This window comes from Lepidochelys kempii, chromosome 2, assembly GCF_965140285.1.
Source record: "Lepidochelys kempii isolate rLepKem1 chromosome 2, rLepKem1.hap1, whole genome shotgun sequence".
Taxonomy (NCBI): Eukaryota; Metazoa; Chordata; order Testudines; family Cheloniidae; genus Lepidochelys; species Lepidochelys kempii.
In genome coordinates this window covers 138,100,504-138,172,275 of record NC_136381.1, presented here as the reverse complement: position 1 = coordinate 138,172,275, position 71,772 = coordinate 138,100,504, and the positions used below count along the sequence as shown (strand labels likewise).

General features: G+C 45.6%; 1 protein-coding gene across 8 annotated transcripts; it reads left to right on the top strand.

Annotated features, from left to right (window-relative positions):
• Positions 1 to 24,324: 24,324 nt before the first annotated feature.
• Positions 24,325 to 59,935, top strand: OTULINL (OTU deubiquitinase with linear linkage specificity like). Of its 8 annotated transcripts, none has more exons than XM_073332314.2 (10): positions 24,325 to 24,465; positions 25,578 to 25,738; positions 40,440 to 40,470; positions 42,389 to 42,544; positions 42,655 to 42,686; positions 42,784 to 42,875; positions 46,061 to 46,210; positions 52,660 to 52,788; positions 56,387 to 56,659; positions 57,652 to 59,935. In XM_073332314.2, the coding sequence occupies exons 4-10, from the start codon at positions 42,396 to 42,398 to the stop codon at positions 57,829 to 57,831; spliced, it is 1,005 nt and encodes a 334-aa protein (XP_073188415.1). In that variant the 5' UTR covers positions 24,325 to 24,465; positions 25,578 to 25,738; positions 40,440 to 40,470; positions 42,389 to 42,395; the 3' UTR covers positions 57,832 to 59,935. The 8 variants fall into 8 exon arrangements, with proteins under 8 accessions (XP_073188415.1, XP_073188411.1, XP_073188413.1 ...); XM_073332306.2 differs by having other exon boundaries at positions 24,369 to 24,465; positions 40,215 to 40,470; positions 57,652 to 59,933; XM_073332308.2 differs by having other exon boundaries at positions 24,373 to 24,465; positions 42,385 to 42,544; positions 57,652 to 59,932.
• The last annotated feature ends 11,837 nt before the right edge of the window (positions 59,936 to 71,772 follow it).

The following is a 71,772-nucleotide window of genomic DNA, read 5'->3' as shown; positions in this document are numbered from 1 at the left end:
AATAGAACTCCATTTTGAATGTCTATTAGTTGTGGCGGTGGTAGAACTGGTGATGGAAGGGAGGGGCATCTCAGCTCCAGTCCAGGAAGTGATTTATGCTTCATGTACCTTTCCTGTATAGGTAGAGCAATGGAAGCCCCTGAGTAACTTTTATTCTGAATGTTCATTATTAACTTACCTATTACAGGGAAGGGGTTGAGTGCAGTGTTAAGCATATGGATTCTGCATGTACCCAGACCAACAGTTTTGCCAAAGCCAATGCTCCATCCCATAGGTAAATAGCACTGGTGTAACTTCTCAATGAACCTGCGCTGCAGCTGAGGTAAGGAGTGTCTGATGAAAAGTTACCAACCTTTAGAGCAGGGGTTCTTGACCTGGGAGTAGCAACCAGGAGACACAGCTCATCCTGCTCTTCCCAACTTTTTAAAGGGAAAGGGGTTTGCATCCAGGTGGGAGAGAGGGTTAGTATACAAAAGGGTTGAGAACTACTGCTGTGGGCAAACACTTGTTGTCAGAGTTCTGAGGGGGTTGACAATATCAGCAGCCCCCCCCCCCCCCCCAAATGCCAGTAAGTACAAAGTAAAGGCGATGATTCCCACCATCCCCATGCACACATATGGAGTCTCCATGTGTGGACTCGAACACCTTTTCCAGAATCCCACCTGAAGTCTGCCAGGGTCTGCCCACTCAGATCCCTTTGGGCACCAGGATCCAAATGTGTTCAAGTATTTGGTCTGGGATTTTATGACTACCTGATAAATAGCTGATTTATCCAACCTCTCCCTGCAGGTCTCTAAAATGCAATTGTCTACTGATTACATTTGTACTGACTGTAAATTAGCAGCACAGCCTGACTGGCCTTAGCCAGCTGCATCCAGCACTCCTGAGATGGGGACAGGGTAAAGTTGCTGCAATGAGCTTGTGAGGTCATAAGCAGGATATGAGAGAGGTGGTGAGGGAGGAGGATGTCAACTTGGGGGATATTCTCAGAGGCACAAATAGTAGCTGTCTAACTCACGTTGAAAGTCTGAGAGAATAGGGCACCTCCCTGATGTTTTATGTCCAAAAATCATCTCTTCCCTTGACAAAGTAATAATCCTAAGGGAGATGAGACCTCGGCTGCAGAGAATGGGTTGTGGTATCCATGCTAAGAGGATGTTGCACAGGCTATAAATGTCCTGCTAGTTCACAGAGGCTTTGGGATGGGAGGGTGATAACCAAACCAAGCACAGAGGTGCAGGATAACAGAATAGTCCCCTATTTGTAGTAACAAATGCCACAGGATCAGCAGCGTCCATAGAGGCAAGGCTGAGATTCCATTCTGTGCTGCTGGCATTCAGAGTGACTTCTGGGTTTGGATGATGCAATTTTGGCACAGGCGAAGAGGAAACTTTACTGTTTGTGCAAACGTGACGCAACTGTCCAGTTACGGTGGTACATGGTAAGTAATGTAAATGTTGGATTAGTGGGGGGGGCTTCATCTTTACATTGTATTGTTGATTTGCATAATTTCTGAAATAAGCAAATTTTAAGGAATTTAATCACCTTGTTTATCTTTCCTAACCCCTGCAAAATGACCCCTCTCCAGGTGCTAAACACGCCTAGAAAATGTGCAGGCGTGTAATGGAAGACATTGCCAGCAGGAAAACGAGGCAGACCTCTGTGCTGCCTGTGAGAAGTCTCAGGAATGAGGCCTCCTCATCAAGAACATACAAACTAAGAGCCGGGTGAAAGAATGGGAATTTTCTGTGAAAAATCCCATGTTTTTGTAGCGAAAACCCAAAATTAAAAAAAATTCAACGAGCTGTAAGAAAACACTAATTGCAAAAGTCTCTGCTTTTCAGCAGCCACTGTGGGCCAAATCCTGGTCTGATATAAATTGGGAATAATTCTACTGCCGTGCAGGAGATATGCTAGCCGAACAAATTCCCACGGGGGTAGCTGGGAGCAGAGCATTGAACTGAGTTTTCAGTTCCATAGTTGAGGCAGTTGGGCTGTATTTGGAAGGAAGGGAGTTACCTTTCCACACATTTCAGTCTGTCACTTTTATAGTGACAATTGAGTGAGCACTAGGAATTCTGGTTTCCATCACTCCAGACGTACATGGAACCTTTGCTCCCCACGGAGCAACGTCACTCAACTAACACTCTGCATCTGCTTTGCATGTCTGCTCCCAGCCAACTGAATATTTCTGTTTGCAGATCTTGTTTTGTTTAAATAATGAAGTGTGGGTCAACATTTTGATCGGAGGCAGGCTTTTTTTAAATCCACTCAGACTTGATATAGATTAAATGAGAGAAACCCCCTACACACCCTGTGGAATACAAAGCCTTATTAAAGGTCATAATTTTCTAAAGGTTTGTATAGAAAGAATGTCTATATGAGTAAGCCACAGAATGTACGGTTCTATTTTCCATGGCTGGGGAGTATAAAGCAAGTTTGCTCAGTGGCCAATGTTTCTTCCAACTCAAACTTGGAAAGAAAAGCTATTTAACATGTTACTGACTCTATTTTTGGATTCTCTCAGTTAGTTTCTGGGCAGGCGGGAAACCTGCCTCCTACCTGAAGGCCAGATATTGAAGGCATAATATCTCTCTGCAGGTTTGTCAGGGCTTTTCCATGATACAGTGTAGTATAAGTGTATGCTGCGTACAATATAAACAGAGGTTCCCTTTCTCTCTTACACTGTGGCCTAGTCAGATAAATTGTGTTGATGGTAGCACATCCAATGTCATGTCCTCATGGTTTTGCCTAAAGGTACTGATGTTAACACATAGCATAAGAGTTGCTCCAGATAATGGAAGTGAAATTGGTGCCATTTCAGTTTAGAAAAGAACTGCATTTAAAGGAAGTCTTTAAACTTTGAGGTCTTTAGTAACTCAGTCAGAGGTTAGGGGTCTATTTCAGGAGTGGGTGAGGTTCTGTGGCCTGCAACGTGCTGGAGGTCAGACTAGATGATCACGATGGTCATTTCTGACCTTAAAGCCTATGAGTCTATGAAATATCTGTATTCAGGGTTCTGTTGTGACCTTTCAATGGTAGGAGATATTGCCTGCAGCTTGTCAGCACTTCCACGATAAACTCCACCGGAAGTAAAATAGTTAGCAAGATTTTCTCTCCTTCCTCCCCAATATGCCCACCCTGTTGCTTTTCCGTGCGCACACCTCCAACGGTGTGCACTTTGAGCAGTGTGAGTTTGAGGCTCGCGCACACTGAACATTTTTACAGCTTTCATTTTTAAATGTTCCACTTAAAAAAAAATGGAGAGGGTCGCTGTCAGCTTCTGAAATGGCAGATGGATGGTTCCAGGATAAGCCCCGGGAGTAACATCAGGTGCGGGGGCTTCTCTCACATCAGGGTGTAGAGATGGCTGCAGGGAGGGGCCTAAGAGCAGGAAAGGTTTCTTCTCCTCCCAGCAGAATGAGTGCTAGTTTGGTGCTTTTCAGAGCCTCCTGTAGAGAAACATTTTTGAAATGAAAAGGCTTCATTCGGACGGCCTCTCACAGGGGGAGGTAGGGAGACTTGTATTGACAAAATGGTATCATGAGCAATATGCACTATCAGCTAGAAGGTAGGTGTGTCTCATTCAGTGCTCTCCCCCACCCCCACTCTGCAGCTACGAATACACCTGTGCCTAGTTTACTCCATCTCTGAGATGCGATAAGGTTCTTGAGTGCATGTACAGAGAGCTCTGCAGGCCAGGTACATACACACGCACCCTGTCTATCTCAGGCATCCAGCAAGCATTTGGCCTGAAACCTGTAATCACTGCTATCATTTCTAAGCCTGCCCATGGTGGTGATGTTGTTCCAGACAAGACAAATGACCTCAGAGTGTAAATCCAGCAGTATGGAGCCCCTGCATAGAACTGTGAGCAAATACTCCACCAGGTCCCCTGCTTGTCCTGCATTCGCACACAATCACTGTAGGCTGAGATTTTTCCAAGCTGTCTCGGAGCTTCGGCTGCTCCGTGTCCAAATCCTTTAGGTGGCTAAAATCTCTGCCAAAATGCTCACGTTTCATATTGTCTGCATGTTACATTTTAAGAGGAAAATTTTCCATGGCACAAGGGGCCAGTTTTAAACCATTCATAAAGAGAACCTTAATATAAAGGCAGCAGGCATTATGACAGCGGCGTCTGCTCAGCAACGCTATCATGGTGCTTGGTCAGTAGAGGCAGCAATCATCTTTGCCTCTTCAGTGGCAGTGTCCTAGCCTTTATTTGAACGGGGGCACATTTCTTGGCTAGGAGCAAATAGGGGCCACACAGCGGTTGTGTGGCACCTGTCTGCCACTCCTCTAGCCACAGGTTTAGACTTTTCTCCTTTTTAAAAATCCTCAGAAATTAACCATAAAAATGATATCAATGCAATGTTAATGTTCGGCAATAAAAAGCCAGGAAATGTACATGTCAAAGTTGAATGCAGAACCCTCTTGCACATATGCATTGTGGGAATCTTTAATTCCATGAGGTTAGCTGAGATACACGTGTATGAAGTTTGTAGCAAAAGGTATATTTTCAAAAGTGTGATCACATGACTAAACATTTGCAATGTATATGTGCAGAGAAGCCGAATGAAGGTTAGGCATACAATCTTAATTTTTGCATTTCCTGCCTTTTGTTAGCCAGCGTTGTACGGTCAAGCAATCTTTCACTATATCATTTGCATTTGACATACTGTGACTTAACTAAATTAACGTTTCATTTTTTGTTATGTTTACACATTTGATTTTGTGCCAAATGGCTGTGTTTGCTCAAGGGGACTAAATTATTTTATTGTTGGGAGTGGTTCTGCTCTCTGTCACATGCACATATTAAGGTCTGAAGTCCACCTTGTGGAAATGTTATCTGTACAGGAAAATATTGTATTTCCTTCCCTACCAATCAGTCACCACATTTAAAAAGTTATACTCGTGTTTTGTGTTAGACTGGCACATGAGGTGCAGTGGAGCCAAGACTGATTCTAACAACCCAATAACAGCTCCTATGTCTTATCTAGACAAACATATGTACACAAGCACAAGAAACAAAATTCTGCTACTGAGGCTACAGCTACACTACAGCCAGGATCGACGCTCTGAGATCAATCCACCGGCGGTCGATTTAGCGGGTCTAGTGAAGACCCACCAAATCAACAGCAGATCGCTCTCCAGTCGACCCCTGTACTCTACCCCCAACAAGAAGAGTAAGGTAAGTCAATGGGAGAGTTTCTCCTGTCAACCCCCCGGGGTAACTTAACCTAAGGGAGGTTGACTCCAGCTACTTTATTCATGCAGCTGGAGTTGCGTAGCATATGTCGACTTACCGTGGTAGTGTAGACATAGCCTCAGTGTTTCAGCTGTCATGGGCAGTTCATGGCACAGTGACCCCAGTAGCAACAACATCAGCAGTGCACAGAGCAGTAGCCACATGTGCAGCAACAAATCCAGCAGTGCTGCGAAGGAAGTTCCAACATATTTGGGAATAACTGGTATTATCTGTGGCTGTAGTCTATGATAATTTATACTAAAGGGAGTGGTTGGCAGGAACTCCTTGCAGCCCCAACTTTTTGAATGTTTAAGAATGTGAAGCGTATTTAGCATTTCAGCAACAGGAGAGACCCTACCATGAATCTTCCTCACTGTTTTAAAGCTGAGCATCTAAATTTCACAGATGTGATAGTTGTCACTCAGTTCCTCATTCGTTTCCTGCTGTGTCTCCAACGTGTGTCGAAGACTTCCTTCCCCCACAAAAAAGTAGGCTGCAATGGACAGTCTCTTGTCGGTTTCTCCTACATCTTTTCTCCGCCGATTCCTACCATGCAGTTGCGTCGTCAATACTAAAAGCTGCAGAACATTGAAATCTGCAAATGTGGGGATTGTGTCATTTTTAAAAATATCAAAAACAAACCTCACAAGGCGTAGCTGACTGATTGCATCATTCATTTTCAAAATTATTTTAATAAATGCCTCCATAATGGGATTTACTTGAAGCAGTTGTTGAATCTCCAGGTGCTGCACTGGAGTGCCACAGAGACCAGGTATCTTGCAGAATCAATCCCACTTGCTTGGAGTGCACAGGGCCTTGATTATGACTCTTAAGGGTCTTGAGTAGGATACCCCTTGTGAAGTCTCAGAAGTGTAGTATAGCGATAGTGAAAGCAGAGATGGCCCCAGACTGGATTCCCCCCTTCTCCTGAACTTTGGGGAAAGCTTTGATCTGCCCTAAAAATTCACAGCTTGGGTCTCAGACTAAAAGGGGCTGAAGAACACCAAAGGGTGCTGAGGGTACTCTTCAGTACACCATAGGAGATGATTGGCGTTTTGGCCCTATTTATTATTACCCCCCTTTGTTTGCCTGTGGTAAAGTGACTTGCCAAGGTCACACAGGAAATATGTTGCAGAGCCCGGAACATAGAACCTAGCTCTGCTGAGTCCCATTACAGTGCTTTAATCACAGAATCATTCTTCCTATCTCTGTTCCTACATACACAGACAGTTCAAAGCTTAGCTCATCTTGCTGAGCTAGTAGAGGATTTTAATTTCGACCTGCAGAGTAGACAGCAAAGTCTGCTAAGAGATGGGAAAAAATGATTAAAAAGGCCTAAAACACTTACCTCTGCAACTCAGAATAAGAGACCACTAATTGTACACGAGGAGACTTACAGGGAGAAAAATATTCCTAGAGCCTTGCTAATTAACTTCTCTGATCAGTCATTCAGCTGGACTTCCAGTGAATTCTTAAGTGGGGCATATGCATTCTGGGGCACATGGCTATTTGCTGACTCAGTCTCTCAACGCTGCTTCTTTCAGTGCTGTCCGATACTAATATTTTCTTCTGGCCAAGTGTTCATCGTTTATGTCTTCCCCGTGGCCCCCAGTTCTTAGCATAAAGACATCCATTTTCATTTGTATATTTCTTTTGTGGTTGTTGTTCATGTGAGTCCCTCATCTGAGACGCATGAAACCGTTTCTTGCTGAATGAGATTTGCTCTTCTAATGGAAAAGCAGCTGCTTTTTATTTCTCTATGTACTGTCATTATTGCTGACAGCAGAAGTGTGCATCGTTCTGGGGAGTGTTTCTTGAAGAGGTGAGAGAAAGGGATTTTCTCTTTTTGCCTGACCAGGAAACAGAGATCCAGAAACTCCTGCATTCTAAACTTTGATTTGACACTGTGGCTCACAGCAAATCAGCTGGAGCTACTCTTTCTGCTTCATCAGGTGTTTTTGATGATTCATGTTAAACAGTTCTAAATATTTAACTGTAGCTGCCAACAGTCAAGCATTCACATTGTTTCTCTAGTATCTCTCACCATGTTGGCTAATGGGATTCTTTTAAAAAATCCCTTAGTGATAGCATAAGTTGCTGATTGTGCGTTTTGGTCTCCTGAGTAAATTTCTCACTAGTTTCTAAGATTATTAAAATGTGCTAGATATTGGCACTGCATGGGTTAACTCTTGCCCATTTAAAGGGACAAAAATTGCAAGAACTTGCCAAAGCAAAGAGAGAGATGAGAGATGAGCTCATTCCTGCTTTCACTGAAATCCATGGCAAACCTTGTATCGGGGCAGGAGCAGACACTTATATACATAAAACTGCTGTTTAATGCACTACTGCTACCCTTGCCCCTCTTTGTTAGCTTAATACCGTACAAGCTGGCACATGTACTAGGAAGTGCCCAAATCACAGGAAATAGTGCTTCATATTGTTGCCCCTTCTTCCAACACCAGTGTCCCACTGCTGACACTGGGACCAGCCCTTTGTGAGCAATAGCAAGGCTTTGCTGACCACTTCGCAGTGGTGGAGAAATCAATTACTTGAAGTTTGGGTCTATTCTAAATGTAAATTGCTTCATTTACACTCCACAGCCACCCCTCCCCCCGACACACACACACACCAACCCTACCACACAGCCAGTCACAAACAGCCTGGGTACAATTGCCTCTTTCAGTAATCTCAGGGTTTGTCTACACTTAATATGCTACAGCTGCACAACTGTAGCACTTCCTGGTAGACACTACCTCTGCTGATGGGAGGGATTTTCCCATTACTGTCATTAATCCACTTCCCTGAGAGACAGTAGCTAGGTTTACGGAAGTATTCTTCTGTCAACATATTCTCTATATGGGAACTTAGGCTGGCTTAACTACTCCACTTGGGTGTGGATTTCTCACACCCTTGAGCAACATAGTTATGCCAACCTAATTTTCCATTGTAGACCAGGCCACACACCAATGCTAAATTCCCAGGAAACTACCCTTCACTAAGAACTTTCTTACTGTGTGCAACAGTTTCCTCTCCACAGAACTTTCTCGCAATAATACAACCTTTCTTCAGAGACTAAAAACTTGCTGGCCCACACAGAAAGAGTTTGTAAGACTATGTATAACTGCACCATCTGGTGACTCCTACAATAACAGTATCATTGCAAAAAACAAACACAAAAATACTGCAAGCCCCATCAAATGCCCCAAACAATTATCCTGTTTTACATTGTACCTGTGCCTGAGTGTTGGAAGTTTTGTAAACTGAATGAATTATGCTCATCCTACAATTCTGTTCACCCATATCAAGCAGTTCACAACATTGTGCAAAGCTCAAGTCAGCTTTGGAATTAAAAAAATAGGAAACTTGTCAAAGCAAAGATTCAAAAATACTTTGTAACAAGTACAGTTAAGGAGTACTTTCACGGTTTATTAACTGGTTTGGAATGTAGTATCCAAAACAGAGATAAGAATAGTACAGAATAAAACAAGTCAAAGAATTCAGAGTAGTCAAAGAATTGTTACAAACTGTTAGGTTGGATTTTAGTGATATGTAAAGAGTTTTGTAACTTGTGTGACAAAGCTCTGTCCTTGCCTCTGTGGGTCCCGCGTTTCCTGGCGGATTTCGCTAGCCTCAGAGGCTCACTGTGACCCTCCACGTAACCCTTCTTTCTCTAGAGACAAGGGTCATAGTCTACTGAGGCATTTTCATCATAAGCCAGCGAGGGAGGTGAGGAGATTTTATCCTTCCTTGCACAGTTTCTGTTGTCTCCCAGTCTCAGTGATTAATCAGGGGGCAAAGGTGGAGAGGGGGGGAGCCCGGGCCCACCCTCTACTCCGGGCTCCAGCCCAGGGACCCTAATAGTATCAGCTATGGTAGCTGACCTTTTAGAAACATGACATGTGCAATTCCCTGGGCTACTTCCCCCACAGCAGCCCTCACTTCCTCAAGCTTCACTTCACCCTTACCTCAGGGCCTCCTTCCTTGTGCCTGATATGGTGTGTACTACTCAGCCTCTCCAACAGCACAACTTCTTCCCACAGCTCCTGACATGCACACCCACCTGACTAACTGGGAGGCTTTTAACTAGTTTCAGCCAGCCCCTGATTGGCTTCAGGTGTCCCAATCAACCTAGCATTCTCCTGGCCTTCTGGAAAATTAATTGGCCCCAGGTGTCTTAACTGACCTGGAGCAGCTTCCATTTCACTTAACCTGGTACCAGGGATTTGTTTAGCCTGGAGCTAATATATCTATCTCCCACTACTTTTCCATAGCCATCTGGCCTTTCCCCGTCACACTTGTAAAATCATACTATAAATGCTACTAGCTGAAATGCATATCTTTGAAACAAATGATCCGTTTAAGGTGAGCACACTGTAAATTTCTTTCCCAGAAGTAGGGTATGTATGTCTCCTTTTCATATTGTACTTTTTTTGACTTTAGACAATAAATTTAGCTCTTTGGTCTCTTGAACATTTTTAAGAACAAGCCACATGTGTACTCAAACAATTGGCTACACGTTTTAGCATATGTTTAAATGCCAAAAGAAGGGAGTGGGGAAAAACACCACTGTAGTGAATCTCAGAGCCGGCATTTTCTGCCCTTTTTTTCCAGTTCAACCAGTCTTCAGTTCTGCATAGTCAACTGCCAAGAGCTAACTTCTAAATATAGTTTTGTCAACTATTCCAAGTTTGTGAAATTCATGGACAAATTCCCGCAGGAGTACAGAGCATAATTCCAGACTGACTGAGAAAGATAAACTGATAGCGAGATTATCCCTACAAGCCTCAGCTGATGCAGCGGACACAACCTCTCATTTGACGTTGACAGCTGTTGTCATTAGCTGAGCATCGTGGCTTCATTCCTTAGAATTCCCTAGGGAAATTCATTCCACAATGGAGAATGTGCCCTTTGAAGTGAATAATCTTTTCGGTGAGAAAACAAATGAATCATTACACCAATTGAAAAATTCTAAGGCATCCCTCCACTCACTGGAGAGCTACACTCCAGTACTAAGAAAGAAGTTTGATAGACCTCAGAGGTACAAATCACCAAAGAGGCTACAAACCACTGTGGAAGCAACAGAAGCTGCAATGGAGCAAGCATATAATGCTCCTCCTCCTTCCAACCTCAACCTCCCGCTAAGAATTCTTTTTGACAGGACTTTGGAGAGCTATGAACCACAGTAGATGCCACATCCATCAACCCTGAGACCCAAAAGCCAATCTGGAGGCTATCTAGCGTGCTTTGCCCCAAGCCTGACAGATAACAACAGAAAGATGAGGTCTTAGCATAATTCATTCTGGCTACACTATAGAATTAATCTCCCCACAACCTCTGGAACCCTCTTCCCATCCCTCTTCAGGGACCACTCTGTTAAGAGTTAGCTCATTCAAGAGGTGAATTCCCTCCTTCTTGAGAGAGCCATAGAGCTGGTACTTCCTCAACTGTGGGGCGGGGAGGGATTTTACTCAAATTATTTCATCACACCCAAGAGAAGAGAAGGTGGACACTCTCTTGGACCTCAGACAACTCAATGCCTTTATCAACAAATTGTGTTTCAGAATGGTCACCCTGGCATCAATAATTCCATCGCTGAACAGAAACCAGTAGTTCACAGCTCACAATATGAAGGATGCCTACTTCCATCTAGATGTCCAACCCCCTCACACACAGAAGGTTCTTCAGGTTCACTGTGGGCCTGAAACACTATCAATACAAGGTGCTCCCCTTCAGCCTTGCAGTAATACCAAGGGTATTACAAAGATACTCTCAGAAGCGGCAGCTCACTTCTGGTGCTACCAGTCATCGGTTTTGCACTACCTCGATAACTGGCTGCTGACAATGAAGTCTTATCATGAGGTATTGGTTGGGGACATAATTGATGCTGATCCTCTACAATTGTTGGGGATCTGCATAAACACAGAAAAATCTGTTTAGATTCCAACACAATACATAGAGCTTATCAGGGTGACTCTGGACTTCATCAGGGCCAAAGCATATCTTCACCAGGACAAATTCCAGTCCAGGAAGGAATTTGTCACTCAACTCAGACTGAGCCCACAAACGTTGACCCATTCATGTCTCATCCTTCTAGGTCAGAGGTGGGCAAACTACGGCCCGGGGGCCACATCTGGCCCTTCAGAGGTTTTAATCCGGCCCTTGAGCTCCAGCTGGGAAGCGGGGTCCGGGGCTTGCCCCACTCCATGTGTGCCATGGCTCTGCATGGCTCCTGGCAGAAGAGGCATGTCCCCAGTCTGGCTCCTACATGTGGGGCCAGCCAGGGGGCTCTACATATTGCCGCCGCCCCCACAGCTCCCATTGGCCAGGAACAGCAGCCAATGGGAGATGCAGGGGCAGCACCTGTGGACAGGGCAGCATGCAGAGCTGCCTGGCTGCGCCTCCACATAGGAGCCAGAAGGGGGGACATGCCTCTGCTTCTGGGAGCGCTTGAGGTAAGCACTGCCCAGAGCTTGCACCCCTGACCCTCTCCTGCACCCCAACCCGCAGCCCTGATTCTCCTCTGAACCCTTGGTCCCAGCACAGAGCACCCTCCTGCACCCCCAGCCCCTCATCCCCGAAGTCCACACCACCAGCTGGAGCCCCCACATGCCCCAACCTGCTGTCCCAGCCCAAAACCCCCCCTGCACCCTGAACTCCTCATTTCTGGCCCCACCCTAGAGCCTGCAACCCCAGCTGGAGCCCTCACCCCCTTCTGCACCCCAACCCCCAATTTCATAAGTGTTCATGGCCCACCATACAATTTCCATATCCAGATGTGACCCTCGGGCCAAAAGGCTTGCCTACCCCTGTTCTAGGTCATATGGATTCCTGCATGTATGTGACCTCCTTCGTGAGGTTTCAGCTCTGCTTTGTGCAGACTTGACTTCAGACAGTAGGAGCAAGCTAGTCTCTGGGGGGTGGGGGTAGGGTGGAGTCAAGGCTCAAGAGGAGATGCTCTTCTAGTTCATTGGTCGGGACATCTGATGTATGCCTTCACACCAATTCCTCTCTTACCTCAGGTTCTGAGGAATATCAGACAGGATGGAACAGCAACAATTCTGATTGCTCCCAGATGGTCCAGGTAATTCTGGTTCCCCTACTACAGGAGTGGGCAAACTTTTTGCTGCAAGGGCCACATCTGGGTATGGAAATTGTATGGTGGGCCATGAATGCTCATAAAATTGGGGGTTGGGGTGTGGAAGGGGGTGCGGGCTGTGGGGTAGGGTTAGAAATGAGGAGTTCAAGGCTCAGGAGGGGGCTCTGGGCTGGGGGTGTGTGGGGACTCCAGCTGGGGGTGTGGGCTTGGGGCTGCAGGAGGGTGCTCTGTGCTGGGACCAAGGGGTTCAGGGGGGGATCAGGGCTGGGGATTGGGGTCCAGGATGGAGTCAGAGGTGCAGGCTCTGGTTGGCACTTATCTCAAGCAGCTCCTAGAAGCAGCGGAATGTCCCCCCTCTGGTTCCTATGCGGAGGCGCAGCCAGGCAGCTCTGCACAATGTCCCATCCACAGGCACTGCCCCTGCATCTCCCATTGGCTGCAGTTCCCAGCCCTTGGGAACTGCAGGGATGGCACTTGAGGCAGAGGCAACATGTGGAGCCCCCTGGCTACCCCTACATGTAAGAGCTGGAGCGGGGACATGCCTCTGCTTCTGGGAGCCATGCCACATGTGGAGTGGGGCAAGCCCTGGACCCAGCTCCCCAGCTGGAGCTCAAGGGCCGGATTAAAACATCTGAAGGGTCAGATGTGGCCCCCAGGCCATAGTTTGCCCACCCCTGCCCTACCACCTTCATTTGTCACCATGACCAGTTGTCATCAGTTTACAGACCTTCCCAGACCTATTGATAAAGGCAGAGTCAAGCATTCCAATCCAGTTTCCTTCTACCTGTCAGCCTGGGTTTTAGAGGAGCATCGAACCTAGAAAATTCATGTTCAAAAGCAGTTTAGGCCATCCTTAACAATAGTAAGAAGGAGACCACTAGGAAATGCTATGTAGCTAAGTAGAAAGGGTGTCAGCCTGGTTGCATGGTCCTCAGCTAGAGGACTCCAATATCCCTACTATTTTGGAATATCTTCTTCCTTTAAGTACATCAGGTCTTTCCCTCAGCTTCCTATGGGTTCACTTCATGGCTGTGAGTGCCTACCACCCTCTGACGATATCCACTTAGTTTTCACCCATCCTGTGACAATATGTTTTCTAAAGAGAGTAGTTAGAACTTTTCCTCCTGTGGATAAGCCTCCCTGACATGGAGCCTCATTCTTGTCTTCTCAGAATTAAGAAGGATTGTCTGAGCTCAGGGATTCATGTTCATTAGCCTGCTTATCCACGAAAGTCACCTTTCTAATTGCCATCACCTCAGCAAGAAAGGTGGGTGAACTGTGATTTTATCCCTAAGGATACAATTTCTGAGGCTACACCCTAAATTTACCCCCAAAGTGAGCTTGGATTTCCTTCTGAATCAGACAATCCATCTGCACACCTTCTTCCTGAAATCCCACACCACCAGTGAAAACAAAAGGTTTCATGCCCTGGACATCTCTTGAGCCATGGTGTTCTACTTCCAAAGAACAAAGCTATTTAGGAAATCACTTAGATTTAGATCATTTGTAGAATGGATGAGAGGGAAAGCAATCTTCTCCTAAAGGCTTTCAAAGTGGATTTCAGGATGCATTATGCTGTGATACAAGCTGATGAATATTACTCACCCCAGGGTGTTGTAGATCAGTGTGCATGTGCTTTGTCTCTGTAATGTCTCTGAGATGTTCTTGTCAAAATCTGACAAGCAGCAATATGGGATGTGGTACATATCTTTTTAAGAAATAATGCCTTGGTACAGGCTTCTGCACCTAATACATCTCTCGCTACCACTGACAGGAGCACTGCTGTATCTCAGAGGTCTTCACACATCCCTCCTTAATGAGTGCCTCTTGTCAATCAATCAACTACAGGGAAATATATATAGGGACTCTGTGATGTTATCCTCTGGTGCTATCTGGACGGGTGATCTGCTAGGTCACTCCAATCCTTGACTCTGGGAGCCAGCCTTACCCTGTTCTGCTGTGAAAACCCCCACTCTTGGGCTGTTTACACACAGCCTCTGGCATTAAGCTGCTCCTTGGACTGTGCAACTGAATGACACTAAACCAATATCTTCGGTCCCAGACACAACCCTAGGAACCTCCATCTTGCGCTGTCCAGTTATGCCTGCTGGATGCTGCAAGCTTATAGGAGTTTTTCAGTTTAACAAAGAAATTGAAATGTACCAGGCTCGTTATCCCAAGGGGTGCCTCTGATGTGCTTCAAACCAAATGCACTGCTTCAGGTAGAACAAATTTATTAACTATAAAGATATGTTTTGACTTTTAATCACTCAAATAGTCAGCCAGATTTGGTCAAATGAAATAAAAGCAAAACGCATTCTAATCTGATCTTAACACTTTCAGTGCCCTTACAAACTTAGATGTTTCTCCTCACCACAGGCTGGGTGGCTGGCTGCCCTTCAGCCAGGCTCTCCCCTTTGATCAGTGCTTCAGTTACTTGGTGTGGTGTCTGTAAATGGAGGTGGAAGAGAGAGGAAGAGCATGGCAAATGTCTGTCCCTTTTATCATGTTGTTTCTTCCCGCTTGGCTTTGCCCTCCCCCACCCCCTTCAGAGTCAGGTGAGCATTACCTCATCACAGTCCCAAACTGACCAAAGTAAGTGGGCGGGGGGGGGACTCACTCAGAGTCCAATAGATCCTTTTGTTGCTGCCTAGGCCAGCACCCTTTGTTCCTGTAAGGCTGGGCTGGGTTGTCCCATACATGCCCTGGTGAGGTGTGAAGTGCCTCTCTGCTCTTAGAGTTCTTGCCTATTTTGAGCCATGCAGACACATTTTCAGCCTAATAACTATATACATGAAATAACATTACTGTAACAACCATGCTCAGTGCATCATGAGCCTTCTGAAGACACCCGACATGACAAACTTTGATACCACACAATCATTTTACAAGGATGAACATGGGGGTGTTAGGTGTTCCCCCAAGCTATAGAGCATTACAGACTATCATTCAAAGAAGAAAGAAAAAGTTAATTACCTACTACAGTAATTGGAGTTCAAGATGTGTGGTCTCTAGCTATATTCCACTGCATGGCCTCCTTGCCCTCTGCTTTGGATCTTTGATATATGATTTGCAATAGAGAAGGAACTGGAGAAGTGGTTGATCTACACTGCCCGTTATTGTCCTCTGTTTAGAGCATGAGGAGGAGAAGAGCACAGGCACAGACCAACAGCTACTGCTAGAAAAAAATATTCCTGTCAGTTGCATGGAGCACATGTGGAATACAGATAGACTATGCATCTTGAATAACTCCAGTTCCTGTACGAAGTAAGTAACTTCTCTTTCCACTGATTACAGTAATAACTTGGTCTACAGAATGTACTTTCTCCCAGATTGCAGGTTCAAGGATATGATAAAATGATGAGAAATGGACATGTTCTGATTAGTTTGCATCTGGATCCAAAGCTTGCATGTTCAGTTCCAGAGTTTTGGTCAATCCATGACAGACAGGGGGGCTCAACAGTAAAATTCAGAAATGGATTTGAACTCCCCTAAAGCTCAGGACTGTTAAGACTTGGGTCAGTTCCAGTCTAAGGCGTATGTGTGAAAGTATCAAGTTAAGCCTTCTTGATCCTGCTCTTTTGCATCCCAATTGGGATTCAAAGTTGTTGCTCTGTAGGATCAGAGGCAACTTGTTCCAATAGCCTCTTTCAAAAGGACAACAAGAAAAGAAAGTTTCACTGTCACATGGTCAAACTCAGACCCCAATTTATGTAGCTTGTGGAACCGCAAGGGAATTGTCATGGGTGGCAGAAACATGCAGATAACAGCAGCCACAGGAGTGTGTGGGTGGACAGAGGATATTTCCTTTTTGGCTTGTGAAGGAGATAAGAAGCTGGAGAACAAAATGAGCAAATATACAAATTCTGGCTGATCAGCAAGACAGACCTTTTTTTATTTTGTGCACCATAATAGCCCATCTCACCTGACAAGACAGGACTGAGGTGCCAGGTCTAGATAGCACAAACCTGTAAATTGTTCTGAAGGCCCCAGCCTTCTCTTTCACCAGCTCCCCAGGCCATCACCCAGGGGTCCTAACAGTGCTACTTCCCTTCTCCACCCTCAGGGACATGAGGGAGAGAGGTGAGTGAATCCAAGGACCAGTGGCTGAGAGGGAGTCCAACGAATCCATGAGAGTGTAGCTGAGAGAATGGGGAGGTATGAAGGGGTCGTAGCTAGAGAGGAAGGAAGAAAGGAGGTGGAAATTGAAAGAGAAAAGAGAGAAGAGGAATGTAGGGAGTGCAAAGTGAGAAACAGGAGAATGAGGGAATGAAGCAGCAAAAACAAGTGCTCAGGAAGGATGTAGAAATGAGGTAGGAGTCAAAAACAGAGGGAGACAGATATAATGAAATGTTTCTCAAAGAAGCCAAGAATGGGGTAAGAAATCCAATACAAGAGCTGTCGAAGACAGTATCGGGGAATGTAGCACAGTAAAGATGGCTTACTCCTACCTTGCCCTTTCATGTAATATCCAGATTTTTCTTTCAGAAAAGGGAGGTGGAAGAAAGGAAAGAAGATGATTGATCGAAAAAAAGAGGGTGAGTGCACTCTTTTCTCCCCTTTTCCCAGATATCAAATCCTTCCTACACGAACTTCCTGGACTTTCACCAGTGCCTCCCCCCTAATATAGGTATCCTAATTTCCCCCTTTGAGAAGCTGGTCATCTGACCCATTGGAATCAGAATACAGACAACAGATCTGAAAACAAAAAACACTGCAGCAGATAAGTGTTCAAAGCCAGCAGGTGAACTTTTAAGGATACACAACTCTTTAGTGAAGGGGCACTGCTACCTTGTTAGATGAGACAGGAAGAAGCCTCAGTGGGCTTGCAGTCATAAGGCACAGCGTTATGATCAGGGCTGAGTGAGCAGATCTTTACCTTGGGTTCCTGAGATGCAGAATCACAGGAAGAACAAAGTGTCATAAGTAAAAATTATTTTTTATTGATTTCCATGCATGAAGCATTTCTTTAAGGTAACAAACAAGCACAACTGATCCAAGCACATTGAAAGAAAAAGGAAGGTGCTCCTTTAAAAACAACTGCTTAACTTTATTAAAATCGTTAGTAGTTATAGAAGTATAATCAAATCTCACAGGAAAGGAGGGTGTAAGATGCTAACTGCAAGAGCCAGCATGATCCTGCTTATAGCACTGCTCAATTGGCCCCTGTATATCAATTACCTTGGGGTGAGAGGGGTTCCCCATTCCTCTGGGACATTAGGTGTTTGTTACTTCCAGGAGCAGGAGACTGGACTTGATGACCAATGGGCTGAGTCCATATCGTAAATGATGTCTTCCTACTGGCCATTAAAAAAATAAATGGTTTAGTTTTTTTGTGAAACCACTGGCTGATTTAACTTAGAAAACCTGGGGAGGAAATGAATATGAACCTCACAAGAGGTTAATTTTCTCATCCTTTTTTAAAATTCACCTTTTGTTAAGTGGGTTAATTGGCTTTATATGTACCTGTAGTGACACAATGACTTACCGGTGCGGTGCATCCTGATGGTTGTCTGGGAATTAGCTCTTTCCAGCCTTCAGAGCGCCCTTTGCAGGCCGGTGTCTTGCCTGCCGCTGGCCCTGTGTCACTCCCAGACCCAGTGCCCTTTACCTGGGGTTCTGCCACAGCAGTACCCCCACACCCTGGGTCTCCCCTCCCAGGGGAACCCCCAACCCTCTAAACTCACCTTGCCTCAGTGGCTACTGCAGTCATCATCTAGACCCCACTCACTGGGGCAGACTGAAGTCTGTAATAGCCACTCATCACAGGCAAGGGGGGTAGGACCAGCTGCCTCTGCCTAACCCTGGGCTGCACCTCTGCAACCCCAGTACCTGTGTAGGCCTTCACCAAGGCCTGCAGCTTGGGGGTTTACCAGGCGGGAGCTCCCCTTGCCCTATCCATAGCCCTGCTCCACTCAGACACTTTCAGCTCCCTCCCAGGCAGGCAGGCCTTCTCCCTCCCTCCAGGGTTTGAGGGAGACTCCTGCTTCAGGTCCACAGCCCTCTTATAGGGCCAGCTGTGGCCTGATTGAGGTGTGGCCCCAGCTGTGGCCACTTCCCCCAATCAGCCTAGGTTTGCTGCTTTCACTCCTTTTCCCTAGCCCTCTCCAGGGCTGCTTTTACTATTGGCTCCCCAGGGCTCTCCAAGGGCTATTTTAACCCCTTCAGGGCTGGAGCGGGGTGACCACCCTGCTACAATACCCCATTTGCACCATATCTTAAAAGAGTGGTAGTTCTGTAAGCCACCTCCCTTCCCATTGACAAGCACATCAGGTTCCTGCAGAAACTAAAGCAATTTTTTGCATGGATAGATAATATTAAGGAAGTTTTTATATTTTTTTTAGCTTTTTGATGTGATTTAGTAGTTGGAAAGGAGGAGCAGCCAGTGCCATATGATTCTGTGAACTTCTGACACGACCCCTTTGGGCCACCAATGGACCACAATTCGAAAATCGCTGTCCTATAATCTCCAAGGAATATGGAAGATACACAGGGAGGTAACCAACGTGGCCTTTATAAATAGCTGAATTACGCTTCATTGTTTTTTTTCTTGTGGCTTATGCATGGAGAAGCATACGCTGCCTGTGAAACTTTGAAAAGCTTAACGGAAGTGAAACAGGAAGTCTGATCCTTTCACAGTTTGTTGATCTGTAAAGACGAGGTGAGTCTGTAAAGACTGGTTTTCTACAACTGACAAAACAACTTGGGGGAAAAAAATCTAGTTGGAAGGAGCCCCAAGAGAGGAGATGCTGAGTCGCCTGGACAGAGGAGAGAGCAAGAATAGAGAGCAACTCACTGAACCCGTAAAAAGCAACAGAGTTAACCAATCATCAAAAAAAAGCATTGGTGAGTTTGTGGAACTGAGTTCTAAGTGCTGGAGTCTCATCTAGACTCACTGTGAACAATTAGAGAAAGCTCTTGGTGTTGAGGATGATGTCCTATAGGCACTGTTTATATGTATGGGTTTGATTACATGTTGCATTTCAAATGTAACCAACAATGACCAATAGGGAAAGCATTCCTTGGCTGTTAATGATGGACTGGAGAAACTGAAAGACAGAAGCAAAGTTTAAGATCCTTAAATCCAGCAGGTCATTAGTTGTTAGGAAATAGATGTTTCCCACTCTTTCCACAGAGCTGGCCACAGAGATGCCCATGTCTTTTTCTTGAGTTAATGCAGTTACAATGCTGGCTTTCTCACAGATGGGAGTGGGAAATATAATGAACAAAAATAGACAGCAAGATTAATTATTTTAAAAAGGACGCAGTATATCTATGGCAGTAACGACAATTAAAATACCTTGATACTTGTGTAATATAACTTCCCCTTTAAGCAGCTGCTGTAGTTGCCACGGGGATGTTGTGTGATCATGAATAAGAGAAGGCAATCCATGTGAAGGCTCTGCCAGGGTTTAATTGATTTCTTTATTAGGAGAGGAGGTGTCCTTGAGACACTTTCTATAACGATGTGGTTTACCCTATCCAAAAGTTTCTGTAAGTTTCCTCACAAGATAGAACATGCAATGTTTTCATGTAGTAGCATCCCACAATCTGTTTGTAGAGTTGTCTAAGTGTCCTAAACATGCTGATCTTGGTATAACTCAGTACATGACCGGTCAAGGACTAGAGGCTCTGGATAGACACTAAGCTGAAATTTCAACTTGCTTACAAATGCCCACAATATCCTCTGGAAACCCCAGCAGCATGATGTTAGATCCTGTTTATTGGCAGCAAAGTCACTAAAATCCCAGAGAGTCTGTCAGTGTGGTACAGTGGCATGAAAAAAATATCTGCAATAGAAAATGTGGGAAACAGTGTCAAACTTTAGCCATTCTCAGGGGATAGCCTTTGCAGAATTTTCTTTGTGTCTTCATGGAAGTCACATGTATCTTTTAGGTCAGTGGTTCCCAAACTTGTTCCGCCACTTGTGCAGGGAAAGCCCCTGGCGGGCTGGGCCAGTTTGTTTACCTGCCGCATCTGCAGGTTCGGCCGATTGCAGCTCCCAGTGGCCGCGGTTCGCTGCTCCAGGCCAATGGGAGCTGCTGGAAGCAGCGGCCAGTATGTCCCTCAGCCCGCGCCACTTCCAGCAGCTCCCATTGCCCTGGAGCAGCGAACCCCAGCTGCTGGGAGCCGCGATTGGCCGAACCTGTGGACGCAGCAGGTAAACATACCAGCCTGGCCCACCAGGGGCTTTCCCTGCACAAGCGGCAGAACAAGTTTGGGAACCACTGTTTTAGGTAAACATTAGTTAAAGTGAAAATATTTTGTAACTAGGGCCTGTGATGGAGCTTGGCTCTGCCAGGGTTTAATTGATTTCTTCATTGGTTCCCTCTGTAGTTTCCCAGGCTTGCTTTGAGATGAAATTACCTTTCAGACAAGTTTCCTTGCTAACAGCACAGTTCAGCGGGATGTTTCCACTCCCAACCCATCAATAGCAGAAAAATTATTCTCTGGTTGGGAAGAATCTGCTATTTTTGTCTCAGGTGATCCTAGTTTTGATCTAGACTGCCTTCCTTTGATTAGCCATACAATGGATATCTGAGGGTTTGGAGTAAAAGTTAATAATGAATTCTGTAACATCCTGAGCTTAGTATATCAACAGGTCACAGGGTGGACTGGTCCTTTAAGGGAGCTGGGCTCAGCAAAAGGCTCTCCAAAAGGTGCCCAGTGAAAAAGCCTAGCGAGAGAGAACCTAGGGAGGGGCTGTGGAAAAGGCCTAGGCACAGACATAGGTAGGAAATGATCCCAGGAGGTGAAGCAAGAGGTCTGAATAGGTGGACTTGGGCTGCCTGCTACAGGGTCCCTGGATGGGAAACCAGAGTAAGGAAGGGTCTGGGTTCTTCTATAGGGCCACTGGCAAGGAGGTGGTGTGAAAATCCCCTGCCACAAGAGGGAGGACAACAGCCTGGAGTCAGGATGAAGACCAGTGTGAGGTTTGCTGGATGCCCGTTTGTTTTGTTGGACTTTGTTTACCTCCCAAAAAGGGAAGCAGAATTTGGCTGGAGGGCTAAATCATTAAAAAGCACTTGAATTGCCGTATCCAAGAGTAGGAGATTGAAATGCCTGGAACTAGATGAGGGGAAATTGAAGCTCAGAGCATCAGGTACCATGGTGACCTTGTCTGCTGACCACTGTAGGATGGGACACTACCTTGTAGCTCCAGAACAAATCTCAGTGACATGAGCATTAAAAAATGGATATCTAGTAAACGACTCCAGGAGCATCACATCTCACCTTTCCACATGTGTTCATTAACAATGTCCATCACAAATGGGATCTCCAATTTCAGAGCCATAGGCAACATGTGGGATTAGATGCTGTCCTCCACTAGTCACAGCACTGATATATTTTAATTCAGATCTGATTTTTTTACTGGGTTTAAGGGATATTTGATGGCCTTTTTTAAACAAGAGATGTATTATCCTTGTTGTTTCCTTTGAAATTACTGAGAAACAAGATGCAAATTTACTGCCTATTGTATCAATTGGGACTACTCTGGATTCAAGGCTACATTTGACACTCATGTATTAGGGTTGGAACCCAGAATTCCCATATTTTAATCTATCGCATCAATTTCTTCCTTTGTTTCTTAACATTTTGAAAAGAAGAGGGAGGGTAACAGTGTGCCATTGTTGCCAAGAAGGCCAATGGCATTTTGGGATGTATAAGTAGGGGCATTGCCAGCAGATCGAGGGACGTGATCGTTGCCCTCTATTCGACATTGGTGAGGCCTCATCTGGAGTACTGTGTCCAGTTTTGGGCCCCACACTACAAGAAGGATGTGGAAAAATTGGAAAGAGTCCAGTGGAGGGCAACAAAAATGATTAGGGGACTGGAACACATGACTTGTGACGAGAGGCTGAGGGAACTCGGATTGCTTAGTCTGCGGAAGAGAAGAATGAGGGGGGATTTGATAGCTGCTTTCAACTACCTGAAAGGGGGTTCCAAAGAGGATGGATCTAGACTGTTCTCAGTGGTAGCAGATGACAGAACAAGGAGTAATGGTCTCTAGTTGCAGTGGGGGAGGTTTAGGTTGGATATTAGGAAAAACTTTTTCACTAGGAGGGTGGTGAAACACTGGAATGCGTTACTTAGGGAGATGGTGGAATCTCCTCCCATAGAAGTTTTTAAGGTCAGGCTTGACAAAGCCCTGGCTGGGATGATTTAGTTGGGGATTGGTCCTGTTTTGAGCAGGGGGTTGGACTAGATGACCTCCTGAGGTCCCTTCCAACCCTGATATTCTATGATTCTATAAAGAGAGTGCATAGTGCTGAAGTATATCAGCAGGCGTTTGCTGATGGTAAGCTGAAGAAGTCACATGCTGATGTTTTAGACTAACATCCTGTTGGCATTTTATAACATTTTAAAAATAAAAACTGATAAATTGGCCCAATCCAGAGGATGAAGCAAACTAATTGTTCCCAACTGTATCACTTTCATAGTGTAGACAGGTCCTTAAAATTAACTTCTCTCTAGTTGCTAACCCTTTGGGGGTGGGAGAAAAAACACCTATGCCACTGAGTAGAAGCAGGTGAAATATCACTTACTTGCTCCTGAAAGGGTAACCAACTTTAAATTTGCACTTCTAACTGCAAATGTTTTACCCACTACTGTGACAAATAACACCTACGTTTGCAGTGACTGAAAGTGATAGGCAGGGTGGGATTCTCTTTCTCAGTTTGACTGTTCAGTATGTGATCAGTTTCTCTCTCTTGTTTTTTGTAGTGAGTTAAAGAGAATTAAAACCACTTTTAAACAATAGGATAAGTGTGACCATAAAATAACAAATTAGCAGGAGGATTCAGGGGAATGTGTAGGATGCCTTTAACTCAATTTTTTAAAACTGACAGGTTGGCAGTACAATATCTCCTTAAAAATCCCAGCATGTTTGCTACTAGGTGGTTGGTTTTTGTTTTTGTTTTGGTCTTCCTTATGTTTCAGACAGTTACCTGCAGGGGTTAGGAAAAATCTCCCTCCCCCATGTTTCTGGGTTTTTTTAGGGTGTGGTGGGGGGGGGGGAGATCCTTCCTCTGAAGCATCTGAGATGGCCATACCTGAAGATAAGGACACTAGACAGGGTGGGCCAGAGTGACATTGAGCACTCTCTTTCTCATGTGCTTAGCTGGCTGGTTCTTGCTCACATGCTCAGGGTCTGATCACCAAATGCAGGGGTGGGGAAGGAGTTTCCTCCCTGGTCAGATTGGCAGTGACCTTTGGGGTTGGTTTTCTTTGTCTTTCTCTGAAGTATGGAGTGTGGGTCACTTGCTGGGATTAACGGGCTATATGTCACTTGATCAGTTCCCTGCCATTGTGGGTGGTTCTTCCTATTCTCTGCCTGTGGCACATAATAGTTTAGTCTCCTGTGGACTGTAATAGTTTGGACTAATTTCAATTTTTTTTTGGGGGGGGGGAGGTGTAGTGTTAAAGGTCTCAGAGTGCCCTCCTGCATGGAATACGTTTAAAATAGTTTATTTTTCTATTTGGTTAATAGGGGCGGCAGATGGATTGGTGGGGAAAATAGAGGGAGCACTTTTTCCGAATTTGGGTCAAACCTTCATATCCTGTTGTGATGCATCAAAAGCTATGAGACAAGTGCTAGTCTCCCCATCAAGCCATTTTAGGGGCCTGTTACTTTCCCACCATGTTAACTGGATCTGCAGATTGAGAGTGGGGCACGCCTCGGAAATCTTCGGGCTTCTCTGCGCACACCAGCTGCACCATTAGGGGACTGGCCAGCGCAGTGCACCTGCCGAAACTCCTTATGGGGAGTGCGTCCACACGGGCGCCTCTGGCAGGGGCGCCTGTCCCAACAGCTGTGTCCACAGGGCAGCACGGGCCTGGCTAAAAGCGGGGGGTGCTGTGCTGTGCTGGTACCCCAAAGTCCCCCACCCTGCCTGCAGTGCCTGCCCGCCCCTCTGGGGGCGCCCTTCCCACCCCCCGCAGACAGCGGGCGGCGCCCCTCAGAGGCGCAGGCGGCGGAGCCTGAGGGAGCGCGGCCCCCGAGCCGGGGGTGGGAGTGGCGGCGCCGGCAGCTCCTCCCCAGCGGGGCGGCGCGGCGCCGCCTGTCCCCAGGGCCCCGGGCGCGGCACTCCCGGCAGCGGCGGCGCCGGCGGCCCCGCAGGTGAGAGGCTCTCCCGGGACCGCTCGCGCGTGGCGGCTCCGGCGTTTGGCAGGCGCCGCCCCGGGGATCCCTGCCCCTGCCCCTCCGCGCTCGCCCGGCGGCTGCTGCCGCTGCCCGCGCTGCACCGGCCGCCCCCGGTCTCTGCCCGGCGCTAGCGTGTGGCAGGCGCCAGAGGATGCCCCCTCCCCCGCCCCCCTTTGGCTGCGTCCTGGGGTGGGCGGCTGGGGCGTGAGGGGGTGTCACGGCGAGCCCGGGCTCACGGCGAGGGACGACAGCGGGGCTGGGCTCTGGCCGGGCGTGGTGTTTCCCCTCCCTCTCTCGCAGGATCGGTGGCTGCCCCGGGGGCGGCTGGTTTTCTAGCCTGGTTTGGACGGGGCGGGAAACAGGGGAACGGCAACGAGATGTGGAGAGCGCCTGGGGGCGCGGAGGGTGGACCCTGCAGGGCTCGGGGAGAGGGCTCGGGTCCTTCCCCTTTCAGTCATTCTTGGCACAAGCCGGGGGTGGCATTTGGCTTCCAGGCCAAGGGGCGTTTTCTGTAAGCCTCACCTACCTACTGTTATGGCAGGTGCCAGAGGGTGATGCCCCAGGAAAAAAAGATAAGGGCAAAGAGCTTTCTTTACATTAGTCCTCCCACTGTGGTTTTTAAAAAAGAAAACAGTTTGGCCCATGCATGTGTTGTAATGTCCTGACTCCCCCTCTACTACCAACAGCTTGGGGAACTGTTGATAGGGAATTATATTCATAGGTCTTTTTATGCTCTGTTATTTGAAGGCTCCTTGGCAAGGAGTATAAATACTTGAAGTGTCTACAGAGATTTAAGAGAGACTTAATAATGCTCAGCTTTCTTCCAATTGTGCTCTCTGTTTAAGAAACAAAAAACACACAATACTGCTGGAACCTTTTAATAGAGACAGCAGTGGATTTGACTGAGGCCAGAGATTTGGGGGAAAACAGTGCCTTGTAAATATTGCAAGGTTCCAAGGGGATGTTTGTACATGTTGTTTCAGGCGGGGAGGAATTCCAGGAAGGGATTATATTTTGTGAAAATGGGAATTCTTCATTTTAAACCTTTAATGTTACATTTTGAACACTCTGAGGTTGTTGGCTTGTAGATGCACAGATAAGCGTCCAAACTTGCATGGTGTTGAGTGCCCTCAACTCCCATCACAGAGGGAAAGGAGGAGGAGGGAGTGCTCGACTTCCAAAGTCACGCTGAGGGGGACATCACCAGAGCAGTCAAAAGATGGACGTGTTCCCCTTAGTCTCCTCCCAGGTGATTGCAGCTACATCTCATAGTCATAGTGAAGTTAGTGCTTACTACCTTACAGCCTTGTGCCTGTATTTGCCTGATCTCTTATGTTCCAGAAACCATAAATTTTCACTTTGTCTTTCTGCTGTAGCAGTCCAGCTTTAGAGTAAATTACTGCCGGTCCATCTGTCTTATTACATACTCTGACTGAGTCTGGACTCTTTCTCTCTTGCTGACCAACTAATCATTTGCTCACTGATTGAAATGTGAAAATTGCTCCTACCTCGCTTTCAGTTTTAACTTCTGAAAGTTAAAGGGAAGAAATTTGCAAGCTATTCAATCAGACAGTACCATTGTGGTTATTGTGATTCTCTCAATTGCTGATACTTGAAGATATAATTACTATTTTACCTTAGCCCTAGGAACAGCTGTTTTCACATTTCTCAGTATATTGAAGCTGGAATAATGTGTGTGAACTATTAAAATTGGTCATTTCTATACTTGGGCTCTAAAAACTGTGTTTAAATCTCTGGAGCTTGTCTCTCAGGACCTAAGTTGAGATCTGTAATTAACAACAGCTAATGTTTAGATAGAGAATTTAAACGTGCATTAAAATAGAGATGTACAGTGGGACAACAGATGCTTGTATTTTAGAGGCACCACAAAGAAGCCAATTTGCATAACCAACATGCAAAATATTGCTAGACCCACTCTCCCCACTTCTCTTCCCCCTCCCCCTCCCTGGGAATCCACTGTACGTAAGAGGGTATGTGAATTTATTTTTTGTTTTTGTTTTCTTGTTGGGGGAGGAGAGGGAAAACGCTAGAAATTATGCTCAACATTTTCAAAGTTGCATGCCTAAAACTAGGCAACTAATTCCTTAATTAAGCAAATAAATAATTGGTCTGATTTTTCAGAGATTTTGAACACCCAAATATTCCATACACTTCAATGACAAATCTGCATGATCAGCATCTCTAAAAGTCAGGCCTCTGTATAATTGCCTTAAAATGGATTTGGGTGCCTAACTTTAGGTCAGTGGTCACCAAGCGGTCGATTATGATTGACTGGTCTGTCCTAGAGGATCTCCCAGTCGATCGCGATCTCCAGTGTTGCAGTGTGGCTGCCGCTAAGGCATCCTCCCCACTCTGCTTCTGCCTGCAAGCACTGCCCCCACAGCTCCCATTGGCTGGGAGAGCTGCGGGGGCGGTGCTTGCAGAGAGGGGCAGTGCACGGAGCCACATGCTCCCCAGCCCCCCCCCCCCACAGGGGCGCATTGGCCCCTTCCGGGAGTGGTATAGGGCCAGGGTAGGCCGAGAGCCTGTCTTAACCTTGCTGCGCCTGCTGCCGACCAGGAACCACTGGAGGTAGGTGCTGCCTGGTGGGAGGCCGCTCCCCATCTCTGAGCTGCCTCTCGGAGTCAGCACCCCATATCCCCTCTTGCATCCCAACACTCTGCCCCAGCTTGGAGCCCCCTCCTGCTCCCAAACTCTCTCCTAGAGCTTGCACCCCTCACCCCTTCCTGCACCCCAACCCTCTGCCCCAGGCTCAGCCCAGAGCCCCCTCCCACACTGCAAACCCCTCGGCCCAAGTCCAGAGCCTGCACCCCCCTCCTGAGCCCCAACCCCCTAACCCAGCCTGGTGAAAGTGGGTGAGGGTGGGGAAGTGTGGGCAATGGAGAGAGGGGTGATGGAGTGAGCGGGGCTTTGGGGAAGGGGTGGGGTAGATCCTGGGTTGCCCTTAGATTCAAAAAGTGACCACTGCTTTAGGCATTGTAAATTTAAACAACTGTAACAAGCGTTTTTACTACAAACAGGCCCTAGGTTAAGTCTTCAGTAGCAGGGCCCTCCTCTTGGGGAGAAGAAGAATTGCAGGGTCTTTTGAAATTCATTGTGCATCGGCACCTGCCTCCTGTCTGCAAATGCATCTTTAGTGGCATTATTTTTAACATTCCAAATCTCTGAGCTGTTTCAAACCACCCTTATTTTTATTTTACCCCCTATGTAACCCTTGAAATATGATTTTCTTTCAACTTGGTGGATGAGCTTCCCTGGCCATGCAAAATGTGTAACCCATGCTAATAGAATGGCTCCTTGTCCCCCTCTAGTGGCTAGATCAGAGATCTTGGTCTGCAGCTGCCCTGAGCTAATGGACCTGGTCCATTTTAGAGGGTGCCCAAAATAATGCGGGGGTGGCCAGTCCAAAGTTGAGTGAGAGCCGTTGCGAAGTGGTGCACAGGGTCACACAGCACACCTTGGGTTTGGTGCCTGCAATCAGTAGTACGGAGAGCGACTTGCTTCGTCTGGCTGAGTCCAAATTCCACTGTGGCTGCCCTTGGCATCATTGCACCAGGACCCAGGAGTCTCGCTGAGCTGTGAATACAGAGGCAGATGTGGGGACTAGGGGCTGGGGATACCACTCCCACCATCAGCGGGGCTGAAGTACAAGGAGAGGCGGACTGGGGGCACACTTCCTGCCCCTCCTGGACACAAGCAGGGCAGAGTCCCCTCATCTCTGTGGGGAGGGTAGCAACTGCACAGGCCTGGATCATCTCTGACCCCCCATTCCTTCCCCTCTTCTTAAACTCTTCTATCTCCATGGTACTTTTTTTTGGGGGGGGAGGAAGGATGTATGTGTGTGGGGGTCTCTATTTCATATTTTTGCCCCACACCCTCCCCCGCAAACCTCTGTTCGGTTCTGAGCAAAGGTTCATGATTTTTAGAGTGAGGCCTCAGGTTCAGTTCCCAAAGATTATCGGCCAGGGATGCCACTATAAACAGAAAAGGGAGACTTGCAGCTTTCTGATGGAACCATCACTTGCTTGTAGGCCTGGTAGGTTCCAAAATATTTGGTCTTAAATTGTCTGAAATATAGTTTAGATGTCCCCTTGCTCTTAGCCCTCAGCGACTGGACCCACAGTACTAATTTAGCTTTCAGGAGGAGAGAATACAAAAGATGATGCCAATACATTTTTGTTGAAAACAGAAAAACCTCTCAAAGAATTGAAAAGAAGTTCATTTGGTAAAATAGGTAGCATGATCATGTGATTTGGCAATTGTGAGTAATGTGGCCATTCAAACTTCTTATTGCACCACACCGTCATGTATACAATATACACATTCTGTTGTGTGTTGTCAGTGACTAATGTCATTTTATTGGTAGGTGAATTGTGGGAGTGGGCTGTGCAAATGATATTATGCAATGACACAAATGTTCTACATTAACAATCATGGTAAAATATCAGGTATGTTGGGACTTGAGAGATCTGCTAGCCTTGCGCAAAGGTTACAACTATATATAGTCATTTTATTTTTTAAATACATTATTTTTCAGAAGTCTATATTTCTTGGGTTTACAGCTTTAAACCATGTCTGGTTATAATTCCTTAGCTCTGAAAGCACTGTGAGAAGGTGCAGTAGCAAAGTGATTTTGTAGTTTGGCTACACACAACAGTTGTACAGATTTAAATGTATAGTTAAATGGTACAAGCCCCGTAGTGTGGATGCAGTTGTACTGGTATAAAGATATTTTCATAAAGTGCTTTAACTAGACACATTAATTGTGGAGCTTCTTTAAAACCTTTATAACTGTTCCTGAAGACCATAATCTGAATTCTAACTGAGCTATAATAAGCTAATAAAACAAAACATTAATATGAGATACTGTCTGACACCTTTTCCAGCACTGTCTTGGCAATCTGCATCTCTCTTTTGGCTTTGTCATTTACTTGATATACAGTGGAGTAATTGTACTCCAATGCTGATGAAGCTGCTTTCATCCATGTATGGAATAATAAGGACCTTTGCTCACAAATATCGTTGCTGGGATTCCATGCTTGGCAAATACAGATTTTATGTGCATTATTCCAACACTTGATGTCAGACTTGACAACATGGCACTTTACAGAAAGATACCATAATAAGGCATTATTAACTAATTCTTTAATTAATTTCATTACAATGAATCCCAGTTTATATTTTCCCATGGCTAAGAACAAAGAGTTTAAATCTGGTGCAAGATGGCTATAAATTGTCTTTTGCTCTCCTTCCCCCACCATCCTTCATGGGTTTCTGAGAGTAAGTTCACGCTACTGTGTTAATTTTTATGTATACATATTTACACATTTACTTACAATTGGGCAGAATACCTTTTGTTAAAGCAGTGTTAAGATAAAATCAGTTAAAATCACACAAAATCATGCAGTGCAGAAATAATAACCAATGGGAAACAAATTAGATGTAGACAAGGGAGAAAAGAGATGGCTTTTGCTGAGATTTGAAAACAAGTGGCAAATCTAAGGGGTGAAGAGGCTGTGGGGCAGTAGGAGGAGAGAGAGGCTGTTCCGAATAGCAGGGGAGTCCAGTCCATGGAGGGTACTAAAGACGGGGGATTTTTAAAACTAGATGCTGAAATGAACGAGGAGCTGTGGCGATTTATGTAGTATTTCTTAACCAAAGGGGCATATGATATTTTATAATCTGTTTCATATGACTCTGCCTGAAGTTGGGAGTTAAATCAAAGGAGGCTGTAAAGGGGGAAACCCACAGGAAACGAAACAATGGCAGTTATCAGATGGGGAGTACCCCCTGTCTGTCACTCTCTGGGCTAGAATAGTTTACTGTTCCCAAGGCAGACCATAGGATCAAAGGGATTAGAAACCTCAGAGATCCTATAAAAGGTAAGTAGGGGTGGAGTGAGTGGCCACTGACTGCCCCAAGGTATCAGCAAAAGCTAACAGGCTGGCAAGAAACACAGATGCTGTGAGCAGGTTAATGTGCTTCTCCCAGCCAGAGATGGTGGTAGCTGGACTGAGGGAAAGTTACAACAGCTGGCATGGAAATTTTAAGGTTTAAGCAAGCCCATGCATGTAGGGACCTTTTATTGTTATTCCCGTTTGCTGTGTGCTTTGTTTAATGTCCTTTAGTTCTGTTTTCATTTCTTGTCACTTCCTGTTTTTCTTTTAATTCCTTTTAGCTGTGGCATGTTCCTCAAAGCTTGGGTTTTCAAAAATAGTTAACTCCAGATACAGCTTTAAAGTGCAGATCAGTTCTGAAAAATTATTCTGTAAATACTGCATTGCAGTACTCCAATATTATTCACTCTCAGTAATTCCCATATTAAATATCCTTAGTTTACAAGTAAAAAGACCCCCCCCCGTTCCCCAAACTGCCAGCCCTGTAAAATCAGCTTGGTATCCAGAGTCAAACTTAATTAGAATCCATTGCTAGATGGAACTGCAAGATTCATTTCTTTTTCCAGGCCTTCCCAGCTGATTAAGTCTTGGTTTCTAAGCTGATTGGTAAAGCTGCAGAGGCAGCAGGGGACCATGGTCTTTTGGCTTCTTTTTATGGAGATCTTGAATGTCTCTATTTAATCCTTGTAAGGTGTCCAGATACCAACGGTGATGCCAGATATATACTAGAAATAATAATAAATTCCATTGTACAAAGTATTTCAATCAGGAGTTAAAGGAACACCATCAACTTAAATCACAAAGGTGAAATATTTATACTTTCAGTAGTTTTTGGCATTACAAGAGTGACTAAGAGAATGGAAATAAAACATTTATTTGTTTATTTTGTGCATCAGACAGTGCTTTGTTTATAGTCAATTTCAGTTTCTCTGATATTGTCAAGTCAGTTCACCTTTTTATTTGTGTGGATCTTTCACATGACTGGGAGAGAAAAACAGAAAAATGTAATTGGAGCACACCAAAAACTGGGAGAAGAACTCATGTGGAGGTGCTGTATCTGCCACTACTTTTAACTATTTTTTAAATTGTCTAGATTTCAAGTTAATGATGTCCCTTTAGGGTTGAAGAGACCACACTAATCAAATCTGGCTGCCTCACTGATATTTTTTCCCCTCTGGGATGCTAACCAGAGTAAAAAATTTAAGCTTGCTTTTCTCAGTCATCAAAATAGGTAGACTATCAAATGAATTGATTTCCTACACTGGCACAGGCAAAGGTGAGTGCTTCCTTGTACTAGCAGCTGAAGACAAAAACAACCAGAATTGTATTGATATCACTAATTATGTAAAAACTGATGGGCTTTCAGAACAAATTGCTGTCAGTAGGTGCCAGGTAGTCAGCATGCCGTTTCTCAGAAGCTTGTAGGTATGGATAGGAAGCAGGCTTGGTTCGGTATAATGCTGTTTCTGTCATTGGTTAGGTTAGGGTTGAGGTTCCTGACTGTCTGAGTAATCTTTTATTTATTGGATGTGTGGGGTGTGCTGAGCTTGTGAATATATGAATATTGCCCTGAAGCTAATAGTCTGCTTGCTAGACAGCAGTTTTTGTTGTGTTGTGTCCTTTCAGCTGCCACACTTCAACTGTAAGGCTCTGGGTCCTAAAGCCTACAAATGGTTGTTTACAAATGGATAAACTGATGAGTAACACTGAGATTAGGTGACTTGCCCAAAACCATACAAGGCCTGCTCTGATTTCTTTCTCCTGAGAGAGCTGATGGGGTACTCTGACAGATGGTTTATTTTCTCATACAGGTCACAATCAGTTCTATTGTATGTGTCTTTATTTTCTGTTCTGATTGCTCAGTGACTGAGTCCTTTGAATACATCCCTTATTTGACACTAAACTGGGAGGAGTGGTAGATACACTGGAGGGTAGGGATACGATACAGAGGGACCTAGACAAATTGGAGGATTGGACCAAAATAAATCTGATGAGGTTCAACAAGGACAAGTGCAGAGTCCTACACTTAAGACAAAAGAATCCCATGCACCGCTACAGACTAGGGACCGAATGGCTCAGCAGCAGTTCTGCAGAAAAGGACCTAGGGGTACAGTGGACGAGAAGTTGGATATGAGTCAACAGTGTGCCCTTGTTGCCAAGAAGGCCAATGGCATTTTGGGATGTATAAGTAGGGGCATTGCCAGCAGATCGAGGGACGTGATCGTTCCCCTCTATTCGACATTGGTGAGGCCTCATCTGGAGTACTGTGTCCAGTTTTGGGCCCCACACTACAAGAAGGATGTGGAAAAATTGGAAAGAGTCCAGCGGAGGGCAACAAAAATGATTAGGGGACTGGAACACATGACTTATGAGGAGAGGCTGAGGGAACTGGGGATGTTTAGTCTTTAGAAGAGAAGAATGAGGGGGGATTTGATAGCTGCTTTCAACTACCTGAAAGGGGGTTCCAAAGAGGATGGTTCTAGACTGTTCTCAGTGGTAGCAGATGACAGAACAAGGAGTAATGGTCTCAAGTTGCAGTGGGGGAGATTTAGGTTGGATATTAGGAAAAACTTTTTCACTAGGAGGGTGGTGAAACACTGGAATGCGTTACCTAGGGAGGTGGTAGAATCTCCTTCCCTAGAAGTTTTTAAGGTCAGGCTTGACAAAGCCCTGGCTGGGATGATTTAGTCGGGGATCGGCCCTGCTTTGAGCAGGGGGTTGGAGTAGATGACCTCCTGAGGTCCCTTCCAACCCTGATATTCTATTCTATGATTCGGTTTACAAGTACTCACATTTTATTGTACATCTTGACCTTCTGACGCTCATGTCCATGATTATAATTTTTATGATGATAATGCCTGTGGACCCCAGTCATGTAGCAGGAGCAGAGCCGTCCCTAGGGTATGGCGAATCAGGGTGACTGCTCCTGGCCCCGCGGGCTGGCATGGTTGGCCGGCGCGCATGGGCACTGTGTTACCCGCTGGCTGGGGGAGGCTAGCCCCCAACCTTGCCCCTTCCACCCGAGGGACAGTGCTTGGTGGCGCTGCTGCAGCCTCCCCAGTCCCGGGAAGGCAGGCAGTGTGGCCCCAGCCCCCTGAAGCCCAGCGGCAGCACCCGGGGGGCGGAGTGTGGGTGGGGCCACACCTGGCTGTTTGGGGAGGCACCGCCTCTCCTGCCCTGCCTGGTCAGTCCTGGAAGTGACGAATTCGTCACTTCTGCCCCAGGCCCCACACACCCTGAGGGACGGCCCTGAGCAGGAGGACTCCTTTGTGTTAGGAATTGTACAAATAAACATGAGAAAAGGTGTTTCCTGTCCTAGTTATGTTGTATGTATATTGCTCTTGTTGTAACACTCTGCCCACCTGAGAAGAGATCAGGACACAGGCAACTACCTGTGATTCTCTAGACACTCACATTTATTTACTAAGAAGCACCACCCACAGCCCTTTGCCCCTGGCTGGAGACAGAGGCCATAATATGTCTGCCAGCCTGTTCCTGCAGTGTCTCAGAGGACTGGGACAGTGTCAGTTTTACCAGGATTCCCCAGTGGCAGCAGCATTTGCTGCAGAATGCAATACAGTTCACACTCTAGACCAGTGCTACTCAAAGTGGTGGGCTGCGGACCTGTGTCGGTCCACGAGCCATTGGCTGCTGGTTTGCACGCACATTGGAAAAAAAAATTGCCAATCCCCCACATCAGATGTCTAGAGCAGTGCTTCTCAAGCTTACGTGTACGTCTACACGGCAATGAAAGACCCCTGGCACAGTCACAGGTATCCTGGGTAAGCTGAATCAGGCTCACAGGGCTAAAAATTGCCATGTAGATGTTCGGGCTTGGACTGGAGCCCAGGCTCAGAAACCCAGCAAGTGGGGTGTGTCTCAAACCCTGGGTTCCAGCCCGAGCCCGAACGTCAACACTTCAGTTTTATAATCCTGCAGCCTGAGCCTGAGTCAGCTGGCATGGGCCAGCCACAGCTATTGTACTGCAGTGCAGGCATACCCTTAGTGTCAGAATGGCTGACAGCTTGGGAGATACTGGTGAGGACCTTTCGTCTAAGATTAAGTGTGGGAAGGCATTCAGGGTTAATATATAGGTTCAATAGTCCTTTACTCTGCCAATTTGGATTTAGCACACCACTCTCAAAAGTTGTATGTTTTGGAAAGCAGAGACTGGACAAAACAAACCTGAGCAGCGTCAGGCTGACTCATCATAAACCTCAGCAACTGATAGATCCTCTATAAATAATAACCTTCCTTGATATAATAGCTTTATAGGAGTTTACATAAATCCAATTTCTTTGCATATGATTGGAGTGTAACATCTCTGAATGCGGAAGGAGAACTTATCCTAATGAATTACAGTAGAACCTCAGAGTTTCGCACACCTCAGGAATGGAGGTTGTCCATAACTCTGAACAAGACAGACATTACCGATGTCAGCCATGGGGATGAGGGGCGGGGAAGAGGGTTGCAGCTGCAGGGAGGGGCAGGGCTGCAGGTGGGGGCGGGGGAATCAGGGCTTCTGACCCTATGGGCATAGGGCTCTGGGTGAGGGGCTTCGGGCTTCTGCCCCGCAGGAGCACCAGGGCTTAGGACTTTAGACCTGGGGGGAGTGTTGGGGCTCGGGTCTGCAGCCCCGTGGCTCTATTCCCAGCTTCAGCCCTGCAGGGTTGCTGGGCCTTGGGTCTCCATCGTGGCTCCATTCCCAGTTTCAGCCGGAGGAGAGGCACTGCGGCTCGGGGCTTTAGCTACGAGGCGAGTGCTGGGGCTGAAATCGGCTGATTGGTCACTTCTGGTTCCACAAGGTGTCCAGTTGACCAGTAAGTCCATAATTCTGGTGATTATATCTTTGAGCTTCTACTGTAATATAAAATAATAATGGCAATGACCAAAATTTCAGGAAGGTTTTCTGTTTGTTTTAAAAAGGAATGTATTTATAATATTTGCTAAGGGTAAGTGCTTAGAGAAGGTTTACGTTTTCTGTGGTACATAATGATATTCACTTACTAGTGTCTGAAGCTTTCTCTTGTGTTTTTTCCTTGCTTGATTGGAAGTGGATTTGAGCCTGTTATTGGTCCTTGCTGGAATACCATTCTGCAAGGAGACTAGATTAGGAATGGATTCATGAACTGAAATTTACCCTCATTTGTACGAATCCCTAGAAGAAAAATATAATTATGTACATTTTCCTTTTTGCAATCAAGCAGGGGGAAAATCTCAAAAATATACTTTAAATTCTCAGCAAACAGGGTCCTGGGTATAGATATGGTGGTAGTATGTCAAACAGCAGCTGAAGTGTACCAAACACTACAATTTTGGACAGCTTGGGAGACTGGGGTATTTTTATAACGAAAAGGCTACTCTGCTACCTCACAATTTTATTTTTTCTGAAAGGCCTCTGGACACCAGAGGGAAAGACATTTTTGACTCCTATAAGGCAGCAGAGTAGCAAAGGATTTCCTGAAAGTATTGGGCCAAAATACTGCAGAAATTGTTGTATATTGTGTGACCTTTTGACTCTAGTCTCAGTCTCAATATGTATGCCCATTTCCATATAAAAGCCAAGACTTGAACAATTTAAACTGAACGCTACTTTTACCATATGGTGAATACAGTTATTGATACCATCCTGTCCCATACCCATCACCATTACCTTCGGATACTGAGGAAGCAATTAGCACTTATGGTGTTTCTGATAGAAGAAGGGGAGAAAGTTTTGTTAGTATGGCTATTTCCTGTTAGTTCTAAGGGAACTGAAGCTACAAACTGCATTCAGGTACTATGGCCCCCATTTCACTGGAGTCTTTGCTATCATAGCTCTCTCAACCGTCAAACCTGCCAATGTGTGACACAATTCATCCAAGTGACTGAAAAATGACTAAAAGATGGAATACTTGTGTTTCATTGCATGTCAGATTGACATGTCAGTGACAGAGAAATAGTTTTATACTATAAAACCTTTGTTCAAGGAAATTTTGTGGGGTTCTTTTTAAAAGGTTTATTCAATTCACCTGGAAAAAGAGGAGGTATGCACTGTACCCAAACCCACTGTTCCCAAACAAACATTGGTGGTCAGCAAAGTTTGAACTCTGGATCCTCAGATCCTGAGCCCAGAATTCTATGCTGTGATGTAAAGGAGTAACTGTGCTCTCCGTAGCAGCCACGAGAAGGGATCTGACGTACATTGTGTAGTATCTAAATATATAGACCTCGTCACTTTCTGATCAAAATACAAACTTGGTTTTCTGAACTTGTTTGCCTGTGTGTGCCATAAAACCTTTTTGTTTTTTAAATGCCAAAAAAGTACACACACCCACACCTGTGTGAGGGAATGGAGAAAAAAAGTGTACTCAGTCATACATCACCCAGTCTACTTTTAATTTTGGAAGGTGCTTGGTTATCACAGTGATGCGTGTGGTATAAAAAGCTGAACAGAAGAGCAAGAAGGCTGTGTCCTTGGAGAAGACACTACCTAATATTTTTTGTGGCTGATCTGAGGAGGACTTAGACAAGAATCCATTTCTCACTATCCACCAGCAATAAAACACAGTTGCAGGCACACTCCTCTTTATATTCTTGGGGTGGGGGGGTGGGGGAGGATTTTGTCCTGGTATTTTTCAGTGCCTAATAGAAAGAACCCAATAGTCTGTAGATTTTTCTAGTGCTAGCAGAGTTGATTGTAAAGATGATGATTTAGCACAAGATGATGGCCACTGTGGGGAGTTCTGACACAAGTTTTATGGCAGTTTTCTTTGTATTCCCTTTCTGGCTGTATGAGGGGTCAAGGCCTCCAGATGCTCCCTTGCACTAGGAATGTGCCACTGCAGGTCCCACCAATCACTCCACAAATACTCAGTGAGAAGCCACTCTTGTTGAGGGCTCCTTTATTTATACACAGGCTTCAAACCTGCTCAGTGGACAGTCTTATAGAAAAGTCCATATGTCATAATTTAAAAGTTCTCGCATTACTTGTCATTTGCTGTCTGCCCAGATGTGTCTCATGCAGCTCACCTGTCTGGGTGGAGGATCATCAGGGTTCCTTGGGCATCCCAAAGCCTCATGAGTGTTTTGTTAGAAGCCTGAGAGTTGCACCTATTTCCATAGATTGCAGAAGAGTCAGCCCTCACCTTGACTGTAGCGATGTCTTCTCTCAGGTGTGGAGAAGAGATTTGGTGTGAGCACTGGGTGCAAGGAACTGCTGAGCTCTAACCCTGCCTCGGAGGCAGAATCCCATATATAGTATGTGTTGGAAAGTTTGGTATTGGTGGGTTATTCCAGTTTACAATTGGTTCCAAAAACAACAACTCTGTTTCCAATAGCCATTTATTTAAATAATTTCAGTCTAAGATGTAAATGGACAAGTGATGTTCTAATCAGAATAAGGGCTAGTCAAGATGAGCAGTGAGTGTGCAGCAAACTGGGGTGTAAATCTACAGCACACTAGTATGTTGCACACTAACTGTCTGTATGAACTTTGCTACTGCCGTCTAAAAGTTCCCTTGTGTGCTTCGAAACAGGAGTAGGTCAGTGTGCATTAGGGAACTTCTAATGCATGGTAGCAAGGTCTGTAAGTTCCATAAGTGCACAGCATATTAATGCACTGTAGAATTACACCCCATCTTGCTGTTCGTCTAGACAATCCCATAGTCATTCCTATGGTAGTAGACTACTGGTGCACTTCTCTGCTCCTATGGGAATTCTTTGCCAAAAAAATAAAAATTCTGTGCTTAAAAATTCTGAGCACAATATTTTAAAATTCTGTAAAATTCTGCATATTTTATTTGTCAAAATAACACAATAGAATCATGCCAGTTTCAAAATGTCTGTAACAAAACAGACAACAAAAGAGATTCAGGAAATGTTTTTTGACAAATAGATTCCTTACTAGGCATATTAATACAGAACTCTGAGTAATAATTCATTTAAACTACAATACAGAAATGTATTTCCAGCACCCCTCAGAAGCAGTGCAAAGGCTTGCAGGCTGAGGGTGGGGCTGAGGGAGAGGAACGGAGGGGCTGAGGAAGAGGAAAATAATTGCTGGGAATGCAGGAGTGAACCTGTAGGGTGGTTGGGTGTGAGTTGGAGAAGTATGGAACAGGTTTTTTTGGTTGGGGGATTGTTAGGGAGTTGGGGAGCCTCTCCCATTCAGTCAGGCACATCTACCCCTGTCCTCATGTGTCCCTGCATCTCCACTCAGCCACCCCTCCTTCCCATCTCCATGTGGCACTGCACCCCCACTCCTATTCATCCCCCGCCCCAGTCTGTCCATCCACTAGCCCTTCTGAGCCCCAGTCTATGTGACCCACCCAGCAGCCATGTGTGCCCCACTTTGTCCTCCACCATATCATATGTCTCCTCACCTGGCCCCACAGACAGGGCACTGTGAGAAACGCAGCCACTCCTCCTCTCTATCAGCTGCTGATTGATTGATATGGCCAGTGAGCTGTCTGCCCTTTGTTCTGTGCCACAGCAGTCCCTGGTGGGTGAAAGGCGTAACTGCAGTGCTTCGCCAGCAGAATGTATTTTCTGCTGAGAAAAGAAAATCGATGGGGGACATGAATTCTGCATGTGCACAGTGGTGCAGAATTTAACTTCTCTTATTGAAGGCACACAGCCTTGTGCCTCCCAACCTCCCATAGGAAAGCATCAATATCTTACTTAGCCCATGTCTGCAATTCAAAATTCTGTCAACCTAACTTCAGCATAGAGTCAGTGCAGTTATTAAATCACTTGTGCGTGTGCACACTTGGCTCTTTGTGTGAGCATTGCGCCTCCTCACCGGGAGTGCTTGTATCACTTGTATTGTTAGTGTGGGGCATTGTGGGACAGCTCCTGAAAGCCAATAATAGTCGACATAAGCATAACTACATCAGCATTGACTCTGTGCCCCTAGGGGAGGTGGTGTTACTAAATTGGCATAGAGAGGCACTTAAGGTAGTGGGAGCCAAATTTAAGTGAAGACATTTCCACAGCTAGGTTGATGCAAGACAGCTTACATCGACTTAACCTTGTAGTGTAGACCAGGCCGAAAGAACATCCGAGTTACTTATTGCTATGTTATTACACACATATCAAGAGAGGAGTTTCCCTGGATTTCAAAAGAGGCTCTACTGCTTTTTTGCTGAATCTCTTAATACAGTGTCAGGCTATTGAGAAATTCTGTTTTATGTCTAAATTAAAGGACTTTTTCAACACTAGCAAAGTTCATGTGAGCCTCCCTGTAAAATATGGAACTGGAACAGAAACCTTAGGTGTCAGGAATTTGCTCAAATGTATTTCTACTATTCTACAAAACACGTTACTTTGGGAAAAATACCGGTTCAGTCCTTTTAATAGTCCCATTCTGCGCAATCAAAATCAAATGAGGGTACTGTATATATATGGCCACCATAAATAATGCAAAAAAAGACCTGACAAGTTGTTTTTTTCGTTTGCATCTTCACTTGTTTTTGTTTCAATATGTTTGATTAATTTGCTGTGGATATTTTAAGCTGGATCAGCATTGGGTTTGCTTCGTATCATGGTGGGAAAACTTAGATAACTGAATGTGCCAGGTAATGAACAAGAGTTGTAAACTGTTACAAGGGGCTAGTATAGTTAACAGAAGCTTATATTGTAAACTTGCTGATTTTTTTTAAAATCATGCCTTCACGACAGAAATAGAGGAAGGATAAAATAAATCACTGTAACTCTGTTAATCTCCCAGGACTTTTCCCCTCAAACAATGTGTAAACCTCATACAATTAGTCATAATTTAGCTGCTTTGAAATTGTTTATTAAAAGTATCCCTGTTTGTTTCCGTAGATAATCAGTGCATATGCTATGAATAGAGATGCCATAGAATATTCCACAACTATCAAAATCTCTGGACCTTACCAAAAGAACTAATGTTTTGTTATAGCTGTAGTCAGTGATAAGCTGCAGCTCCTGGAAGGCAATGTGTTTTGAAATGTCATACTGAATTTTGGATCTATTTTACTATGTATGGAGTGAATATTATAAAATTGTTCTTTATCCCTTCAAAAGCAGCACTTCCAGGAGTAACCTCCTTTCATGTCAGGTGAGCAGGTATTTACTATAACACTGTGAATAAAAGGTAATAGGCTATTTGTCTGTCTTTATGTATTAAGCATATGCACAAGGCCAAAGTGTGTTGCTGCGTGTACCCTGTATGTGCTAAATCATTGAAGTGAAATGAAAGAGTTCATTGGCAAATTTCCTTGATCTAGTACTGTTAAGTTAATACAAATCAAGGTTGCTCACCTAATTGAGTGGTGGCTTCTATTGGTCCCCTCTCTCACTCCCCATGCTATCTGAGTTTGGGGTGCTAGCATACTCAGCCCAAGCGGGATTAGCAGAAGAAGGAGTACTTTAAATCATTCAACAAACCCTTCAAAACTCATTAGCTTCTTTTTCTTCACAACTATTGGAAGAAAACATTGCAGTGTGTGATTCTAGACATGATCCTTGTTTCCACACAGCCTAAAAGTTATATCCTGTCACAAAGCTTTTGAATGACAGCATAACACTAATATTCTTTGTGTGCAATAGCTCACCTAAGAACTTGTGCACGATTGTGCATGTAATTACCAGGACTACATGGGCATGCATCTGAATGATTCACGCACTCACGGTAGCTGTAAGTGAATGGGCAAATTGAATTTGAACTCCATACATATTTTGGAAAAATCGGTCCCTAAAGATTAAGTAAACTCACAATTAAAGGCAGAGGGACTGAACCTCAGCTGATGTAAATTAGCATAGATCCATTGAAGTTAAGGAAGCTACACTGATTTACATTGTTTGAGGATCTGGCCCACAATTCATATTGCACGGGCAAGGCACTGACCACAGGTGGTGCCTATAGAAAGAAAGCAATCAGCTCAGAGACTCAACAGCTCAGGGGCCATCCTCATGATTAAGAGAAGCCTTTTTTAAAGTCAGATGATGCTTAAAATATTGTACTAAATGAAAATGCAAGAAAGTTATGTCCTGTTGCTTTTTTATTTGGTTGGTTAATGTTCATTATTACAGATCTGTTGATCCTTTGGTGCAAATGTGTTAATACTTGAAGCAGTTATTGGTAGAGCAATAGTTAATCATAAATTATAGGAATGTATTAAACCTAAACTAGTGGCAAATTCACCAGTCAAGGAAGGTAGAGTAAAGCTCTCTGCAGCCACTCAGTTCATGTCCATTTCTTCAGGGTGGGTTTTATTAACAAAAGATTAAAAAAACCTCAAAATAATACAGAGTGTTAGAGCTATCTTGCTTTCTCCCAGCTGGGAAATAAGGGTGAATGCCTTTCCTGGCTGGCTAATCCCTAGACCTCCTGCTAGATCTTCAAGGCGGAACTTTCTTCAGGGTCATAAATTAACCTTCATCTTCCCCATATTGACCCAGGATTATTCCTTTAAGTGGTTTCCAGTCACATGATGCTAAATTGATCATTCTCCATCTTGTGCTCCATCTGGAGAATACAACTCCCTTAGTCTTAAAGGGCCAGGCCTCAGAACAAGACATTGCAATGAGTGCACGTGCCCAAGAACCAGCAATCAGTTTTCAAAACATCTTGGTTTCCCTATTGCTGATCTCCAGTGTTGTCAACTCTCACAATTTGATTGTGAGTCTCGCAATATTTGTTTTTTTTTCTTAAAACACCATCTCCCGGATTCAAGTGATTAGATGAGAATCTGAGCTTTCATTAAAAAAGTAAGTTTCTAGCCCTCATTGTTGCAGAGAAAAGTTTGAAAGCATGACTCAGATGCACCCAAAAGGTTCAGAAAGCAGAGGATAACTAAATGAGCCCCCAAATTTATCATTTCTAAAAATCTCATAGGTTTTAAGCCAATCTCATGGTTTTTGAGGACTGACTCATTTTGAATGCGTGGCAACATAAAGTCAGTAGTACTAGGGGTGTATACAGATATTGTGAAACAGTGAGATATTGATCACTTTTTAATTTTTGTTTCAGGAAGGAATGAAATGCAATCCTGGATGACCACTATCAACCAATTCTTACATATTGTGTGGCAAAAAATAGAGAGACAACTAATATTAGTCATGTCTTTTCTCCTTGCTGCTCTCTGGTATTGTAGAAGGCTCTATGCATACTTAGCACAGCTGTTGAAATGGTATGTTTTTACTACAATGCCTTTCGTTTTCAATTGTATCTTTGTTCTTTCATTAAATATTTACTTGCTGCAAATTCTTTTTGACAGCTGTTTTATCATTTGGATTTCAGGTGGAGCAGATATCTGCAGAGAAAATTTAAAAGTAAACATTTTTGTTACCAATCTGCATTATAACTTTCCTTCTTTTTAAATGCAAAAAAGTAGATGTTTAACTAATCTGTGAATTAAATTTGGTTTAGAGAACCTCAGTGTACTGGCAGAAGTTGATCTGCTTGGTTATTGTGCAAGAGAATGGAAAGGAGAAACCAAGCAGGCCAAGCAGATGAAGGCGGTAAGAGTTTCTAAAGTTAAATCTAGATATAAAAAGTTTGAAAAAAAATACTGAGCTTGAAAAAAAGAATAAATTCCATCCAGTGTTGATGTAAGCATGTGTTATGAGCTGTGTGAGATCAAATGAATTTCAAAAAGGGAAGGCGGCAAGCTCTCCTTAGATACACAGTTCTATATCTAGACAGGAGGTATAATTTCCAGCTAGGGTAGATGTGTACACACTAGCTTTGATTGAGTGAGCACGTGTACATCTACCTGAGCTGGACGTTACACCTCCAGCTGCAGTGCAGATGTACCCTTACAGGCAAGAATTACTCAGAAATGGACCAGATCCTCAGCACTGATGCATCCTCTTTGCACTGCTCTATCAGCACAAACAAGCCAACGAGCTAGCCTAACTGGGCAGCTGGAGATTCCCTTGTCATGGAGGAATTCATGGCTGCCATAGAGCTAGAAGAGCGGGCCACCCTTTGGTGTATGGCTGTGTTGGAAGGCATACTCAGAGCAGAACTGCACTGTGGTTCTCAGGCCAGCTGGTTGAAGTTAAAGTAGCCCTGAGCAGATTTAATTTGTCCTGGGCACCAAACTAATTCTCCAAAAGCTCTGGGGGAACACAAAGGTGGCATATAACTACTGTTGTTTTCCCCAACTTTGGGTCCTGATCTTGAGCGCAGGTTGGCCAGACGAGACTTGTCTTTAGCCCTCGAAGCAATGGATCTGATTCACTAGCACGCACCCCTTTGTAGGAGGAATAGTAGTTACAGAACTGCTAATTTCTAACTGCAAAGAAACTAAACTAAGTTAATACAAAAGGTGAATTGATGGTTTCGATGAAACAAAAACAAAACGCAACCAAGTATATACTCAAACACCTAAGCTCACCACAACTGTCCTAGCAGCACATGATGGGGCAAAGTAATCTCCGCAATACTGTAGCGGGACTCAAGCAATGTGGGCAGCAAGTGCCGACATGCTGAATTACCCCCAAAACCAAACTGAGCCTGATGCTACAAATCCAAAAAGAAAGAGGCACCAGTTCTCTTTTGTCCTTTCTCCCGACTGAACCACGGATCAAGGAAGAGAGGCAATGATATTTTACTGTTGGTCCACAGTGACTCCTTCTATACTTGGTTTTATTTTATTGTAAAAAGTGAAAATGAGAGTTTTTGTAGCCTAGAATAACATGTACACAAGCTACCTGCTATAAATTTCAGATAATCATCTTATTACATAGCCAAATTTCTGGATTACACCCCAGGTACATTGGCATAATGCTATTACAATTTGTTTTAGTAATCCATATATTAAAACCTCTTTGAAAACGTACTAGTCTGAAGAACTGGAATCAGTTTAATGACAAGTGATTATTTTTAGTGGTATCTTGTAGGAAGAAAAAAGGATATTAAACACAAAACGCCAAGATAATGTGACTTTTAGTATAGTTAAAACCAAACACCACAGCATTGTGACTTCTCACCCAATCCTTAACTCACTCTGCAAAGGTTTGGGTGTGGAGTTTACTTACTGTCATGAATTGTTTTGTGCCTTAACTCTGACTTTTCTCAGGAAATGTGTGGGTTTGAGCTAGGCACTTCCTATAATTTCAGCAAGACTATGTTTAATATTTAATGAAGTGATACTGAGGGAAAACTTGTGCGGCTTGATCTTTTGCACAAGTGTATCTGGGAATGTGACTATTAATAGCATTATTTTTGGAAATGTAGCAATGACCCTCTCATCCCACTGTTTGGAAAATAGGTGTTGGTGGGGGCAACAGCCTAGCAACTAACAACCTGGCAATGCTGGCATGCTCCCAGTTCTCAGGACTGCTGCTGATTCAGTTTGGAGGGGGAGGGAGTCTTTGTTTTAAATGCATAGCTGTGCTTTCTAGAATGCTGTAGCATAAAATAGGCATTTGGGGTTTAAAACGTTTATTCTTGATATCGGCCCATTATTTTTCTGGCAGCCAAAGAATGAGGCCAGAAATTTCAGTGGTCTCATCCTGGCCTGTAGTTTGCTGGCATAGTCAGTTACAGGTTTACATAATACAGTGAAGATGCCAAACAACATGTTTTATGGGCACAAAAGCTTTTAGAAATTAGAAGCCATATTTGGCCATCACAGTGGGTCATGGGGATTTAGCCTAGTAATTGCCACGGATGTGAAGAGTTGTGATTATATCCCAGTTCCCTGTCTTTTTAAAATAGACTAGACGCAATGTGTTGGATTAGTTTGCTCCGCTGCAAACTGCTTGTCAGTAGTTATGCTATTGTTGCATGCACCAATTCTTAATAAAATCTTCAGAAGATGAATAGTGAATGAATAAATAGTATCAGTAATGGCTGAAGAGACACAAGAAAGCATTTCCCAGAGATCACAGAGGGCGAAATAAATATTCGGGTTATCATTCAGCATTAAAGCATTTTGTGCCAACTATCTTCAGATTGAGAATCAATTTAGTAATCCAGTGGCATAATTTTTGCAATGGAAGGGCTCCATCTGCTGTACATTGCTAGATACACAATTTTAGAAGAGAAAACAATGTGGTATGAACCTAACATCTGGATCCAAATTTTCTTTTTGAAATATTGGCATTGTCATATGAAGTTCTGCACACAAAAGTTGTGATCTTTTTCTCAGTCACCTTGATAACAAATTCCTAGCACCTCTGAGTGCCTAGGAAGCAGATGTTCATCAAAGATTAGGACTGTTAGTATTAGACTGACAGCACCAGTGACTCCATAAAAATTCCCCACATCAAACCTTTTTGGCCATAGCAGTTTGCTATCTTCTGTTCACAACACATAAACTGCTAAACATCAATTTCAAGTTCAAGAGAGAGAATAAAAAATTATTTAAATATGCATTGAATTATACACACAAACAGATGATCATAAAGATCATTATGGAAATTGGAGAAGTACAATGTCCAGACCATGTATAAACATGTTGAAACTGGTAGAAAGTGTATACATCTATAGTGAAATCAAATGTCTTCTGCTTTCCCTTGTACTAGTGTTCATCAGCAGTAACTCCACTGAGGTCAGTAGTATTACTCCACTGAAAACAGAATTTGTATAGACCCTTAAGAACATGTTGAAATTAGCCTCAAAGCTAACTTGTCTCACTGTTTCATTCTAGGATTTAAGATACACGTTGTTCACTGTTGTTTTGGCCTTTTTTTAGGCTTATAAAGAACTATTTTGGAGATACCATATTAAATATATACGACAAGTCAGAAGAGATAACTACTGTGCATTAAGAGCTGTGCTGTTTCAGGTATTCAGCCAGGGCATTTATTTTCCATCATGGATGAAGGAGAGAGACATTTTAAAGGTATGTTTCAGTTGCTGAAGCAAATAAAATTTACATGTCCTTATATTATAAAAGGCGGATTTGATCCAGCAACAACTTCTCTAAAACTGCTGTACTCCATTGCAAGCGTGAGTAGAGCGTACAGGGGGGAGCAAGACAGATTAAGCACTATGCAAAAGTGGAAGCAAGTAGCAAGTCCATTGTGTTCCCTTATTGTTAAGCGTACAAGAATAAATGAAGGGGGATGGGTGGGTATACTATAGTATAATGTCTGAGGGGGCATGGGTATAAGGGCTATTTCTATCATGCTAATAAAGCATAATAATAATCTATGTGGTCCCATTTTAAGACTTATGCCTGCCACTGGACAGGGATTATTATTTACTATTTGTATTGGGGGTGCTATGACATCCCGGTCTGGGATGAGGGTCCCATTGTGTTCTTTATTGGCTGGTTATCTATTGAAAAGGCTATAAAAGCTCTTATGAAGCTGAGAGTCAACAGAGCTTTACCATTAGTTACAGTGGTGGATGACTGGGGGTTTCTTTTTGAGTGCTTTTCTTTTTTTGTAGTGCACTTCAGGTTGTATATGCGCTCCATGAGCCTGGGACCAGAGGCTTCTTCCTAGCAGTGTCTGTTCAGTCCATTCATGTGCTCTGCACCGAGGGGAAGAAGGGGCTGCCAGACCACGGCCCTCTCAGTTCCTTCTCACTGCTTGGGGTCTGGGATGGAGCCTCAGGTCACTGCATCCTTTCAGCCTTTACCTGTAAATAGTTTAGCTTACTATATTTTGTGCCCTCATTGAACACCCCTTGTGTAGGGCAGTGATCCTCCCTTCTTCACCTCCTCATTCCTTCTCTCCCCCCCGCTCCACAGCTTCACTCTGGGGTAGGGTGAATATGACAAAGGCTCCCGGCTTCAAGAGCTTTGTGGACTGCCAGGGGGACTTCCAGGTAAACTACAGTAATGACTCTTTTTGTACCACCTGTAGGAAGCCCTTATCCCTACCAAGTGCAGTACTTGTAGGTCATTTCTACGCAGGATGAGGCAGTCAAGGGAGATCCGTCTCATGACGTTTCTCATGGATAGGTCCATGAGGGCAGCTACAGATTCTGCCCCCTGTATGTCGGCCTGAGGAAGGTAGGAGTGTGGCTTTAGCTGGTTCCAGGCCTCTCCTCCCAATCCCCCATTGGCTCCAAAAGACTTGGGTGAGAAGACCTGGGATTAAAACAGAGGAAAGGAGACACAAATGCTCTCATAAAAATGAGGGGAAGTTGCTTTTCCAACTCCTCTAAAAAGAGACAGAAGTCCTCTTCCCTCTCCGAGGTGGGGGAAGCCTCGTGCTCTCGCTTAGCAGCATTTGGCACTGTGAAAGATCAGCCTAGGGCATCGACTAAGGGCAAGACCCTGTTTGGGACCTGAACTTTGGCACCTCCAGCGCCCACATCCAGACTGGCATTCTCGGCTCCCTTGACGATGGCACCAACCGCCCTCGTGGTGGAGAAGGAGGTGGGCCTCTCAGCTTCAGCTCACTGTTTGGCACTGGATGACTTTCTGATCCGCTAGGAACCAGAGTCACTATTGCTGTCCAGAGACCTGCACCCAGTTATACCAACATGCCAGTTGATACCAGCCTGTATCCCATCACTGAGCTAGGGTCAAGCCAGGCTTTCGCCAGTACTGTTGACTAATAGAGACAGGGCATCGCCACCTCCTGGTACTGAGAGATCCCTATTGGACTCAGACTCAAAATCTTTTGACTCTGGAGGTACCAGGAACAGGAGGCCTGTTCCCATACTACTCCCCAAGGTGACTTTTGTGAGGGTTAAGCCCAGATAGGGCATCGGGCATCCCTGAGTGTCACAGTACTCCCGTCCCAGGGAATATTCACCCTATTTGTATTGGTACCCATCATCTTGGGGATGCTATGATGGGGTATGAGGCTCTACAGTGGCAATAGTGGGGCCCGGAAGATCCACAGACCCACTGCGTTTTGTACCCACACTGAGGGACTTGGGAGCTCAGGGAGATAAATCTCTCCTGTGAGAGGAAGAATCTCCACAGGCTCCCTGGAACAGTGACACCCTCAGAAGATGAGGACCAGCCTGGGCAGGAGGAGAGTGCATCGGTGAGCTTATCCGTATTATTTCCAGAGGAAGCAGTAATACCAGCTTCTCCACAGTGCCTGGTTGACCCTAAGGTCTTCCAGGGCTTGCTTAAGAGGGTGTTGAGGCCCTGCACATCTCCCTGGAAGAGGTCCTGGGGACTCTGCATAGACTGCTGGACATTCTGCACAGCTTGGGACCAAGCAGGGTGGAGCTGACAATTAACAAGGCCATCCTTGAGCAAACTAAGACACTTTGGCAGATGCCGGCCACCATTCCTGTGGTGTCCAGGCGGGCACAGGAGGGAGATTTCATGCCCACAAAGGGGTCAGAATACCTTTTTTTCCCACCTGACCCCCAGCTTGCTGATGGTGACAGTAGCAACGGAGTGCAGTAGGCAACAGCTGCCAGATCCATGCCTCACGAAAGGCGGCTAAGAGAATTTTGGGAGGGAAGAGTACTCTTCGCCTTCTCTACAGTTTTGGATTTTGAACTGCCAGGTGCTGATGGCCAAGTATGACTTTAACATCTAAAATAGGCTCATCAAATTCATCAAGATGATACCTCAGGACAATAGGGAGCAGTTTCAGGCCCTAATCAGTGAGGGAAAGCTAGTGTCCAGATCCACCCTCCTGACAGCCCTAAATGTGGCAGACACTGTGGCACGGTCCATGTCTATGGCAGTGGCAATGAGACATTAGTTGTAGCTGTCTTCATCAGGGATCCAAAAGGACATGCAATTAATGATGGAGGACCTTCCATTTGAGTGTAACAAACTGTTTAGCATGAGGATGGATGAATCCCACCATTCGCTAAAGGACTCCTGAGCCATGCTCAGTTTGGTTGGCAATTACACACCTGTGATGAAGCGCAAGTCCATCAAGCCACAGTTCAGGCAGAGGCCCACCCAAGCCAGTGTTGTGTCACCCGTGGCAGCACCACAAGTGCCAGAGGAAGCAGAGGAGGAGTGCCCAGGAGCAATCATCCTTCATATCCATCAGACTCACAAATGAGCATTTTGTTGGGACTCTTGAGAACCAGGCACCAGCCAGACCAGTGGATTTAGGCTCCTCCCCCATTTCTTCAACTTTTGAAGTGTGGCTGCCCCAGTACCTCCCCATCTGGAGAGAGACACGACAGACAAGTGGGTACTAGAGGTCATCTTGGGATATACCGTCCAGCTTTTGTCCCTCCCCAACCCCAAACCCCCTTCTCCATTCTCTTTCATGGACAACTTTCACAAGCGGGTTCTTCAGCAGGAGGTGGAGGCCGTCCTGCAATGAGGGGTGATAAAATCAATGCCCCTGGCAGCAAAGGGAAAGAGTTTCTATTTGAGGTATTTCCTCGTCCCCAAAAAGATGGGGTCATAGGGGAATGGAGACCTACTTTGGGCCTCAGGGAGCTGAACAAGTTTATCTGCAGCCTGAAGTTCAGGGTGATCACCCTGGTTTCAGTTTTTCCCTCACTAGATCTTGGCGATTGGTTCATGGCTTTTGATCTCTATTTCCACATAAATGTCCACCCGCGCCACAGGAGACTCCTGAGATTTGCCGCTGGGCAGCAGCACTACCAGTACTCAGGACTTCCTTTCAGACTTTCAGTGGCGCTGAGGGTATTCACCACAGCACGGCCGGTGGTAGCAGCGCATTATCCCCAGTAGGGGCCATTAGTGTACCCCCACTTGGACGATTAGCCCCTCAAGAGGCGACCTTGCCAGGAGGCGCAGGTGTCTGGTCACACTGCTGGGCCTGGTCAAAAAGACTGGGTCTCAGGGTGAACTTGGACAAGTTCACTGTGGAATTGACACAGGCTATAGAGGTTATTGGGGTACGGCCGGACCCAGTGTCATATTTGCCAGACAATCACTTTGTGCCTGCAGGCGTGGCTATGGATGGTGTCCACACAGTCTCAACTTGCTAGTCTCTGTTCCCTGAAGGGTTGTAGACTGCTTTGGCCAGTGTGAAGACAGGAGAAAGGTGTGTGCCTGGATGTCCTGTTCTGTTACCTGCGATTGGCTAGGACTATGACCACAGACACCTCTCTGTCAGGCGGAGGAAGTCACATGGAGGGGCAGATGGACCAAGGGATGTGGTCCCCTCAGGAGTGAATTTTCCACATCACTGTGCTGGAGGGTGAGGGTGGTTTGGCTGACCTGCAAGCATTTCCCCCCTTGCATTTGGGGCCAGTTGGTCCAGGTGCTGTTGGAAACATAACAGTGCTCTGTTACATCAACAAGCAAGGAGGTGCACGGTCCTCACATCTCTGCATGGAGACCATCCATGTCTGGAATGGGTGCATACCTCTGAACATTGCCCTGAGCAGTCCATCTGCCAGAGTTTCAGAACATCCTGGCTGACTCCTTTAGCAGACACTTGTGCGGTGAGAATGAGTGGGAGTTTCGTGGCCTGACTCTGCAGGTGGTGTTTCCAGAATGGGCTCACCTAATCACAGACTTAAATGTGTCAGATCAGAACAAGAAGTGCAGGGAGTTCCCCTCCACAGAGGGGTTGCAGCTCAGGCTCTCTGGGTGACATTTTCCTCGTGTGATGCTTGGAGGCTCTGAGGTTTGTATTTCACCCGATCCCTCTGTGACCATAGGTACTTAAGAAAGATCACGCAGAACAAGGTGCGAGCCATTCTTATGGCATTGGGGAGGCCTTGTCAGTTCTTGTATCCTATACTCTGTTGCACTTGTTTGCTTGGGGTCCTCTCCACTTCCCGTGGTGTGAGACCTCTTGACGCAGGATGAGGGGAGGACTCGCCAACCCATCCATGCTGCACCTGAGGGTGTGGTATTTGGATGGATGTTGACCCTAAAGAGTGTTTGTTTGGCTGACATGCAGACCTTACAGAGTAGCTGTAGGAAAACTCTACCAGGAGGTGCTACACTATAAAATGGAAGAGATTTGTGATGTAGTATGATCAACCGGGAATTTCCCCCTTGCATTCAGGGGTGCCTTACATGTTGGACTACCTGTTACCTTCTAAATCCTCAGGGCTGTCCCTCAGCTCTCTGAGGGTCCACTTGGCAGCCATCCGTGCATTCCATCCGACAGTGGTTAGCTACACTGTTCTCTCTCACCCGTTTACATCCCAGTTCCTGCAGGTTTTAGTTAGGGACTTCCCTCCAGCGATGAAGCCTGTGGCAGCCTGGGACTTAAACTTAGTCTTATTCAGTCTGAGGCGGTTGCCGTTTGAGCCGTTGGCATCGTGCTCCCTACATCTCGTTTCTGTGAAGGTACAGTTTCTGGTCACTGTCATGTCAGTCAGGAAGGGGCACTAGGGGTGCTCATGGCAGATCCCCCATGCAGTATAACACAAGGACAAGGTGTCCATGAGACTGCATGTGAGGTTTGACTTTCACATCAACCAAAGCATCCAGTCACCTGTGTTCTCCCCCAAGCCGCACGCCACAAGGGAAGAGGCAAAGTGTCACTCCTGGGATGCGCATAGAGCTCTTGCTTTTACTGTAGAGGTCAAAGCAATTCTAGAAGTCACCTAGACTCTTTGTCTCATTTGCAGAGAGGATGATGGGAGAGGCCCTTTCCACCGGAGGCTGCCAAAATGGATCTCAAGCTGCACGGTACTCTGCTACAAGCTGAATGAGATCCCTCTTGGGAGTGGTGTAAGAACACATTAGATGAGAGTCCAGGCAGCTTGGATAGCCTCACTCAAGGATCATTGACATCTACAGAGCAGCAGCCTGGGGCTTGGTACACACCTCTGTGAGGCACCATGCTCTGGTCCAAGCATCTGACTTGGATGCCTCCTGGGCTAGGTCAGTCCTGCATTCTGTAGTGGTGCAAGGCTGCAGGCATCCACCTCCTTGGGAGGGACTCTGGTTGTAAATCATCTGAGGTGCACCACACAAAATGAAGAGTACTCAAAGAAGGAAAGATTACTCACCTTGTAGTAACTGGAGTTCTTTGAAATGCTCTTATGTGTCATGCACCACTTACCCTCTATTCCCACTGCCTCGAATCCCATTGTGGAACCTTGTGGTGGAGAAGGACCTGAGAAGGGGGTGGTCCAGCAGCCCATTTTATACCCTTGGTGAGGGGCATAAGGAGCACGTGGGCACATACGCGGACCGAGCAGACACCGCTAGGAAGAATTCTCTGGTTCTGGGCGGATGGAGTTCATGAGCACCTGAAGTGCACTACCGATCAATACATTTCATAGAATCTCCAGTTATCACAAGGTAAGTAACCTCCCCTTTTTTTAAAGCTGTAGGCTCAGGGTTTTAATCTTATTCAGAATGTGGTTTATCATTTAAAACATATCTTTTCTATACCTAAATTATTTACAATAGTATATTCTGCTTGTTGTTACAGTAGTGATCTCTCCCCTATTATATTTTTGCAGCTCCCTGAAAAGCTTCTGTATTCACAAGGCTGCAACTGGATTCAGCAATATAGTTTTGGACCAGAAAGATACACAGGCGCCAACGTATTTGGAAAATTACGTAAATGTATTGAAACATTAAAGACACAGGTGACTATTTAGGAAATGGAAAAAAAATGTTAGAAGGGGGGAATGAGACTGAAAAGGGAAATCATTTACTGTCACAGAAGTATCGGCTTTCCGCTCAAAACATTGCTCCTGTGCAATCTGTCAGATGTTACTGGTATTTACTGGATTTACGTATGGGCATAAGTATGTCCCTGTAACTATTGGTCATCACTATTTTGGTCTTTACATGTTCATTTTTAATTCTACTGTATATCTTTTTGTCTTGGTTTACCAGCAAATGATCTTATATCTTTTGAGACCCTGTTGTCACTTGTTACAGGGATGACTACACCTCTGCCCCCATTCAGGTCTCTCAGAGAGCATCCACATCAGGCCTTTTTGGTCTCTTTGCCTTTCTCTGTCTTGGGGCAGCAGCTTGTGATTTTGGGTCCTTATTACACTACTTCATGTATGCCAAGCACTTATCATAGAAGTGTTGGGCTGGAAGGGACCTCAGTAGGTCATCTAGTCCAGTGCCCTGCACTCAAGGCAGGATTACCTAATAACTAGACCATTCCTGACAGGTGTTTGTCTAACCTGTTCTTAAAAACCTCCAATGATGGAGATTTCACAATCTCCCTAGGCAATTTGTTCCAGGGCTTAACAACCCTGACAGGAATTTTTTCTTAATGTCCAACCTAAATTTCCCTTGCTGCCATTTAAGCCCATTGCTTCTTGTCCTATCCACCGAGGTTAAGGAGAATAATTTTTTCACCCTCCTAATAACCTTTTATGTACTTGAAAACTGGTATCCTGTCTCCCTTCAGCCTTCTCTTCTCCAGACTAAACAAACCCAATTTTTCCTCATAGGCCATGTTTTCTAGACCTTTAATCGTTTTTGTTGTTCTCCTCTGTACTGTCTCCAATTTGTCCACATCTTTCCTGAAATGTGGTGCCCAGAATAGGACACAATACTCCAGCTGAGGCCTTATCAGCAGGGAGTGGAGTAGAAGAATTACTTCTTGTGTCTTGCTTACAGTGCTCCAGCCATTTCCACATTTTCTGTTATTGTCTTTCCCTCCTCATTTAGTAATGGGATTATCCTGTCCTTGGTTTTCATCTTGCTTCTAATGTATTTGTAGAATGTTTTCTTGTTACCCTTTGTCTTTAGCTAGTTTAATCTCATTTTGTGCTTGGCCTTTCTAACTTTGTCCCTACATACTTGTGTTGTTTGTTTATATTTGTCCTTTGTAATTTGACCTAGTTTCTACTTTTTATAGGACTCTTTTTTTGAGTTACAGATCATTGAAGGTTTCCTGGCTAAGCCAGGGTGGTCTCTTCCTATACTTCCTATCTTTCCTACGCAGTGGGATATTTTGCTCTTGTGCCCTTAAAAAGGTATCTTTGAAAAACTGCCAGCTCTTTTGAACTGTTTTTCTCAGGCCTGGTCTACACTGGGGGGGAGGAGAGGGATCAATCTAAGGTACGCAACTTCAGTTACGCTATTCTCATAGCTGAAGTCAACGTATCTTAGATCAACTTAGAATCACTTACTTCACATCCTCGCGGCACGGGATCGTCTGCCACCGCTCCCCCGTAAACTCTGCTTCTGCCTCTTGCCATGGTGGAGTTCCGGAGTTGACGGCAGAGCGATCGGGGATCGATTTATCATGTCTACACGAGACACGATAAATTGATCCCTGATATGTTGATCACTACTCGCTGATCTGGCGGGTAGTGTAGACATGGCCTAAGAGACTTGCTTCCCATGGGATCTTAGCTACCAATTAATTGCCTCAGTTTGCTAAAATCTGCCTTCTTGAAATTCATTATCTTTATTGTGCTGTTTTCTAGAATCATAGAATATCAGGGTTGGAAGGGACCCCTGAAGGTCATCTAGTCCAACACCCTGCTCGAAGCAGGACCAATTCCCAGTTAAATCATCCCAGCCAGGGCTTTGTCAAGCCTGACCTTAAAAACCTCTAAGGAAGGAGATTCTACCACCTCCCTAGGTAACGCATTCCAGTGTTTCACCACCCTCTTAGTGAAAAAGTTTTTCCTAATATCCAATCTAAACCTCCCCCACTGCAACTTGAGACCATTACTCCTTGTTCTGTCATCTGCTACCATTGAGAACAGTCTAGAGCCATCCTCTTTGGAACCCCCTTTCAGGTAGTTGAAAGCAGCTATCAAATCCCCCCTCATTCTTCTCTTCTGCAGGCTAAACAATCCCAGCTCCCTCAGCCTCTCCTCATAAGTCATGTGTTCTAGACCCCTAATCATTTTTGTTGCCCTTCGCTGGACTCTCTCCAATTTATCCACATCCTTCTTGTAGTGTGGGGCCCAAAACTGGACACAGTACTCCAGATGAGGCCTCATCAATGTCAAATAGAGGGGAACGATCACGTCCCTCGATCTTCTCGCTATGCCCCTACTTATATATCCCAAAATGCCATTGGCCTTCTTGGCAACAAGGGCACACTGCTGACTCATATCCAGCTTCTCGTCCACTGTCACCCCTAGGTCCTTTTCCGCAGAACTGCTGCCTAGCCATTCGGTCCCTAGTCTGGGGACTAGGTCGGTCCCTAGTTTTCCCTCCGAACATTCCTTAGAATCATGAACTCTATCATTTCATGATCACTTTCACCGAAGCTGCCTTCCACCTTCAGATTTTCAGCTGGTTCCTTCATATTTGTCCAAATCAAATCTAAAACAGCCTCTCCCATAGTAGCATTATCCATCTTCTGAAATAAAAAAACGGTCTCCAATGCATTCAAAGAACTTGTGGGTAATCTATTCTCTGTTTTGTTATTTCCCCAACCTATAGTTGGCCTATAGTAGACCCCCATCATGACATCAAGCTTGTTTTTTACCCCTTTTATCCTTACCCAGAGACTTTCCACAAGTCTGTCTCTTATCTCCATCTCAACCTCAGTCCAAGTGTGTACATCTTTGATACAGAAGGCAACACCTCCTCCCTTTTTTCCCTGCAGTTCCAGCTGGGTCTCAGACACTTGTGTTTCTTCCCTTTTGGGAATCTGTGATCAATGATACAGTGACCAACAGACCTTTAAAAACAAAGTATACAACTAGAATAAAGCATTAGAGGTGGCGGGGAGGAGTTTAAAACAACAAACAGCCTGTCTTACCCAACTTGCTACAATTCCATAATGGCAATTGAGGCACATCTATTTTCAGGCATGCCCACTGGTCCCTGTGAATGTTTTTTTCAGTCTGGTTTCCAAAGAGAGTGTCCTTTTAAATGCTGACAGAGTTCTTTATTAATCAGTTTTGGTCTTTTGACCTTCCTGATCAAATCAGTTTCATAGACTCAGTGAGGGATTGAGCCTCAGAACTAATAGTTCTGGTACTGTCCCTTAATTTTTTGTAACTAACAACCTCGGGTGCTTCAAAATGGTGACATATACATAAAAGGCTTTGAGTTCCATTGCCATTCTCTAAAAGCCATTCAGTTCTTCCACTTATTTTTACTTTAGTTATGATAATGGTTATTGAGTCCCAGTGATTATTCTTTTTTTAATCCTTATAAAAATAGTTACCATTAAAAAAAATAGCACACAAAACATTTATTAGTCATGAGTTAAGCGGCTGATTTGAATTTCTTGTGTATGCTTTGTAGTGGACTGAAATAAGTGGTGTTAAAGACCATGACGAAAGAGGAAACATGTGCAATATCCTTTTCTCTGATGAAAGCAAGGAATATAAGCTGTATGAGGCTATAAAATTCATCATGCTTTACCAAGTTGTGGAAGCCTATGAACAGATGAAGAATGAGCAGAAACATGTCCCCATCCTTTTTAGCCTCCTTTTTGCTCGTGATACGTCATCTGACCCGTTGAGTTTCATGATGAATCATCTGAATTCCATAGGGGACACGGGTAGTCTGGAGCAGGTAATGGTGTGAATAAAAAATGAGTTCTAGCAGTCTGTGTTTTCTGAAGGATTAGGGATTGGGAATACTTTTGAGTTCTTATTCATTGACTTGATGTTCCTAGTATACTTCAATACTAGGACTGGGTGAAAAATGCATTGTTTTTAGCACACCTAAATTGTTTGCAAATTCAGGTAGGATTTAGCGAATAGTTTCAACCAGAAAGAAACTGGAAGACAAAGTTTGGAAATACAAATCATTTTGTTTCGATCTTTTTAAAATGAACCGTTTTGACATTTTCTGAACAAAATATCATTTCTAATCAAAATTTTCTAAACGGTTTGACCCGAAATAATTTTTCTTTTTCTTTTCAGTGAGAAAAAACAAAAAACCTTAGTTTTGTTTTGAAACTGATGTTTTTTTTCAGTTCAGCCACTGAGTCAAAAAATCAGCTATTTGCTCAGCTCTATTTAATACATCATCCATGATAGAATTATTTTATTTGGAAGGGTAAAAAGCAAATTTTTCCAAGAGGAAAAAGCAGTTAAAAAGTGTGTGTGTGTGTGGGGGGGATTTTAAAGTGTCTCCAAAATAAGTGTCTCCAAATCATTATACAAATTATTAAAAGCAGTGATATCACTGATATGTAAAATAACATGGTGTTTAGATGACAGTATCCTGCATGTTTGACCTATTTCACCTTTTGCACCTGTTTTTCGTGTGGGGTTTTTTTTTTTGTTTTTTTTTTAATAGAAGCTTTCCAGATAGGCCACTTTAGAAAGTATATTTGCCCTTTTGACACAGATCTCCTTTGGCTGCTTATCATCTTTGGTTGGTTGTGGGAAATTCCTGCTGTTGTAATTCCTAGTCCACTCTTCTTATTACACAAGTAAACAAGTTAAATGACTTACACTAAACATCAGAGCATGATTAAAGTGTGGGATGTCCCCCCCCCAGTTTCCTTCTTATAAATCTATAAACAAATGTTTACATCTTTTTTTTTCCCCCCTTAGGTTGAAATGTTTCTTCTTGGATATTTACTTGAAGTAAAGATAAGAGTTTACAGATTGTATAAATTTAACACTGAAGAGTTTCAAGTAAACTATCCAGAGGAGTATCACAGAGACTGGCAGGAAGTCTCTCTTCTGACTGAGGATGACCATCACTATCACATCCCCATTATTAGAATATAAGACTGATTTCTAACCATGAAGTACAAGAAGTGACCATCTCCAGTAAATTATCACCTTTAAGCCAAGTCCTTTGCCGGCAACAGTAGGATTTCAAGTAACATAAAATTATGACTACAGGACACACAGGTTTATTATGTTAACATCTTGCTTGCTTGTACTGACCCATATCACCTGTGATCTGCCTCAGAAAAACAAAAAATACATAATTATACAATCAGGACAAACTGACACATTAGGGTCCTCAAATTAAAAAAAATAGGGTAAATCGCCTGCGAGAAAACATTTTCACTAGATAGTTGATAGTCACTTGTTGAGCTAAGTCCAAAAGATGTGTTGTGTATAAACTTACAATGCCAAATGATACCTATTGTTTGTTTAAGAAAGGTGCTTCAGCCACTGACTTGGGAGAGAAACAAAGGCAATAATAAAAAGAAATAACTTGCAGTATAGCTTTACTCAATATATACTCTTCCCCCTGCCCTCCCCCTATCCCTTCTTTTTGGAAGGGTCAAATTTAATGTTACCTATCACAAGTATGTAAAGGATTTTCTTTGCAATTGGTTTGAGAAGGCTTTGCACTTCAGTGCATTTACAAATACTGGCTTTTCACAAAAATGTTAACTCTCTGTACATTATATACATTTAGCAGGACTCACATTTCCTAAGCTTTTTTTGTATATACGATTTAATACCTTTGAGTTACTTTCCTTAATCTTGACATCAAGGTTACTTCTAGTTTTTGAGGCTCTTAAGAAGAGTCCAGTATAACAAGCAAATTGTCTTAGTGTGTTGAAATAGCAGCAAAATTAGGAAGCTTAACTTTAATGAAAATTAAAGTGATAACAGTTTAGCAATATGTTTGTTTGTGGCACATGAATATTATCACAAGTAAGGCTGCAAGTTTGTCATGGAGGTCACAGATTCCATGACTTTGCGGGACCTCCATGACTTTTGCAGCTTTACCAGCCACTGCTGGGGCAGTCTTGGGCCACCGCACCCCCTACGCCAGCAGCAGCAGGAGTTTGGATGTGGGAAGGGGCTCAGGGCTGGGGGTTGGGGCACGGGAGCTGGTGAGGGCTCTGGGTGGCGCTTTCCTCAGGGGGACTCCCCAGAAGCAGCGACATCCCTCAGCTCCTAGGCGGAGGCGTGGCCAGGCAGCTCTGTGCACTGCCTCTGCCTGCAGACACCACCCCTGCAGCTCCCATTGGCCGCAGTTCCTGGCCAATGGGAGCTGCGGAGCCAGCACTCGGGGAGGAGGCAGCATGCAGAGCTGCCTGGCCATGCCTCTGCCTAGGAGCTGGGGGAATGTCGCCACTTCCAAGGAGGCGCGGAGCCAGGTAGGGAGCCTGCCAGCCCTGCCAATCCAGTATCTGCAGGGGTCCCGTGCTGCACGCTGCTGCCTCTCACCCCAGCACTAATGGTGGCCCCCGGGATGCCGCCTGCAGCACCGCCGGGCCACCCCCACCCCCCAATATTTAGTCCGGGGCATATAGTACAAGTCATGGACAGGTCACGGGCTGTGAATTTTTATTTACTGTCCGTGACCTGTCTATGACTTTTACTAAAAATACCCATGCCTAAAACATAGCCTTAATCATAAGCTTAAAATTATTTGAGTCACTTCTCTAATAAGATTATATATAAAGAGAAGAGTTTTTAATAAGAAACAAACAATTTTCCTTTAAATAATATTGAAATCATCTCCAAAGATGCATGTAGTGTTTCTCTTGCTCTCACAGGAGATAATTTACCAGAATGAAGTGGTGAATTAGGTCCTCAGGAGTTAAACCAATTATATATGCTTCGAGTACATAGAGACTGAGCTATTCCTTTCTGTAATGAAAAGCAACTTTTTCCTCTTATATTTCTTTGCATATATGTATATATATTTATAAAGCAAACATGGTTTTGGTGAGTACTGTAATTGTTTTGTTCCCTGAAAATTTTATTGGATTGTGGATGGTTTGTTCAATAATTTGTAGTCTTTAATTAAAACTGTTGGATACATAATTTTTTTCCTCTTACCAAAACCACATTTCTGATTATATTTTATTTATTAAAAAAACCTTTTTTCCTGAATTCAACATGTTGCTCTTTGTTTTGGTTCTGTTCTATGTGGAAGTTTAAAAATTGTTTATAGTAGCATACTGCTGTTATTTACAGAATACCAACAATGTACTCATTGCTCTACTGATGTAAACAGACATGGCTCATACCCCAGTAAGATTATAATATAGTTTCCATGCAGACAGATATGTGTGCACAAAGTGCAATTCTGCAGAAGTATTTGCTATACTTTTATGAGTACTTAAAAAGTTTATTATCTGTCTGTAGTATCTAGCCACGGTAATTATCATGACTAGCAATATACAAGTACTATAACTGAAAAAATGAATTATGTAAAAAATACATTCCTTTTGTTTTATTTATTTTGAATACAAGTTTTTCCAAGAATGTTGTTAAAAAAAATCCTCTTAGGCTAAAGTGCTTGGGAGCCCCTGTTGAATAGTTTAGAAAACAATGTGGGATAAAAATAAAATGAGTTAAAATATAGCTATAATGCTGGCAATTCCTTAGTACTATAGAACCTGTGGAATAGTCTTCAATATTTTTATTAAAACAGAGATTAATGGCTAATATGCAAATATCCAGTTACCCACTGACTTAAAGCAAGCTGGCTGTATCATTAAGAGCTGGCTTGAGCAGGAGTGCAGATCCTGGGAAGGATAATAAGCAGGAAGAAAGTCTTTCAGATAGTTGGATCCAAGTCTGTAAGAAGTCTGTGATGCAAAAGTAGCGGGGTGTTCTCCATTGCCATGCCAACCTGTGGAATTGGGGGCTGCCTTTCACTCTTTTGGATAGTTGGTGCGGCACCTGGAATACTTCACTAATTCCTCCATCTTTCTGATGAAATTCAGAAATTCCAGCATTTTTGCCGGAGGAGCTGGCAGCTTCCAGGAGCAGAATTCATTTGACTTGTGCAACTAAACTTCACTACATGTGTTCATCGTGTCACTTCCTTGAATCCTAGTTTAACAGGGCAGTGGCCCTGGGGTGCACGCACATGTCCTAGTCCACATCTTGCAGTCTTTCAAAACTTAGAGCTGTAGGTGTAGGTCATATACCTGCTACTAGTCATGTGCTCTATATGGGAAATTGGATATAAGGCTTTCTGCCTCTTAGGGCAGCCGCTACGCATGTCCAGGTGAGCCCAAACTACCTGTTGTTCACACTGAAACCCCTGAACCGCCTTCTCGAGGCAAGTAGATCTCAAGATGGCTAGCTATAGAAGAAGATTGAGAGGTGACTTGATTATGGCCTATAAATACCTTCATGGAGAGAAGATAATGAGTACCAAAGTGCTCTTTATTCTAGCTAAGAAAAGGCACAACAAGAACCAGCGGCTACCAGCTGAAGCCAGAGAAATTCAAATGAGAAGTAAGGCATACATTTTAACAGTGAGGGTGATTAATCACTGGAACAAATTAAAGATGAAAGAGGTGAATTCTCTGTTTCCTGATGGTCTCACATCACACCTGGTTGTCTTTCTGGAAGGTGTGTTTTAGTGAAACACAGGCTATTGGGCTTAATATGGGGGTAAGTGTGTGAAATTTCATGGCCTGTGAAATAGAGGCCTGATTAAGAGATCTAAGGGCCTCACAATCTATGAATCTATGAAAAACTTGGGGGTGAGTAACAGACTCTGATGTTTTACTGGGAAGCCCCCTTGCTCCCCAGAATCAATAGTGAGCAGGGAGGTGATCGGGGGAGCAGCTCAGATATCGAACCGGACTGTCCATGGGCAGACATCAGCCCTGCAAGGGAGAGGTGGGTGTGGCAGTGACTTCACAAGGGCCTTTGGCAGGAACTCAGCCTATTGGGAAAAGGTGGTGAGGAGGCTGTGACTTCACAGAGCTCCCTTGACATCAGCCAGGCAGGATAGGGGCGCAGGGCAGTGGGAACTTCGGAGACCCCTGTAGTCCTGTTGCAGCAAGCCTCCTCGCGGTCTCCCCTTCAGGACTAAGAGAGGATTTGTGGTCACGCACCTGAGTGCTAAGGAGGAGCTTCTTTGGGAGTTTTCTTCTTTCCGTGTTGATTTTGGAGAAAGCAGAAATCTCCTGTGTAGAAGGTAAGATTCTCTGTGAGGGCTGGAACCTGTTCAGTCTGATCCAGACGTTGCCAGCCGAGCTCTAGGCTTGGAAAATACAGGTTAAGTTGGCAGAAAAATGTCCCGCCGAGGACTCCGCCCCCTTAGTAACTGGCTCAAAATGTAATTGTAAATAAGGAATCATTATCGAGCGGGTGTCTTTCTAGTAGGGTCCTGCAGGGATCAGTTCTTGGAGCTACGGTATCAGTTCTTGGAGCTAACCCTGGGCCCCTCCCTTTGTGCCTGAGGACCCTCCCCTCCCCTTCTGCCTTCCCATCCCCCACAGGACCCCAAAGCATCCTCACCATGGCCCCCCGAGCGCCGGGCGGAGGGGCGAGGCCCCAGCGAGCCGCAGCCTCAGCTCCCACAGCCCCTGGGCAGCGCAGCCACCGCGCCCCCCAGCCTCAGAGCTCCAGGCGGCTGGGCAGCACGGTCGCCGCGCCCCCAGCTCCAAGTGGCCAGGCAGCGCAGTCGCTGCTCTCACAGCCTCAGGGCTCTAGGCAGCCCTCAGTCCCGGTGCTCGGGCAGCCAGCGCCAGGCAGGCAGCATGGCCCAGCACCAGCCGCCCTGGGCGGCTCTGAATTCCTGCAGGAGCCAAGAGGCACGCTGGTCTGGGGGCAGGGCCACAGTAGGCTGTTTTTGGGGAGGCAAAGCCTCCCCTTGCCTAAAATACCCACTGCCCATGACCTACGCTATTTAACATTTTGATCAGTGACTTGGAAGCAAATATACAATCATCACTGATAAAATCTGCAGATGACGGAAAGATTGGGGAAGTGGTAAATAACGAAGAGGACATGTCACTCATACAGAGCCATCTGGATTGCTTAGTTACCTGAGCACAAGCAAATAACATGCATTTTAGTATGTCCAAATGTAAAGTTATACCTCTAGCAACAAAAAATATAGGTGATTATTATTCAAGGTGAATAATCAGCTCACCATGAGCTCCCAGTGGGACACTGTGGCCAAAAGGGCAAATATGATCTTTGGACCCATACATAGCAGAATCTCAGGTGGAAGTAGAGAGGTTCTATATCTCTGTACTGGGTACTGGTGTGACCACTACTGGAATATTGTGTCCAGTTCTGGTGTCCACAATTTAGGACAGATGCTGACAAATTGCAGAGGGTTCAGAGAAGAGCCACAAGAATGATTAAAGGGTTGGAAAACATGCCTTATAATGACAGACTCCAGGATCTCAATCTATTTATCTTAACAAAGCGAAGGTTAAGGGATTAACATAAGGGAACAAATATTTGCTAATGGGCTCTTCACTTGAGCGGACAAAGGGTATAACAAGATCCAATGGCTGCAAGTTGAAGCTAGATGAATTCAGACTGGAAATAAGGCGAACATTTTTTACAGTCAGGGTTTGGAGCAATTTACCCAGGGTCGTGATGGATCCTCCACAACTGGTATTTTTTAAAATCACGATTGGGTGTTTTTCTAAAAAATCTGCTCTAATTCCTGTACAAATTATTTTTGAGGGAAGTTTTATGGCCCATATTTACACAGAAGGTGAGAACTGAGAGTACAAGGAGATCTACCACACGTGTGCAGGTCAACTGATGCTGTTTGTTAGAATTTCCAGACTCAGGTGCATGGCGTGCATATGTGCCCATGTGTGGACTACAGATAAGGATCGCACATCTTGAAAGACTTCCAATTACAGATAGATAAACTCCATTTCAAAGTTGTTTCAGGTGAAATGTAGAAGGGATAAAAATGAAATATAGGTCTGTCTAGTAATTTTATTATGCAAGTATTTTTATGTATCTTGAGTACTTAAATTGGTGTCCATTGAAAAAGTATTATGACTAGATGATCAGAGTGGTTCCTTCTGGCCTTGGGATTTATAAATCTGTGACGCACGGGGGGCATTCGGAATTTGTCCTTTTTGTTTCCCTTTTCCTCCTCCTCTCTTATTCTCTTTTTTCTTGTTCCATTTCCCTCTGCTGCTTTTCTCCCTGAGGAGGGTGGGGCTGTTCTCCAGCTGTCATTGCAGGAGGCCCTCACAAAGATGTGGGGCTGGAATAGTGCGCTGATGGAGATCTTCACCAGAGTGATCTCTCCTCTCCTCTTCTCTCATGACTAGTGCTGTGTTTTGGCCACCTGTTGAGAATGCTCAGCCTCCAGTCACTGAGAGTCTCCATGCTGATTGGGTGAGCTGAGTTAAAAGGGAGTTAAAGTCATTGTTGGCTGAGTGCAGTGAGGCCTAATGCTCAATTCAATGGCGTTTCTTTGTCTGTCTGTAATGCGATAATTTTTGAAGACTAAGTCTGATTGATTCCAAAATTTCAGGGAATTTCTAGGCAGGCATCAGTGGGAAGAATCTTCTTGATTTTGGTGACAACTGGAAAACAACCACACCGCAAAAGCCTGGTTTCCACACTGTGCCCTTTAAATTGGTGCTGTAAGCAGAAGGGCATTGTGACTTTGGAGTCAACTCAGCCAGTCAGTGCTAACTCTCTGCAGGTGATTTGCATAGTTCAACCCCATTGGTTAAAAGGAGTCAGCAAATGAACCTGCAGGTTTCAATGGGAGAGATGACCAAGTCAGGCAGCAGGCTTAGGGTTTATGCTCAGGGTTATTGGAGTGAGTGAGTGATGGGTGGCTGAGTTACCCCTGATGTCACAATGTTATTGCTAAGGCTCCTCTGCCTGCAGCGCCACATGGGCAGTGACTGACTGTCAGGGGAAAGCTTTCGTTGTTCTGAAACTTGTAAAACAAGAAGAGCAGAAGAGGAATGGCTTAGATGATTTGTTTATAAAATGTAGGTGTTGTGGCAGTATCCTCTGCAATTGCTACTGGTTCAGGGACAGACACAGCATTCCTGCCCCTCCCCACACCTGTTAGCTGGGCCTGCATAAACAAACAAGTGTCCGACCCTCTAGTTAGTCTTTTTAAGACTGAGCAAATAATATACAACACATGATCGATATGATGACTTTTGCTGCCTTCTCTCCTTTAATGGAATATGAGCAGTTTATGATTCTCGTGAATGAAGTAGTTCTTCTAAAATCAAGGTGAATAAAAATCAATGGTTGTTTCAAACCCAAAACCCCCAAAGGGGGATTTTTAAAATATTTAAATAGGATTTTTTAAGTGTAAATTAAAAGCAGGTTTATTTTTTGAAAAACAAACCTATTGGGGATTAAATGTGAAAGTATGACAACCTATATTAAGGCCTAAAGTTGCTTTAAACTAATTTAAATTAAATAAAAACGTTAAGAAGTCCATGTTTGCTGCCAAGTTTCAAAGGCAGTCAAACCACTGAACGGTTGGAAGTCATTGGCTAAGGACCTGAAACTGAAATTTGATGAAATGCTAAACCAGATTTTGGCAGCAATAGCCTCTTCTGCAGGTGCAGAAAGACTATTTTCTTCATTCAGTTGATGCAGCTAGTTCAGTTCAATGACTAGTTCATTCAAATTTAAAAAACTGACTGGGAGTAGAATAAAAAGAATAAACACTAGCTAGGAGAGGAAGTGAGCTACTCGACATTATGACCGTGAATAATCAGTTCAATTCACTAACTAGAGATACTTGCTTACATCAGTTAGTTTTCAATTAAAAGTATGTTTCAAACAACCTTTTTGTTTTTATGTATCCTAAGCATCCAGAAAGTCAACATGTTTTAATGGTCACCTATTCATGAGAATCAATCTTTCATTAGGAAAATAACGAAAAAGTACAAATGCAAAACATTCTGAATGAAATCAATCCGTCCTGATCTCTACTGTCTGGAATTCTGGGCCTACAGGCCAGACTGAGACCCTCATTGGCTAGGGACTCTAGTCCTGTTAGCACCCATGCCTCTAACTCCAAAGAACAACTGAAGGCAGTGGAGGACAGAGGGGCACTGACCGTTCTTCTTCGAGTGATTGCTCATGTGTATTCCACAATAGGTGTGCATGCTTGCCACGTGCACCAGTGTCAGAAGTTTGTTCCTCAGCAGTACCCATAGGGGAACGCCCTTAGCAGCCCCAGGAGTGGTGCCGCCATGGCGTGGTATAAGGGGAGCTGCGCACTCCCCCCACCCTCAGTTCCTTCTTACTGCCAGTAAAGGTGCCTCCGAACTGCTTTGCTCCAGCTCTGCTGTAGCTTCCCTCTTTGGACTTTGTTAGTTCATAGTTAGTTAGTACTTGTAGTTTAAAAAAAAAAAAGAAAAAAAAGAAAGAAGTTAGAATAATCATGTGCACCTGGGTTGGGGCATGCCCCGGGTTTTAAGTCATGTGTGACACTTGTAAAAGGCCTGTGCCAGTGAGTGATCCACACACTAACTGTTTATGCTGTCTGGGGGAAACCCAGCTCAGTGACCGCTGCAAAATTTGCAGATCCTTTAAGCCTCGAACCAAGAAGGAGCGGGACATACAGCTCCGAGCCATTTTCATGGAGTCGGCCCTGACTCTGACATCGCTACTCTGCTCCGAATCGGCACTGAGCACCGTGGCATCAGTGCGCCGTGACCCATTGGTGCGTTTCACTAGTTGGCACCGCTCCCCGTCCACAGCACACTCTAAAAAGGCGAAGAAGAGGTCTTCTCCACCAAGGCACTGGGGCAAGGCTGTAGGAGAGACTAGACCTGTGTTGGGCAGCTCTCAATCCCCATCACCCTCGCGGCCTCCGACTCAAGTCCCACTCGAAGCCAACCTCTCTGGGCACCAGTGGCCACATTCAGGTGCCCTCCACGCCGGAGGCCCTGCAGGCAGCTTGAGACATTCTGTCTCTACTGGTACTCATTGCACCGATGCCAGCGGCTCTCCAGTCCAGAGGCAAGCCGACACTCGCACCTCCACAGTCACTGCCTGGATGGTACCACTCACGGTCAAGGGAAAGTTCCCGAAGCTGTTCTCCGTGCAGTGACCGTCCTGCATGCAGCCTGCACCGGTCCCTGTTGACCCCACCAGGTTGCCTGGCTGGGTGCCAAGCAGCAGGGGTTCCAGGCACCGCTCCGCCTCGAGGGAACACAGACCTCGCGATCAGAGTGTGCCCCACCGGGACAGGTGGCACAGGAGATTGCTGACTCTGAGAAGCTTATTGTAGTCCCTCATGATACGGATGTCGACGGCGCTCCCGTTATTCATCCTGCTCAAGGTTCCCGCCACGGCACCGCTCCCGCAGCCCCAGGCAAAGCTTGCTGGCACCCAGCTGCCACGGATCCGCCTGTCATAGCCTTTCGTGGAGCAGTTGCTACAGACGGTACTCCCGCTCCTCCACGCTGGGATCACGGGCCCAAGATCAGCACCGCTTCCAATGCCATAGCTCATCCTCATCCCGGGATAGCGGCAGATCGTATGCCAGCCCGGCCTCCCTTTGAAGTCAACAGTTGGTGAGCGAGGCAAGACAGTCTGCTTTGTCAGTACCGCAGCAGGCTCCCTGGCCAGCACCATGGTACCAAGGGGCCGCAACGCAGCCCCTGTTGGTGGCTCGCTCGGTGGCTGGAGCCTCGGAAAGACCGTTGGCCTCCCTCTCTCAGCCCCCCAGAAAGGGGTCAGTGGAGTGCTCCTCCCCAATTCTGTGCTCAGAAGGGGACCAAGTGGTGGGTCCTGTGGCACTGGTGGGGACGCAGAGCACTGCACCCCCATCCTCATCCTCCCCCGATGAGGTGATCATGGCCCCTCCTCCTCCTGTCCCGCAGGAGGACACTAAAGCCCACCAGGAACTTTTGAAAAGGGTGGCATCAAGCTTCAACCTACAAGCTGAGGAGGTGGAGGAGCCCTCGGACTCCCTCTTCTATGTCCTCTCAGCTACAGTGCTGGCCAAGGTGGCTCTCCCACTCCACAAAGGGGTGGCAAAGATCTCAAAAGCCCTGTGGCAAACCCCAGCTTCCTTGCCCCCCAGCTCTAAGAGGGCAGAATGAAAGTATTTCATGCCCCCAAGGGGCACAAGTATCTGTATACCCACCCTGCCCCCAACTCTCTAAGTGGTCGAGGCAGTCAACCACAAAGAGTGCCAGGGCCAACCTGTTCCTACCCCTAAGAATAAGGACTCGAGGAGACTAGATTTATTTGATAGGAAGATTTATCCTTCCTCAAGTTTCCATCTGAGGGTGGCAAACCACCAAGCCCTCCTGGGCAGATATGACTTCAATTTGTGGGGCTCAATGTCCAAGTTTGTGGGCTCCCTCCAGGAGCATGCTAAAAAGGAGTTTAAGGCTCTGGTCGATGAGGGCACAGCTGCTGCCAGGGCGGCCCTTCAAGCAGCTTTGGACACTGCAGATATGTCTGCAAGATCTATGGCCTTTGCGGTGTCCATGAGGAGAGCGTCGTGGCTCCTGTTATTGGGGTTGTCCATCGAGACACAGAACTCCCTGCAGGACCTCCCTTTTGATAGCAAGGCCCTGTTTGCAGAACAAACAGATGTGAAGTTACAAGATCTTAAGGACTCCCACATGACATTAAAGACTCTTGAGCTTTATGTTCTGGCCCCTGGCCAGGACCAAACTCAAACCACCACAGGCCCCCAGTCAGGCCACCCACTCCAGATATGAGCCCCCTTGTAAAAAATCAAGGGACGATAAAAAGCACCCACAATGACAATCTCAGCCTGCGCCTCAGCCTGGGCCTTCCAAGGGCAAGCAGGCAGGTAAACGCCAGTTTTGATGGGACACCTGGGGACAACGTACCAGGGATCCACTTGACCTTCCCTTCTCCAACTGCCTATGTATTTTCTTCCCAGAGTGGTCACGGCTGACCTCAGACCAGTGGGTCCTCAACACATCCTCAACACCTCAACACCATCCTCAACACCATCTCCTGGGGCTATACCCTCCAGTTTCTTGCTACCCCACCCACCCACCCACCTTCCCTTCCCATCACTCTTCAGGGACAGAGGGCTTATTCGAGCAAGAGGTGTGGCGGCCCCTTCACTTAGGAGTGGTGGAGGTGGTGCTGGCGGAGTTCAGATTCAAGGGGTACTACCATCTATTTCCTTATCCCAAAGGTGAAAGGGTGGCTCAGGCCCATCCTGGACCTGTGAGGCCTGAACCAGTATGTGGTAAAGCTGAAGTTTCAAATGGTCTCTCTGGCCTCCATTGTCCCCTCCCTGGATCCCAGAGACTGGTATGCCACCCTTGATCTACAGGAGGCGTACTTCCACATTCACATATTCAAGGGCCACAGGCGTTTCCTCCATTTCACGGTAGGGCAGGAACACTACCAGTTCACTGTCCTCCTGTTCGGCCGATCAACTGCTCCCAGGGTCTTCACAAAGTGTATGTCTGTGGTAGTGGCCTACCTCGGGCATTGGGGGAAGTCCAGATTTTTCCCTACCTCGACAACTGGCTGGTCAAAGGCAGCTCCAGATCACAGGTACAGGATCATGTAACTCTCCTCATGTCCACACGCTCCACACTGGGGCTGCTGGTAAACAGCACCAAGTCCACATTGGTACCGGTGCAACACATAACGTTCATTGGAGCGATTCTGGATGTGACATTGGCCAGAGCCTGCCTCCCTCCCTCCAGAGAGATTCGAAACCCTGAGGGAGCTCATTGGGGTGGTCACAAGGTTTCCTGTGATGACTGTCAGAACGTGCCTCCAGCTCCTGGGTCATACGTTGGTGTGCACATACGTGGTTTGTCACGCCAGACTCAGGATGCAGCCCCTTCAGCTCTGGTTGGCCTCGGCTTTCTCCCAGTCCAGAGACAGGATGGACAAAGTCCTCACTGTGCCCGAACCTCCCTCTGCTGGTGGTCCACCCCGGGGAACATGCTCTAGGGGTCCCATTCAGGAGCCGGCCCCCAACTGTAGAGTTGGTGTCCGATGCGTCGCACTTGGGGTGGGGGCCCATGTGGGAAATCTTTAGACCCAAGGTCTGTGGTCCACACAGGAACTAGCCCTGCACATAAATGTCAAGGAGCTCAGGGAAGTCCGTCTAGCCGCTGTGGCCTTTTGCTCGTGCCTAGCAGGCAGGAGGGTCAGGGTTCTCACGGACAACACGGCCTCCATGTTCTACATCAACAGGCAAGGCGGGGTCCACTCCTCAGCCCTCTGCCAGGAAGCCCTCAGGCTGTGGGATTTCTGTATAGCCCACGATATCACCTTGGAAGCCCACCACTTACCGGGTGTCCGAAACTCTCGGGTGGATCGGCTGAGCCGAGACTTTTCTTCTCGGCATGAATGGTCGCTGCACTGGATTTTCCGCACGTGGGGCACTCCCCAACTGGACCTCTTCACGACCAGGCAGCACTGCCTGTGCCTCCATTTCTGCTCCCGGGGAGGGCTGGGCGTGGGTGTGATCTCCGATGCTTTCCTTCTGTCTTGGTCGGGTCAGCTTCTGTATGCTTTCCCCCCTTGATTGTCAAGGTCTTGGAAAAGATCAAGATGGACAAGGCTCACGTCCTTCTGATCGCCCTGGCATGGCCCAGGCAGCACTGGTACAGGACTCTCATGAGCTTGGCAGTCGCCCCGCCATGGCTGTTGCCAACCTGCCCGGACCTTCTCTCCCAGGACTGAGGTTGCCTCCTCCACCCCAACCTAGCAGCCCTCCACCTCACAGTGTGGTTGCTCAATGGTTAGACCAGGAGGAGAGGACTTGCTTGGAAGGTGTCCAGCGCATCCTACTGAAGAGCAGGAGGCCCTCCACACCTCAGGCCTACCTGGTGAAATGGTCTCGGTTTCCTGTGGGCTACTGATTGGGGCGTTTTCCAGTGGTTGCCCCAATCCAGCTCACATTGAATTACCTCCTTCATCTCAGGGCCTAGCTCCCTCATCTGTCAAGGTGCATCTGGCAGCCATATTGGCTTTTCACCCACCAGTACAGGCCACATGATATTCTCTCATGCCATGACCAGTCGATTCCTTAAGGGCTTGGATCGCCTCTTTCCTTATGTTAGGCCCCTGGTTCCTCAGTGAGATCTGAACTTGGTGCTAACCAAGTTATCAGGATCTCCATTTGAGCCGCTTGCTACATGCTCCTGGTCCCACCTCTCATGGAAAGTAGCTTTCTTGTGGTGATCAAGCCTGCTAGGCGGGTCTCCGAGCTCCAGACCCTGACCTCCAAACCCCCGTATATGGTGTTCCATAAGGACAAGATCCAGCTCCCACCACACCCTTCGTTCCTCCCTAAGGTGGTCTCCGCCTATCATATGGGCCAGAATATTTTCCTGTTGGTGCTCTGTCCCAAGCCCCATGCGTCCAGTGAGGAGCACTGCCTCCACATGCTAGATGGGCTCTGGCCTTTTACCTGGAACATATGAAACTGTTCAGGAAGTCTTTGCAACTGTTCATCGCCACGGCTGAGCACATGAAAGGTCGGCTGATCTCTACCTGGCAGCGCTCCAACTGGATCACTTTGTGTATCCGGACTTGTTATGACCTGGCGGGAGTTCCCCCACTGCCGATTGTGAGGGTGCACTCGACAAGGGCGCAAGCCTCGTTGACTGTCTTTCTGGCTCACATCCCTATTCAGGACATTTGTAGGGCTGCCACATGGTCATCAGGACACACGTTCACCTCACATTATGCGATCGTCTCCCGAACTAGGAAGGAAGCCGGGTTCGGCAGGGCAATGCTCTGTCCCGAGTGTCTGTGAACTCCTACCCACCTCTAACAGATATAGCTTGGAATCGCCTATTGTGGAATGCACATGAGCAATCACTCGAAGAAAAGGCAGTTACCTTTTCCGTAACTTGTTCTTCGAGATGTTTTGCTCATGTCCATTCCACATCCCGCCCTCCTTCCCCTCTGTCGGAGTTGCCTGGCAAGAATGAACTGAGGGTGGGGGGAGCGTGCAGTGCCCCTTATATGGTGCCATGGCGGCGCCACTCCAGGAGTCACTAGGGGTGC

Bases quoted from the DNA above. Each gene is read 5' to 3' on its own strand.
- OTULINL (XM_073332305.2), top strand. From the start codon at position 40,391: ATGTATGGAGTGAATATTATAAAATTGTTCTTTATCCCTTCAAAAGCA. The intron at 42,687-42,783 runs GTAAACATTTTT...AATTTGGTTTAG, and splicing joins TCTGCAGAGAAAATTTAAAA to AGAACCTCAGTGTACTGGCA. The intron at 52,789-56,386 runs GTGACTATTTAG...TATGCTTTGTAG, and splicing joins TTGAAACATTAAAGACACAG to TGGACTGAAATAAGTGGTGT.